General features: G+C 47.0%; 1 protein-coding gene and 2 long non-coding RNA genes across 3 annotated transcripts in view; all 3 read left to right on the top strand.

Annotated features, from left to right (window-relative positions):
• Window positions 1-250: 250 nt before the first annotated feature.
• Window positions 251-21,107, top strand: LOC133210020 (uncharacterized). Its single transcript, XR_009724837.1, has 3 exons — window positions 251-435; window positions 16,649-16,704; window positions 20,686-21,107. It is a non-coding gene; the product is annotated as an uncharacterized LOC133210020 (long non-coding RNA).
• A 7,824-nt stretch (window positions 21,108-28,931) lies between these two features.
• On the top strand, window positions 28,932-30,877 carry CACNA1H (calcium voltage-gated channel subunit alpha1 H). Its single transcript, XM_061349048.1, has 2 exons — window positions 28,932-29,031; window positions 29,308-30,877. Exon 2 carries the CDS (start codon window positions 29,323-29,325, stop codon window positions 30,067-30,069), a length of 747 nt encoding a protein of 248 aa, XP_061205032.1. The 5' UTR covers window positions 28,932-29,031; window positions 29,308-29,322; the 3' UTR covers window positions 30,070-30,877.
• Window positions 30,878-56,199: 25,322 nt separating this feature from the next.
• LOC133210022 (uncharacterized) overlaps window positions 56,200-70,770 on the top strand; it is a 24,105-nt gene continuing 9,534 nt past the window's right edge. The window contains exons 1-2 of the long non-coding RNA XR_009724838.1: window positions 56,200-56,612; window positions 57,127-57,378. This is a non-coding gene — a long non-coding RNA (uncharacterized LOC133210022). The remainder of the gene's footprint in view (window positions 56,613-57,126; window positions 57,379-70,770) is intronic.

Genomic DNA, 70,770 nt, shown 5'->3' on the forward strand with positions numbered 1-70,770 from the left:
TAGCGGACCTTTGCAAAATAATCACGTATCTGCCTGGAAAGGGATGCTTGGGCTAGGTGGAGCTGGTACCCAAACCCTGGCCTTGCATTGCAAGCCCTTTCCCTTAGCAATCAGGCATCAGGACTGCAAATCTTAATGGTCAGGCATTATGGGAGCTGTAGTTTCCCAGGTGCAGGGACCCTGCTGGGAGAGGTGGGTGGGTATATAAGAGGATGCATGTGGGGTAGGAGGTGGTTTGAAGGTGGTGTGTTGTCTCTGAGGTGGTTGGCTATGGGCTGACGCTGCATAGAGCTGGGAGATGTCATGCTGCTGGCCTTGGAGAAGCAGTGCCTGTTCTTGCTTGGTGACTTTGTGTTCATGGGAAGGAACATTGCTTTGCCTCTTAAACTGGAGGAGAGCATGAAGAGGATGAAAGGTCCCTATGTGGAAACCCAGGTTGGTGTGGCAGTGGCATGATGCAGCATGGGGTGGGGAAGAGATGCTTGTAAAAGCTGCTGTCGTGCTGGGTGGGAGGTCTGGCTCTGCAGCATCCCCAGGTGTGGGGAGGAAGAGGATTACAGCCCTGGGTGGCTCTGACCTGGGGCTGGGTGAAGGTCTGAGGAGATGCTGGGGCTGGAGAGAGCCTCAAGCCATGATAAGGTGTGAAGAGCTCACTAATGAGGTGTGAACAAGCTCAGAGGTGAAGGCTTTCAGCTCACTGAAGGTGCCCAAACCTATGCCAAGAAACCTGAGCAGTACCCTGTGTATGGAATGCTTTCCAGTAAGGGAATTCGGGTGTCTTTGTGGCAGCAGGCTTCCCACGCAAAACGGATCACTGCAAATCCCTTATTTATCCCTATCCAAATATCCCAGCATAAACATCTTGAGAGGGCAGAGTCTGGCCATTCCTAGACCTCTGGTTCTTCCTGCAGCATCTTGGCTGGAGCAGAGACTGTGGACACCCATAGCTGTATCCATCAATCCAGGCAAATCCTGCCTGTCAGGCAGCTGTACCCTAATCTGCTGTGCATATAGTATCAACCTGTGGGCTGGGGGTCCTCATAAATCACTTCTGTGCTCACATTTGCCTCTTTTTCTGCATGCTGCCGTAAAGAAGGATGTTTCTTATAACCCTTGTGAGATGAGATGGGCTGCAGGGTCTGCGCTGTGTATCCAGTGAGGATGTAGGATGTGGGTAGTAGGAAGGTGGCCAAACAAAGAGCAGTAGGAGCTCATCTTGCAGTGCGTAAACATGTTCCATGTCTGCAGGGCATATTTCTATCTCGACGCCTTTGAAAACTAAATGCCTTTACAAAGGGACCCTGCTCCTTCCCTCTGCGTTTTCCTGATTTACAAGACTTCACAAATGCAAGAAGCTTAAATATTTAAGTGTTTGCAACCAGTTTTCTTCCCGTCTGCCAGAGAACCTGGATCCAGATGTAACCGGGCTCAAAGAGATTGGATGGAGTGTGTTTTCCTGTTCAGTATGTGAAAAATGGTTTTGTGCAGGTCACTCATGGCTCTTTGAGCAGAGTAAATATTTGATGGGGGCTTGTGCTGTGGAAGCACATGCTGTGTTTCAGTGGTGAAAAGCAATCTTACTAAAAGTGTGCAAACTGTTAATCTCTGAACTGCCGCTGGACATGGATTTTGGTCAAAAAGATTGATGGCAGGAGTAGGAAAAGGGGAATCTCCTGAGACTCGAGCTGGTTGGTAATAGCTATGAATCTTTTATTTCAAACACTAAGGAGCAGCTCCAGTTGCCTGCACAGCAGGAGTTTGGTTAGCTGGCTCCAGCAGCTCCATCTCCTGTAGGCACCCATCTGCAAAGCACTCTCTGCCCCATGGGTACCAGAGCGGGGGGTACAGCTTCAGAACACACCATATGGTGCACTTTAAACAATCAGGTTTCCATTATCCAGCTTTTATCTTGACAGTGGTTTGCTGAGCTCCAGAACTCATCCAGGATGCTTTTTGGAGACTGGGCTGGTGGGGCTTGGGGCAGCAGAGAACTTAGCGGTGCTGCTAATGGAGTTCGTGCACCTCTAATCCTTTTCTCAGCCCCTCATGCATCCCTATTGGTCTCGAGGTGGCTGTGCCAAAACACTCCCATGCTGAGAGCTGGCTATGACCACCCCTATCTGCCAACAGCAGAGCAAGCTGCAGTCCTGGTGCTCCTTCCCTCACCATGCTGGCTGGGGAAGGACCCTCTGGCTATTGCACAGAGGCTGTCAGTGGTTGCAAGTAATATGATGTTTCTTCCTTTAATGTGAACAAGGTACCCAGCTACAGTCTGAATACCTCTTCTATAGCATGTCCTTATCTTGTCACCCTTTAAAGCTGTTCTAGATGTCTGTGTCTTTCTGATGCTCTCTAGTTTGGGAAGAGCATCCTGTAAGTAAAGATTTTTGAACTGAGGATCTCACTTATCCTTTAGTTTTCCATTACTAAAACATGGTGCAGAAACCAATGAGCAATCACTCTTCTCTCTTTACTGAACCATTTTGCTGTTTCAAGTGTCTTTCTCCTTTACAACTTCAGAACCAATTTGCTGCAGCTGGAGCTTAATGCTGCATTAAATGAGGTTTAAAGGTAGAGAAAATGCTAAATGAAGTCTAATCCTTTTCTAGCATATATAAATATTTTTAAGTAGCTGAGTATTTGTAGCAAATTACTTCCCTGGAGACTTTCTCCTGGACCACAAGCACATGCACACTTCAAAGGCTTCTAATATCAATGGAACAGGAGAAGAAACTAAGTGTGAGGTGGGGAATATAATGACATTTAAACTTAACCCACTGTTCCCAATCCCAAACCTGGATGGTTGCTGCCTGCTTGAGCCTCACTAGCCATTGATCCTGATGCATATTGCTGAAGGGCTGTTAACCAAGGAGAAATCAGTGGTGTAATATCAGTGTAGAACAATGCCCAGGGTAGCTTGCTACAGTGTGCATTGCCACTAGCAACTAACTGTTGCTTCAAGCTAGCTGCAGTAAGTGACCACTGGGTCTGCTCTGACTGAAGGAGCATCAGGAGATCTGAGATCACGTCCTAAATCTTGTTGGTACCTTTGGCAACGTGTTGCTGCATCTCTATGGGTTATAACAGCCTGTAGCTGCTCATCTGCTCACGTGAAATGGGGACACTGTGCTCTATAGCCCAGGAGCAGGCTTGCTCCTCAGCAGAGAACATCATTAAACTCTGCTACACTCTCTAAAGCTGTTCTGATGCACAAATGAGAAGGGTTTTGCAGTTGTAAAAGGAGCTGATCAGATGTGGATAAATGGCACGCTCTGGATGCTGGGTAAGAGCAAGCTGCTCTTCCCAAGGTGCAGGGAGAAGGGCCACACATGCCTGGAACTTGGGAAGGAGCAGCTCCAGGGAGAGCAGTGTGGGTGACAGATCCTGATGATGAGTGACAGCGCAGCACAAGAGCAAACGATGCTGTTAGAAATACATGTGCACTGAAGTGGGGTTGGACCTCAAGAGTTGTTCTTGGGAAGCCTCCTTCTGCCAAGTGACAGCAGTTGGAGCTGTGCACAGTGCACAGTGATGCTGGAGCAGCAGGGGTGCAGTCCGTCTGTCACAGGGCTGTGAGAAGCTTATTGCAGCTGCATGTGGTTTCTTTCCTTTTGGGACTCTCTCTGGCTCTTGCTGTCAAGGTGTGTGAGAGGGTTTTCACGTATGGGAGGCATGGAGAGGGCTACACAGGGAGAGCCAAGGTCCACTGGTGTGTGAGCAGCTAGATGGTGGGCTGCTTTCCAGGGAAGAGAAAAGCATTGTAAGGATACGTGGAGGGGGCACATGCTTCCCGCACTCCCTGTGGTGAATGCTCTCTACATTGGAACAACTCTGAAAAAGGCTTTTTGAAGCAATTCTACACAAGTTATGGAGAGCTTGATTACAAAAGTGTTTGCACTGATGTAGCTGGTGCTTTCTTCAAGTCACATTGAAGTAACTTCAAGTAATATTGAATGAACACTGGTAGTTACTTCAGTTGGGTATTATTTTTACTTGTAACTTCTGGGAATAGCTCTCAGCTTGTAGAAATGAGTGTTACCATCACTGTGCATCTCTTTAATTGGTGAGTTGTGCATAACTGCAGTGTGCAGAGAGCCTCAACAAAGAAAATAGCCCTAGACCAGTACATACCAGTACAGACACACTTCTGCTCATCCTGGTGGGATGTCCCAGTTGGTCCAGTCTGTTCATGGAAGAGCCAAGGCTGGAAGCATCACTTTAGTGTCTGACTCCTTTCTCAGGCTGAGCACTGACATGAGGAACGACCCAGGGATTGTTGTCCAAGGTCAATGACTCTGTTAGGAAGTCTCCTATCTATCAGGTCTGGAAAAGGCTGGCTTTGTAGAGGTGTGGCACAGTTACAAGCTGGTCTAACCACAACCCTTAGTAGCTATTAATCTGTTGGACTGATACATGGAGGGTTTTATTCTTTCCATTTTAGAGTCTCTCAGACTACAAAGGAAGCTGGTATGATTTGATAGCTGAGGCTTTTCGTGTTGCAAGAACAAAGGGTGAGTAGCTATCTTTTCCAGCAGCCTAGAGAGGTTTCTAGCCAAGACTGAGAGATTAAGAGGAGCTACCTGGCAGGCAAGTTGGCTTTTAAAGGGGAAAACAGGCTTTCAAGCTATTGAGACAAGGGAGAGCTGAACAGAACATACAGGAAGCAGCGAGCAAAGCAGAGGTGTTTAATATGCTTTCCTGGTTGCAAGCGTGATGGGGCAGGGAAGAATTAGCAAACCCCTTTTGTTTTGCTTTTTGGACTCCTTCAGCATAACAAGTAAATGCTGTGTAGTACAGGCATATTCTAATTGCTTTTGATCATTTCTGGCTTGCTGTCTCAGCTGTTTCGGATGCAGTGAGGAGTTCACCTCTCTAAGTGACCTCAAAGCCTCCTCTGGCTCCACCTTGATCAGCACATGAATATTTTAGGCAGGAGTGAGCACAAAGGCAGTCACAGGGATGGATATATGCTCGGGAGTACCTGAGTAAGTTTTTCCATAAGCCTTGTTTGCTTTATGCTGCAAAGTCACTTGGATGCTCTTGGGACCTCAGCACCTAGCTCAGTGATGCTTGTACACAAGGTCAGAAGCTCCCTGGCTCTGGAGTGAGAAATGCAGATCGTTCAGCGTTGTTGTTAGCAAAATACCTTTACCTGTGTGAGGTCCGAAGCTGTGATCAGCCCTTTGCTCCTGCAAGAGTTGGAGACTCCTTTGGCAGGTGCATTGTTGCTAAGGGGGTTCCCTGGTGCTGCAGCACTGTCAGCCTGCAGCCTCTTGAGCGCTGGTGCCCAGCTTGGCTGGCCAAGCGAGAAAGCTGCTCTTGCTAAAGAAATCCCCTTGCCTTCTCTCTCTGTGCTTGCTTGATTTCACATGATCCTGAGCAACCACGATTAGCTGCCATATGGGGTTAAAGCATCCCCCTCCAGCTGATTTCCCTCTTGCAAGAAAACTGCAGCAAATGAAACCCAGTCAACTGTGTCCTTCTGCTGTTCAGTCACCTTCCAGGATCAGGGAATGGTTGTGTTGGAAGGGACCTTAAAGCTCATCCAGTTCCAATCCCTTGCCATGGGCAGGGACACCTTCCACTGGAGCAGCTTGTTCCAAACCCCTGTGTCCAACCTGGCCTTGAACACTGCCAGGGATGGGGCAGCCACAGCTTCTCTGGGCACCCTGTGCCAGCGCCTCATAGTGAAGAATGTATATCTAACATCTAATCTCAATCTCCCCTCTGGCAGGTTAAAGCCATTCCCCTTGCTCTGTCCCTGCAGGCTCTTGTAAAAGGACCTTCTCCAGCTTTCTTGTAGCCCTTTAGGCACTGGAAGCTGCCCTAAGGTTTACCCTGAGCCTTTTGCTGCTATCATCAATCCAAGTGGCGATGTGAATGCTGCAGACCATCCTTTGGCTTTTCTAGGACAGTTTTGATTTGTGACAAAGCACTTATTTGCTGTTCATTGGTGCCTTGGAAAACAAGCTGTGCCAAGACTCTGGGAGCAATAACCTTCAGCCAGGCTGTAATTGCTTGTTGTAGCTCTAAAGAACACATGTTTGAACCTCTTAGTCAAACAGTTATCACTTGAGGAAAGCAGACTCCCCTTATCCTCTCCTGTGTCAGGTGAGGGCAAGGTCTCCAACCCAAAGTCCTCAGCAGTGAGCTAAGCCCACATAAAGCATCACAAACTGTCTGGTAACACATGAAAGAAGCTGCTGCATCCATTATGTCAAAACACTACTCCCTTTGTCTTCTGGAGAAACCAGGTTTCCTGCTAGCTTTGGGTTTGGGTGGGAGGTACAACAGCCCATCCCCAAATGGAGGGGCCCTTCTTGCTGTTTCTGCAATACAATAAGCTATAATTACCTCTTGCTCTGGGGTTGAGCAGGAGCTGCAGCCTTTGGTCTCCCCTCCTAAAGGAGGATGTTGAGGAGCCATGCAAGGAGCTGGGCTCTGCTGCCTGCGAAGCTGCCTTGCTCTCTCCTGGCTCATCCTTTATTTATGCTTTGCTGCTCTCTCTCCTCTGCTGAGCAGGGGTGGCTCTAATGCTTCTTCCACTGCAGAAATGCTTGTTCAAGAGGTGTTCTGTACCACTGAGCAGGAGGAATAAGCACAGCAGCCATCCCAGTGCGGGAGTCCAACCTGCCTTGTTAGATGTATCCACTTGGGACTTGGTTGGTTCTCTCTGGTCAATAAGAAGTCCTCTTGTATCATGCACTTTAGCCTCCAGACTGATGTCTGCTTCTTAGATGATTCTAATTTGTTTTAAATAGTGCTTGACTGAGAGTTCAACCCTCTATGTTCTAGCTGTGATAGAAAGCTGCAGCATGAGGAGTTCTTCTCAGGTAGGGCTAAACCTACCTGTCCTTTGGGCAACCAAAGTTCTTCTGAAGAGCATAACCTAGGCTCTATGTGTTCCCCATGCTTCTCTCGGTGCTTTGTTCTCCTACAGAAACTGACCTTTGAGATTCCTTGTATCCAATACCTGCATTCAGCTTCTGTTGAGGTAGTCGGAGGCCAAGTCAACCAGGTCACGGGTTCCACCACATCCATTGCACAGTGTTGTTTAAGGTACTTTATCACAAGGCTGTTGGCCTTTCTGGCTTATACACCATTAGTTGGGGGCAGCAGGGTAGTGTGTTTGAAATGAGAAGGATCTCTGGAGCCAAGCCCTACTGAGCTGGCCAGTGCTGCTTGTGACCTTCAGCTCATATGTCTTTTGGTGGGTAGCAGGCTGTAAATGCCGTGCTCTCAAGAGCTTGGGTTCTGCAGTAAAGCTACAAATTGGGAGTGATTCAGTGTTCTTGCTTCTCTGACTAAGGCTCTTCATTAGGTATGGGGAGATGGATGGAGAATCCAGGGACTGACCTGGGGGAAAGTAGGGATCACTGGAGGAGTGCATCTTACTTGTGAAGAAATCACAGCTCAGAGAGCAGCAGGCACCTAATGAGCACCTTCCTGCCTGCAATCTTAATGTCTTATCCTGGGTGTTTTCAGGGTTAACAGTAGCTTTCAGAGCAATCTTCAAAGCCACAGTGAGCTGGTAGACAACCTTGGCAGTGCTGCTAAAGGTACACCATGCCTTATGGGCCTGAGCATGTGAACTGACTTGCTGATTGGGCTTGTTCCAACATCTGAGTTGGTTTAATACGAAACCTATTCAAATACTGAGGCATCTTCCATTGGAACAGATTTACATATCTCGTTTTGTTCTGCCAGTCCAGAATCCCCCAGGATGCTCCCACTGCAGTCATGTTCCCCCCAGCTGCAGCCTCTCCAGTTGTAAATGACAACCCTAAATCAACACAGATGTGCTGGCTGGGCACAGGCAGCGCTGCTGTGGTCCTGTGCTGTCATAGCTGAGAGCATTAAATAGTGACCTCGTATAGCATGAGATCAGCAGGGTCCTGGGGGATGTGGTGCCGTTGGCTGAGGAGACTCCTGGCCTGTATCAAGGATGCATATTAGCATCTAATAAAAATTACATGCTTTTTTTCCATGACAAGGTAATGGTAATGGGGTAGAGAAGGTGATGGTTCTGCTGTACCTTACAGTGAAGTGTGCGTTCACTCTGAGCTCAGGAAGGTGCTGTTATTTTGAAATGAGCAACAGAAATGTGACCTTTTTCCCCTCATTCTATTCATTCTTTTCAGCCAAACTGGATTTTCATGTTGCTGAGAGCCAAAGGCAGCAAAGAATCACTGAGCTGTTCCTTGCTATTGCCTCCTTTTCTTGGTAAAGCTGTAGCTTAGGTGTCAACTAACCTCTACCTGGAGCCTGGGTCTGGAGGTGCTGAGCACAGGAAACAACCTGGTAACTGGGATTTGTCAGGGGAGATCAGGTACAGGTAGTGAATGGGCAGTGGTGGAGAGGTGCAGAGAGATGTGGCTCGACACAGGCTTCATGGGGCTGCTGTGTCACCTTCCAGCTTGTGATGGACACAGGCTTTTGCCTCCTGGGCATCTTTGCTCAGTTCATGAATCTAACTACCCTGATTCAGAAGCAAAGTCTTGCCCCTTGCTGCCTGCACAGAAAGTCCCAAATTCACTGTAAGGACCATCTTGTCCATGAGATGCATCAGTGAGAGGCAGGATGGGAGCATCACTCATTGTTAGCCCCATGAAATAGAAGCAGTTGTGAAAACTTCATCCAGATTGATGTCTTTATTTATGCCGAGTGGTACTTTACACCAGCCTCCTGAAGCAAATCACCATGATTAAATGTCAGAAGGCAGTTTCATGTAACCTTTGGTAAGAAAACTTTCCTGTCTAGTGGAGTTATTTCAAGGATGAAATACTCTCCGGTGTAGTGTGTGAGGTTTAAACCCTCTTGAAATAAAAACACCACCAGAATAGCTGTAATGACTATTAGTTAGGTGGCATGCAGACAAGTATGTGTCTCCTGTCTGGGAAAAACTTCATCTTAGATGGGTAAACTAACCTTATTTGATGTTGAAAATCCTTCTTCCACCCCCAAATGGTACAGCTAGAAATATCCCTCTAAAGAAAAAAGCAGCTTTGTGGCCCTTTCTTGGTCATCCTTGATGTCCAGAGCAGATGCCTGATTCTACTGGCTTCATCCTGCCCTGGCTTTACCAGTCAGCAGCTCAGAGCTGCTGTGAGTGCAAGAGATTTCCCTGTGGTTTTGGTGAAGTAATTACAGGGATAAAGGCCTTTCTGCCCTTCTGTGTGGATGCAGATCTGTTAACATCCGAGGTGCCGACTTGCACTGGGCTGTGTGACTCTTTGATGCCATTCATGATGCCTGAGTCACAGTCTGGGACTCCTGTCTGCAGTACCACAGGGCTTTGTTGGGAGCAAGGAGATCACGATGCTGTTGGGGGTTATAAAGTGTAATCGATGGAAAGTGTCTCTGCTTCTCAACCCCACCATCCCAGCCTCTCCTGAGCCACTTCAAAACTAGCTGATTTGTGAGCTATTGCTTTGAATTGCCACCTCCTTTTCACCTTAGAAATTAGAGATGTTAAGCTTTATTACACCCAATCTGGCGTGCTTGTTCCTACACGTACCGCTTCTACAAATGTTCTTGAAGTCAACCAAAATCTCCTTTGCTGTTTGACTTTCTGTGACTGACTTCTAACAGGATACAATTCCTTGGTAACTGCAGATCGTAAATCTCTTGTCCTCTCTGTCGTTTTCCAGGAATCAAAGGCTGCCTCCTCAGGTACCGTAAATCTGCACACCTCTGTTAGCTTCAAGTAGGAAAAGCAAACAGCCCAGTTCCTGACCTGTTCTCCAGACCTAAGTAACAAAAAGACTCAAAGGCTGTCTTTGCTTTGCAGGTCTTCCTTAAAAAGCAGCTCTTCTAGTCTCCCCAGGAGATTAATATGTAGGAGGGAGGCACAAAAGCATTGCCACCTTCTAACAAATAACGAAGACACGACAGAAGTTGTCTAATGAGGGCATCTTAATTCATAGGATTAATGACACATCCGAAGCAAGTTGTCATATCTGGGAAGAGCTGTCTTAACAGAGGATCTAGTGTGTGGCTTAGAAAGGTCCCTTAAATCTGTCATGGCTGAGTTACAGGCAATATTTGCCTTAGCTTGTTTCCCATTTTTGACCTATTGGTGATGATGATCAGTGTTTAAAGATCATTGCTTGAGAACAAGTGTAGATCAGATAGTGCCAGGCTCTTTTCAGGAGCAAGAATGGAAGAAGGAAGAAAAGGCAATGGAACAGCAATGAAAATGTCACAGGGAACATCTCTTTGGAGGAAGTGCTACCTGTCAATGTGTCTTCAGGAATGTGTATGTGTAAATCTGCACAGAAAACGCTGCTGCAGTGACAATCCCCAAGGCAATGTGGGGCTGGGGTGTTCCCATGGCACATCTTGCCATGTCGGCTGCCTTCCTGCCAAGCTCTGATGTGAATCCATGGGGACCTCCTCCTCAGCCTGTGAAGGTTTAACTCATTCAGCCCAGCGACCTCTGGTAGTTTGCAGGATTAATCAGTGAGTTTAAGCAGAAGCAAAACGAGCCAGGAAGACAATTAAGCTATTGATTCCAGATGCTGTTGGGAAGGGACCTGCAGTCAGGCTGTGCTAATAAAGCTACATAGATTGATCAATCGCTGTCGGTAACTTTGGTTTAGACAGGAGCTCGATGTTTGCTATTATTCAAGTCAACTTGGGTTTGGAGCGTTTCCTTCCGAGACATTGAAACAAGAGGATTTGTTATCCATTTGTTTACCCTGGAGTGGTGTGTGGGGATCGGGAATTGCCAGGATTGTGTCTGTCAAGTGGTGTGTGTCTAAGTACAAGTGGCTGCTAAAGTACTGGGAACCCAGCACAAATCCAACACCGTACAGATTAGCATTTAAGCTTCTGGTCCTCCCACCATCTCCCCATTACCAGGTGGCTCTGCTTGGACAACTGCAGCGTCTAACAAGCTGTAAATCTTGTGTGGCTGTCGAAGTGACAGCTTGTCAGGTTGTAACTGAAGAGCGGCCAGAGAGGCAGCAGATGTCTGCAGCACTGATGTGGAGTCTTAGTGACATTGCTGCAGAAGGCAAGGAGATGAGCGCGGATCCTGGCTGAGGAGGAGGGGTAGACGTGAGCTGTGATGAGATCCTGGGAGCTCCTCAGTTATAACTGCTCCTAAATCTACCTATACTAATGTCTGGATGATGGGAACGAAGCTGTTTGGGTGTGCAGTCCCTGGGCAATGTTGGGATCCTCTTAGTAATAACCAGTCCTGTGGATGGAGAATGGCCTAATTCCCATCGGAGGAGGTTGTGGGATACAGGATTGATCTACCTTTTGGGACTAAAAGGTTCTATCACTCACCCAGCTTTTCTTGTTGAGCAAGTCATGGAATCTCAGTTGTTTCATAACTTTAAAGAGCCGTCACCCTCCCCTCCTGGAGGGCTGCAGTGAGTGCTGACTGCTGAAACTCCCATGGGGAAGGGCTTTTCCCCATCGGAGCTGGTGCTTTTGTTTGCATGAAAATGCATCATGAACCACTCTGATTTATACTGAAATGCAACTTCTCAACAGCTGCGCTCTCTATTTGGGCTTTATAAGGTCTCATACATATTCTGATAGCTAGAAGAGCTAACATGTCTGTTACTGAATTGAGACTTCTGATGGGAAACCTTAGTCTGGGGCTTTGTTCCAAATAGGCCTAAAGGGGTTTTCTTTTAACAGTAACCTGGGTTTCCTCCGGAGTGGAAACTCTGATGTTCAACCAGTGCTGATGAATAAGTTGCTGCAAGTTTAGCACAGCAGGTTGCATTTCTTTTCAGTGTTCAGATGGGTGTAATACACAGTATTGTAAAGTAAATCCCCCTGACTGCTCAAACTAATGTGCTCCAATTCTGTTGGCATTTGGCTTACTATTTCAGAAAGGAAAATGTCACTTCTGACCTAAATAAGATTTGCTTCTAAGAGGCTCTAGGGTAAAAACCTGCCATCACAATCTAGAGGCAGTCCTTGCATGGATTACAGTGGAGCTAGCTCCATGCTTTCCATACAGCTCTGTGCCAATTAGAGGTAATGGGCTTCCAGGATAGTGCAGTCTAATGAGGGGTGAGCCTCCAAGTTTCAGAAGGTCTGTTTTTAATGAGTTCCTCCAAAAGCAGGTGTGTCGTGGAACACCTTGTGTCTGGGCTGGGACTGTGATGGGAACAGGTTTTATCCTGGATTTTCCTCTTGGAGCCAGAAAAATCCTGGGAGCAGGTGCTGCTTTTCAGCTTATCCAGCAGAATGCAGGACCCCAAACTGTGAAAGGGGGAGAAAAAGACATGGGATTGATCAGAGACTTATACCTGGGGAGAAACAAGGATGGATTTCTCTAATCTGTCTATGGAAGCATGGGAAGAAACGTTCACTCCTTTATCTTTGCATCGTATCAATAATGCCTTTTCAAGGAAGATCTGTTTAGGACAAATCATTTTGTGTCCTTGCTATGTTTGTTTCAAAAGCTGGTTGGCCCTTTTGAGCATAGATGTGGGAACCAGGACACAAGATCCAGCCTTTGTCAGGCTGAGCAGAGAACTTGAGTATCCCCGCACATCTCTGGTCCTGTAACGCTGGGACAGGAAAAGCAAGAGGGTTTCTGAAATGTGATTTATGGGGCAAGAAAGCTTTGGGAGTATTTAGTGCCTGTTCTTATTAGTCTGAGGCTGTGAAGTTGCATTTTGGTGTGTGTGGGGGAAATCCTCCTCTGCATGAAAGCCAGCTCTTCAGGTCTGGGCACAATGTGAGGTGGCAAGAGAACTGAGGAGACAAGGACTTTTGGTGACTTAAAAGCAAAAACTGGAACAAAACGTGTTTCAGGCACAGTTAAAAGAGTGGAAGAGGTAAAGATGGATCAGACCAGAAATGATGGAGGCTTCCAATTCATGTCTGTGCAACCCTGCTGTTGTCTTGAAGCTGGTGGTACTGGTGCCCCTGCTGCTGCTCAGGGTAACACAGTCCCCAAACTCCCAGAGCAAACTGCTTCATGGAGTGGCAGGGGTATGAAGCATGGGAATGAAGTAAAAATGAGGCTGGTCTGCAAGGGGAAGCGTGACGGTTCCTCTCCAGATGTGACAGACAGGGGCCAGGCACACACCGCTGCACTTAACCCCTTTCATTGCCTGGAACAAGAAGTATTCCTCCTAAATGTGCTGCATTTCTGGGTTGGTTTGTTTTTTACCCTACCCTATGGATAATATTTTGACCATTTTAAAAGCTGAGATACCAATAAAAGACTATTAAATCCTGCCACTTCCTCTGTAGAGCAGGAATAAGTCAACGTAGACATGACTGTGGAGAGGGAAAGAAGGCTCCGAATGTGATGGCTCATTAAGCATTTCACCCTCTATGTGTTTAATATGCATGAGGCTTCTGTCACTGTCCTACTAATGCTCCCTGGGACCACACTGGCAATAGACAGGAGCCTTAAAGTGGAGTGAAATGCATCCATGGCAATGCCACCTGTGTGGGAGGCTTCTCTATAGCAATGCCAGGAAAAGGGATGGGGAGCATCCCTGGCAGCCCCAAATCCGCAGCCAGCAGCATCAGGTTTTCCATCTGGTCCAGGGTGATGCCTTTTCTTGCTGCAGGTGGGTCTGATGCTGTTATCTCCTCCTTTCTGTGCTGATGTTAAGTGAAACAGAAGGATGCTTTGGCTAGGAACTTCAGCCTTTCCACATCCAATGTACCAGAAGGGGGGAGAGCCTTGCAAGTCTCTCACCCTATTTCTTAAGGTCACAAAATGATTTTGTCTCATTTGACCCACTCTTGCTCCCGCTGTTTAGATAGGCACCTTGCCACACTTGTATGTGGAGCAGATACTTCTTTTCTTGCTGCCAGCATAACACTGTGCAGCTATTTCCTAGGAGCCCTGAAGAAGAGCTAATGCAGGCCAGTAGAGGAGGCAGAGGAATCTGCTGCCTAACAAAGATAAACGTAAAGTCAATTATGCTCAACTGACCATCCTGCCACAAGAACAAGGATTCTCCCTTGAACTCAGCCTTGCAGATTATCAGCAATAAGCATGAAGTTGCCCAGGGCTGGTAACCCAGCTAAAAGGGTTTTGTGACCCCTATTTCAGGTTGAAAACCCTATTTTGAGAGATGCTGAGCTATCTGGAAAAGTAACAGCCTGGCTTATAGAAGCGTGAAGTGGACAGTGGAGGCACAGAGCTGGCTGTAAGCAAGTGTTTGGGGTTTGCTGAGTGATGTCCCAGATTCCCTGTTCCTGGGAGCTACTGGGTGGCCGATGCTCTTGATGGGGACATGTGGCTCTTTGGAGGTCTCAGTCCTCACCATGCTGGAAGCTTTCAGCCCCATCTGCTCCTCCTCTCCCTCTGCCACAAAGCTCTTGGGTCAATTTTCCTGTCTCCTGATTTTTTTCCCCATCACATTATCTCATTGCACTGCCCATACTTCTTAAAGGTCACAAAATAAACACTGTGCCACTGCCTTGTGTATCAAAGCTGCTTTCTGCATCAGCTTTTCATGTGTTTTCGGACCATTAAAAGTGTCGTCTTGCTCTTTGCTTCTTGTGATCAAAGAATCGTTCATGCAGTAGCCTCATGCAGAATGTGCTTTATCTTTCCCAGCAACTATTGCCTCCTCCTGTGATGCTGCTCTTGGAGGAAGCTTCTTTATCTCTATATCCTTTTCCCCTTCTCCCTCTACTCTGGCTCTTCTCATGCCATGCTCCAATGGACTGCCTGGGGAGGGAAATAGTTAAGGCTTTTTATAAGAGGGAGGGGAAAATGGTGACATGGACCTGATTTGTTCTGTAATGGGGCTCCTGGTACCACCCTGAGCAGTTACTGTTTGTCAGTAAACTTAGCAAATAGAAAATTGTCTTATAAACTCTTTTTACAGGCTCAAAGGTCTCATAAAAAGGATTTAGCGCTATTGCAGGAGACAACTTTGTTTAAGCAGTGTCATTAGCCCCTTTGTAGGCCTTTTTGTAGTGCTTTCTGTCTTGTTTCATTGCTCTCTTCATTTGGGGGGTTTCTTTTAGCTTATTCAGTATTGAAGTTGTTGTAGTCGCTTGAAAGCCACCTTGAGCAGAGATGGCCTGGGTGGGTAAGCCCAGGATGCGGCTTTGCTGTGCAGTTCCTGGAAAATGGAGTTTTTAAGGAAAATGGAAAGGGAAACTCGGATTCCCAAAGGGATGCATTGGGGCAGGGATGCTCCTCCTCCTTTTTAGACCATGTTCCTCGCAGAAATCCCAAAAGCTTTGTGAAAGGAGGCAACATAGAAGCTGTGGCTGCCCCATCCCTGGCAGTTTTCAAAGCCAGGTTCAGTGGGGCTCAGAGCAACCTGCTCTAGTGGAAGGTGTCCCTGTCTATGGCAGGGGCTTGGAACTGGATGAGTTTCAAGGTCCCTTCCAGCACAAACCACTCCGTGATTCTGTGACGTGGTGCTCACATGAGCTTAAACAACCCAAAACCCTCAGAGTTCACACAAACTCACCCTGTTTCCAATAGGAATCAGTGCTGCGAGGGGCAGGAAGCAGTGGGGATTCAGCTCTATGAAAAGTTGGAAGCACACCGAAGTGTATTGCTGGTCTGGAAATGGGGGAATCTCTGCAGAGGGATCCTGAAGGAGCTGAAGCAAGGGGGAAAAAAGGGCTAAAAGAGGAGTCTGTTGGTGTTTTCACAGCTGTGTCATTCAGGAGTGGTTCATATAAGTGAAGAATGGCAAACAGAGTACTCCATATGAAAGGAAGAGGAAAAGCAATCCCGGCAGCGACTGGCCTTTCACAGCCTGCAAAGCTTTAGACAAATTGTGAAGGGAAGAATAATGGGATGAGAACAGGACTGAGTCCAATCCAGCCTTACAAAGGCACATTGAACCTGCTTTGTCCTGATACGTTTTGTTGTTGGCAGGAGAACTGGTTTCCTTCACAAAAGAAAAATGCATTTCTTCATCAGCCAGCTTTTGGTTAGGTCTTGTCGCAGGGGTATTTCAGTGGATGAAGAGAAATGAATCACCTGAACTGAAAGACAATGCTGGGGCTTGAAGAACTAAGTACTAAGAGGTGGTAAAACACAAATCAGCCTGGAAAGCAGGTTCTTAGCAGTCAGAAGAGAGGCTTTTGCTGGGGCTGAACCTGTTGGTGATGACTCTGAGTAGGGCTGAGGGGTGCAGTGGTCACAGCAAGAGTTGGAGCAGCAGGACTGGGTGCCCCAGGAGGTTCCTCCCTCCCTTGGGTACCATTAGTGTGATGTCAGACACAAAAGGGATGGCAAGGGAGGAAGAGCAGGATCAAGTGAAGCAAAACTTGCTGTAATTGAACAGGTTTTCATGCAAATCAAATCTAAGTGCCCAATACTTGTGCAAAGCTAAGGCTGTGAACGTGGGCCTTGAGCAGCGTGGTCTAGTGGAAGGTATCCTGCCCATGTAAGAAGGGTTAGAACAGGATGATTTTAAAGTCCTTTCCAATCCAAACCATTCCATGATTCTATGAATGTGGTTGAATTGACCTTGGCGAAGGCCAGGACTGCTCACTGCAGGTGATGTGTAGTTCTATTCCAGCCCTGTGTGTACACAGCCATGGGTATTTTCATCTGATTGATGCTTTGCATCAATAAATCTGAGATACTTGCTGGGATGCTGCTGAATTTGTTGTATCACCTGGTAGGCAATGGGATAAATCACTCAAATCTCCCCTGTGCCCTCATTTATTTCAGGGATATGGATCTATGCAGAGAGTACTCCTTGGAAGTTGAAGTGTGCTGAGTTTTTGGTCAGGGAGAGCTGCCTCATCACCCCTGGGGTACAGGTGCTCCTGCAAGAACCATTCTGGTCCAAAAAGCATCATCTCCTCACTTGCTACTGTGTGATGTGCCCAAGGAAATTCCCTTTTCTGTTGCCACTGCTGAAGTTTTATGGCTCTTATTGTGTCTAATTATTTCCCTATATTTGAAGGAAAGACCCAAATCCCACCTGCCCTTCTCTCCCCAGGATTTTCCTGTGCTCCTGGAAAATGAGGCTGCCAGCAGAGGGCACACAATATATGAATATGTAGATCCTATATAGGTCCTGACAGTAACTGCCTCCTAATGCTTGCCAGCACATCCTAAACTCCTTTTCCAAAAGGAGAAACAGGCAAGGAGCAAAGGGATGTGCCCGAGGTCGGAGAGCATTGGGAACAGAATGCATATGCTACATGGCAAAACTGAGATATTCACTTGTCACAAGCAGGCTTTGGGTTTGGTTTCATTTCCTTCCTTCAGACTCCATTTTGGCTGTTTGGGGCTGCTTTTTGGCTTTTTTCTTTGCCCAACTGAAGGGGACCCATCAGGAGATGTGAGATGCTGAGTACACACCAGTGGGGACCCATGCTGAGGCCCCAGAAGTCTAAATTCTCAATGGCCACCAGGGATTTTTTTGAGGTGCTCACCCCAGAGCTGTCAGGATGGAGAGATGGAGGCAGAGGGGACCTTGCTGCAGCCTTCCTCCTCCTGGTTGCATCCCTGTCACTGGGGGCATGAGTGTGGAGGGTCAAACAAGAGGATCTATTGACCTCCTTCATCCTCTGCCAGGATGTGGGGGTCCTTGGCCAGGAGCTAGGATGTGGCACTTATGCTGGTACCCAGATCATGTGTGCTTCATCCTTCTGCAGCTTGGATGCCTTTGTGCCCTCTGCTAGCACATGCACCAAACAGCTCTGTGCCCTTAGAGGGGAAGGTATCCCTGAACCATATGTGTCTGTCAGCTCTCACCTCCCTTCTAGACAGCTCTGATCCAAAGTGGTTTAGTGCACTTCAACCTTCCCAAATGGAAATTTCCCCCATCTCCTTCCAGGTCCTTAGGGTTTCCAATTGTCAAGTCGTCAACTTGCAAATGCTATTTGGAAATGCTCAGCAAGTTGGCATCAGTCAGTCACCGAAGCTTGTTTTCTTGCTCTTCTCTTTAATATTCCCTCCCAGCAAAGCTCTGGAGACGTCATTAGGAGCAGTGAGCTCTTTGGAGCCGGGCTAACAACTGCTGAGTAGGTTGTTTCTGTGCAAATAATCTGCTCTTTGGTTTCTCTCTATGCCATGAGCAGAGAGTGGCAAATCCTGTCTCGGCATCAGCAGCTCAGAGGTGGAAGTGGTGCTGCTCCTTCTGCACTGGTGAGGCAGCAGCAAATGGATGGACCTGATAGTGACCCCAAGAAGTCTTGCACCATTCTCCAGGCCTGGATATGCCAAAAGAGCGGTGAGAGGAGGAGGAGGCAATAATGCCTGTGACTCTACCAAAGCCTCAAAGTAACTCAAATGAAGCTGTGATGGGTTTGAGCTGTGTTCTACCCCTCTGTGATCACTATGGGAAGTTGTGTGATGGGAAGTGGCTGTGCTGGACCACAAATCGGTTGTGTGGCTGCTTCCAGTGCAGTAGTCAGGCCCTGTTACTAATGCCCCTTTGCCTATTTAGCCCCCAGAATTTCTCAGCAGGGTCTCGTTTTCCTCCTTTTCCCACCACAACCCCTCTTCCAGGACGTCTGCACTATTATAAAGAACTATCCCATTGAATAACTTCAGAATCTAACCCTGAAAACTGAACCTCAGCCTTAAAATGAAGGGCTGAGAATGTCCCTGGGAGGTCCTTCTACTTGTCACCTGAAAATAATAATTCTAATTAGTTCTGATGCCTGCCCTTGGGTCCAGCCAAATAAATCCTAATGAACAGTAGCTGATTGAAATCCATCCTTGTGAGTTATTTAAGACAATCAGAGCACTCCACTCTGAGGGAATAGTTAATGATGTTGGTGGGTCACTGGTGGGGCCCTGTGCGATGGAAGAGGAGGAAGGTTGGAAGAGCAGAGGTCTGATGGTTTCCTAGGGCCCTGGGGGATGTGAAACACTGAATTGTAGCCCAGTGAGGAAGCCTAAATTAATAGAAATGACTCTGTCTGCAAATCTTTGAGGCTTTTGGTGGTAGGTTACCAAGTGATGGGATTCTGCTTAAAAATAGCAGTAAGGATGTAGGTTTGAACTCATGTTGGTGGCACAGTTTGAGTGGAGGAAGCCTGGATGGAGCCACGATGTGCCCACTTCTCTCCCCATGTAGACACGGGCTGGGAGAGAATAAACTGATGTAAGTTGCATGATGGGAATTGGAGAAGTTATCGATTAAAGTGGGATAAGAGGCAGCTTTATTGTGAATCACCCAGAAGGCAGCAAACACGAACGCAGATCTTTACATGTTTCAGCTGCTTTGCAAAGGATCTTTTCCCTCCACCCCTCACAAAATATGTTCTACCTCTTGTCCCATAAATTAAATCTCTTGAATTTTCAGGTTTTCAGCAAAGTGGATTTCCTTCAACAGGAGAGACTTTACTGCTAACAATACCTGCTTTTATTACAGCTGTTTCTCTTTCCCTGCCTCGTTTTAGGGAGGCTGAAACAGCTTCAAGATGACACCATCAGCAGAACAGTGCCCAGAAGTCCTTGGTTGCCCCGCAGGGATAGAGCTGCTTGGAGAGACCCACCTGCAGCAAATGCATCTCAGTCAGCTCACAGGCTGGGATGCATTTAAACACACAAATCAGCCTCTTCCTCTCGGTGCTGCTGGGCATCCAGCATGGATTACCCAGGAATACGTTTTTTCCTATGCATCCTGATGTCTGTTTAGCTGCTCCCACTAAGCTGTTCTTTGTCCTGCAGATACATTTAACCTATTGCTTCTAGCTTGTTTGCACCTCTGTTTACTTGCCTGCCTCCATAAGTGTATAAATAAGAACACTTTCACATCCAGAGCTAATGAAAGGGCAAAGATGAGCTGGAGTTGGACTTTAAACACTCATTTACCTGTGGTTTGCAGAAGATGTGTACTCCTGCTAAATTTTTGGTGCAGATTAAGCTGCATGGCTCCCATTTGAGCTAACCAGAGTCTTGTTTCTATAAGCATACTCTGTCTTTCTAAGCATCGTGTCCTCTTCTCTGTCTGTTAGCCACATTTGCTTGAGCTCTGTGATAACATGGAAAGTGGGTGATAGAAAACTCCGGTCTGTACATGGCTTGCCCCATAAGTGAGACTCTGGGGCATTTTTCCCCATGCAGTTCTAAATTACCCAGCAAAGAAGCCTTTTCCATCCTCCTTCCCTTTCAGGATTGCCCTAAATAATCCCCGTTTCCTTACAGAACAGCAAAGCAAAAAGAGGGTTGCACAGGTTTCAGCTGGCACCCTCTGTGTTCTTGGGTGCGTGATTGCTAACCCTGCTGATGCCTTTTCCAGCAGGTCCTCTGTGATGTAGGCAGCACAGGTCCCTGGAAGCAGTGTGGCTGCTCAAATACAGGCTCCACGCACACCTTTGCCTGCCTGTGTGGGTGGTTTTTGTGTTCCTGCTTATCTAAAGCTTGTTGCTGTGAACGGCTTGTGACACTGATGGAAACGCTGGTTGACAGCAGGCATGGGGAGATCTTTCAGAGCCGGTTTTGTTGTCTGTAGGCTTCTCTATGACAAAACTGTGCTGTCCCTAAGGCTATAGCAAGTCTGGATTTTTCTCAGGAGCTTGATCTGGGTGTAACTTTGAAGCCCTGGGGTTTGGAGCTGCATTTCCAGCAGGACCACCAGATGTGCCCATCCCATGGGTGTCAGTCAGCTCTGGAGTTTGTGGCAGGAGCACGTTGTGGCCATGTAAGGTTCTCACCCAACCCTGGACCCTTGTTCACCTGGGAAACCCTGGGGTTTGTGAAGCTGAAATAGCTTTGTCTCTGCCACGTGGTTTTGTCCCCCATAGGTGTTGCTTTGGGTCTTGCAAGTCTTGGAGGTGATGTAAAGGGCAAAGGGCACCCGCTTATTAGGCACAGTGGAGTTCTGCAACCCACTGTGGAATTGGCCATCCATCCCAGCATACTCCATGCAATGCCATGGCACAGCAGGGGAGGAGAAGGGAAGGTGTTTGAGGCAAGGTTTGCAAACAGGAATGTGACTGTGCCTGGCCTGAGCCCAGCACATGCAGCTGTTCCACGTCTACTGCCTGGGATTAAAATAGCCAACATGCTCCTTGTATCCCACTGCTCTCCGGTCTGTGTGTGAGAAGCAGGGTGCTACAGCAGCACCCAGCGGGGCATCCCCATAGTGGCTTTTCCAGCCAGATGTGCTTGGTGGGGCTGATGAGTGTAGGGGCATCTGCAGAGTGCTGCAGTTTAGCTGATGTTACAGTGCATGTTATTATAGATATATATATTTATATATATGAAATAATGTATATATTTCATGTATTTTATATTTATTTTTATATATTATATCTATTTTTACATGTTATTTCATATATATATAAAAAATATGTATATATATGTAAGGGGAGTGTTAACAGAGTTTCATAGAATCATGAATACTTTGGGTTGGAGGGGACTTTCAAGATCGTGTAGTTCCAACCGCCTGCACACTCAGGGACACCTTTCACTATACCAGGTTGCTCCAAGCCCTGTTCAGCCTGTCCTCGAACAAGCCTTAATTCAATCCTTTATCTCACACATAGCTAAGGTTTCAAAGTTTAGCAAGCTGTCAATCACTTCCATGAGAACAGTTTATATTGGTGCTGTGTTTGGTCCAGCTCTTTCTAAACCAGTTCCTCATTTAGCTGGGTTTGTGTAAAGAGATTTGGATAGACTGAATTTTGGCCTTAGAGCAATAAAATCTTTAAATACTGCCCGAGCTGAAATATTTATTCTTGGCTTTGTTAGCTGTCTGAAGTGATGAAAGGATAGCAGGGGCCTTGGAAATATATGATCTCTAAGGTCCCTTCCAACCCAAACCGGTCCGTGATTCTTTCAAGCAGCTGCTCCTTATGCCTTCTACCATCAGTTGTCCCAGAAAAAAGGGAGGAAAAGATATTTGTTGTCATCATCCCACCTCAAAGCAATGGGAGATGAAATCCCAGGGCTGTGCAGAGCATCATGTAGAGATTTTGGATATGGGAAACTACAGCTATAGGCTACAACTACAGGTGTCTGGGCTTTGATTGAAGACCATAAAGCCACTGCTGCTGCCTTGCCACACAGGGTGGCAATGCAATAAACCAAGATGAAATCAGCAGCATGTTAAACAAGCCATGAGTGATTTACAACAAATTGTGTAAAGAACATTATAGGGCTTTGATAGCATGAGGAAATTGCTGCTGGAGAAGGATGCAGCAGTGTTTAGGTTTTGTCTCCTGTTGCATTTAGAGTGAGCTTTGGGGCGTCTCTGCACTGTCCTTTTGCCCTAACTTGTGCATCCCTTGGGGTACCTGCACATGTCCCAGCTGAATGGTTTCCTACTGGATAGCCAAGCCTCTAAAGCAATGCAATATAGAGCAATATTTTGCCTCTTTGGATACACTCCCTTACCTTGCAGTTGCTGTACAGCCGTTGTTTGTGAGGCTTGGAAGAGAAATATCAAACAATTTCGCATGTAGAACAGGTATCTACTTGCTTCCCCTCTATGGACACATAACAGCAGAAGCCTCTGGGTTCCAAATCAAGTTATTTCTCATGCAAAACATCCTCTTAATATATTCAGCCCTTAAATATCCTGCATATACCCTCTACCATAATAAACCCTATAATACATTCAGCTCTTCAACATCATCATCTTGGATAATTCATTTAAATTATTAGCAAGTACTTAAAAGACTTCTGTCCTGTAAGATTTGGTTCTTAGTGCAACAAAGGTCATTTTTTCCAGTAAATTAACTAATCTGCATCATCAGCAGTTTGCCTCAGTGATTTCAAATACTCTGCGCATCACAAATGCTTTTACCAACAATTTAATCAATATAAACAATAATATTCTATGATAATCAATTGGAACATTTCTGCCTCTAAAGGGGCCTGACCTCCAGTGAAGTCCTTCCAGTGAAAAAATTAATTTCAATTCATTTTAGAATTGGGTTAAATTGTCTTTTATTTTTCTTTAATTTTCTGTTGTCTTCTCAGTAGAAGAGGCATTAATTTTGAGCAAGAAATCAGATTTGCGCAGCATTTGTGGGTTTAGGTCTCCACTGAAAGCGTTTCTGATACTGGCAGCAAACTGAAAATTCATTCTTTTTGTCTTGTCTTGCCCATCTAATAAACAAGTGGAAAAGCACCAGGCACCTGTAAAAGTGAAACTCTCATTCTCATTGAATAAGCCTACAGAGTAATCAGTGAAATGAAAGGATATGAAACTCCAGCTCCATGAAAGGGGAAATCACAGCCATGGTGATTTCTTGCTGCAAGCAGCATCATGCAAAATGCACTCAGGAGATCTGGTTCACCACAACCTGCACAGCTCTTAGAGGAGTGTTGGGAAAGTGATGCTAAGTGATGCACAGTGCTTGAGTCAGCCTCTGAACTTTAGAGATGAATTTGTTTGCAAACAGAAGTATGGACCAACACTGATGTCCCGAGGATTTCAAGGGGGCAACAACCTGTACTTGAGGGTCGTCTTGGAAACATACTCCACTCTTCAAACCTATGAGTGAAAGAGAAGTACCAGTAAGTTATGTGAAGGTCTTAGTATGAAGGCAGGGAAATAGAATATCAAGCCACAAACTGATGTGATGCTGTCATAAAACACATCTTCAACTCTTAGGCTCCTTGACATTGCTTCCATCTCACTAAGCTTGTGTCCACATTGAGGATATGAGGAGGAGGTAAGGCATAGGGTGAATGTGGAGACCAAACTTGTCTTTTCCACTTAGAGTGGTCTCTTCCAATAAGTTTGGGAAGCTTTTTCAGGAATGCACTGGACGTTGGTGCCAACCCTGTGGCTCTTCTGCCTTTCTGGGTCTGTTGGCTTAGAACAAGCTTCACATGGAGATTATTTTTATCAAACATTTATTATGGAAATATTCTATTTCCAACATGTGCTAAACCCATAAAACATAAGGAGGCAGGTCCAAGCAATGGGTTTGTTTTCCTCAAGGACTCAGAGAATAGTTTGCAGTTATTTTAAACAGATTTTATATTTAGCAAGTCTAAACATGAGATGAGAAGTGACAAACGCAACAGCACAAAGACAAGCTACAATGCAGCTTTTGAGCCTGGCCAAAACGTGTGGGTTTGAAATATACTCACTCAATAATGGATTTGGGAATGCTGAAGAGCTGTGAGACTGGAAACGGTGCAAGGTGAGTGAAGGGTTTTGAAGGTGGATAGCTTTGTGCTTCTTAACACAATGACAAAGTAGTTAGGGGATGCTGCCTCCTGAAAAATTGTGTTCTGGAGGATAAAACACGAATGATAGACTTGATCTCAAAGGCATCATATTGGTTGAGTCATCATCTCAGTTTTCCTTAGGATTTAGGTGGGACTTAAAGCTTTTGTACATCTTGTGGGTTTCTCCAGGCTTGGCTGTAGAGACCTCAACACTGCTCCATAATGCATGAAGACCTAAGATGAGAGTTTATGGGGAGGGAATTACTTGCTAAATCACTGAAGGTGAGGAAAGAAAATGCATGCCTGCTGTGAGCAATGGACTGCAGGTACAGAGCTGTTGTAGGGGCTTTGAGATACCAAAACCACATCAGGACAATCTGATGTATTTGCAGGGGCTCCCTGTGGGGCTGTGACTGGGATAGGAGACACTTTGCAAAGTCACCCCTAAATAAAGGATCGAGGAGCAGAAAGGGAATATTAGATTAAGGAACAGGATGGGGCAAAGGACCGAGATGGGAGGAAGGAAAAGTGAGAGAAGAAGAATGCAGGAGCAAAACACTGGATTTTTTTCGGTCAGAAAAAGGTGTAGATTCCAAATGGGAATGGAGTAAACGCTGGGATCTGCCAGGTTTAGGAGCAGTTTGGCATTCTGTACTCAGTGCTTGATGAAGGCAATGGCGAGTGCAGCGGCAGAACTATCCCCCGAGTAGATAAGTGTTTTCTTGTACTGAGGAAATGACAAATTATGGATGAATTTGAAAGCTGTCAAAATAAATATATAATGTTGGCTGGGGACCTATTTATCTCTATTTTAAAAATGCATTTTAACATCCACGTATTTTAATTAAAAATACATTTGGGCAGCAGCAAAGCCACGGTGCCAATCTCGTTTTTTTGGCAATTTCTCCTTACCATCTCGAATTATAATAAATTCATTGTTTCCAACATAATTTTCCCCTTCTCCCCTCAATTTATTCTCTGTTTTTCATTTCCCTTCTCTTTTGTTAATCTTTCTAAATAACTTTAAAGTGGCCCTCCATCTATTTAGCTAAATGAGTTCACTCCACAGATACTCATTATTTTGAGGATGATTTATGCAAGCACTATTAGCTAGATTGTTCCTTGTTTGAAGGTTTTTCTGCAATCAGAAAAAACCCAGATTTGACTCAGCTAGAATGAGATCCAGTAAAAAATATTACATAAAGTATTCAGCACCTCTGTCAGACTTTGTCTGTAAGAGGTCAGCTTAATAGGCATAAGAACACAAAGAAGCCTTAAACTACGTTGCTGACCCACTGGTCTCATCTTAGCCTGGGGAACTTAGAGCATCAAACTCCAAAAGTCAAATAGGGTTTTTATATTGACTTTTTCTCCCCAGCTGATGCTTGTGATTCTATGGGAAGAGGCTGCACATCACGTACAGGCACAGACGAGGGCATTAAGCTCTGCTACGCTGCTTGATTTACTGTCTGGGTTTCATCTGACACTATGCTACGATGGCACACCCAGCAGCTTATAAATGTTGGCAAGGGCTCCTCTTGGAGCCTCGCTAGGAAGCAGGGTGTGAGACATGCAGGGATGCCTCATCCCACTCTCACCATGCCCATGACCTTGAGGAACTGGAGTTTAATCCTAGTGGGGTGTCACTGTGGCAGTGGGTCTCCGTCGGGTGGCTCCTGACTCAAAGCATAGCAGCCAGGAGCTGGGCAGGGTGCAGGGCTGGAGATGCTGCTCAGTCCTTCAGCAGGGTTGCTGGAACGTTTACAGCCTTTGAGAGGTTATAGGCAAGTTTGGAGGAGGAATATTAAATAGGAGAATATTAAATGGACTGCTTTATGAAAACTACCTGAGACAAGCAGGGATTTTGTGCAGAGAAGCTGTGACTGCCCCATTGCTGGCAGTGTTCAAGGCCAGGCTGGGCAGAGCTTGGAGCAAGCTGCTCCAGTGGAAGGTGCCCCTGCCCATGGCAGGGGTTGGAACTGGATGAGCCTTAAAGTCCTCTCCCACCCAAGCTGTTCTATGATTTTATAATGTTCTTGTAAAGTCCTATATTGTCTTTGTGTGACAGATTGTAAATGCCTGCTACGTGCTAAATAGCATCAAATGGGGAAGATCAGGCGGAAGAGGAATTGAGGTGTCCTCAGTCGTCAGGCTGCGATGGTCAGGGCAGATCTGCTTTCTGAGCTGTTGAAATCATTGTGGCTCTGATAACTTTAGGAACCCTGTGAGCTCTCCCTGCTGAGCTCCCACCCCAGTGAGCACCTGGGTGTGGGTGATGTCTCCCATGATGCGACCCAGACCTTTTGCTTTCCTAACTCTCACACAGCTCAGGTGCAAGCCCAGGACAGGGATCCCAGCTCTCCTGGTCAGGCTGAGCAGCTCTGGGGCAGATGTGCACATCTCCAGCCTGTCCGCTTTGCACGCAGGCTGTAATACCCCCGGGTGCGTGCCAGCGGGGGACGATTTATTAGGGCCAGCTAAGAGCATTACACATCCCATTATGTCAGCTGTGATTCTGCAAGCCAAGTGCCCATTCAGGGCATGTGTATTCTCGGATTGGTATTGATCTTAACATTCCTGGTGTTTATTAATGACAGAAATGCTGTGGCCAGATCCTTCTGACTCATGTAAATGTGCAGAAGTGATACCGCTGTCAGCTGGAGAGAAGTATGGAGTAAATGGAACAGAATCTGGCCTACTCCTTCCCACCACTATGTGGGTTATAAGCAGGAACTACAGGAGGAAGCAGATACTTCTGCCAACAGAACGTCTCTTTTCAGTAATGACCAACTTTGTAATTAATCCTGATTGTTGCAAAGAGCCAAAAATCCCCACTGGGGTCAGGACTGGGCCTAATCATAGAATCATTAAATGGTTTGGGTTGAAAGGGACTGTAAGTTCCCTTCCAGTTCCAAGGACCTGGGCAGGGACTCCTTCCACCAGATGAGGTTGCTCTAAGCCCCATCCTTGAACACTGCAGGGGATGGGGCAGCCACTGCTTCTCTGGGTATTCTTTACAAGCCTCCTTCAAAATGCCCTGTTTTACAACAGAAGTCCTTCTCAGCTACCATCATTGCATGGAGCTTATTAATAAGGCTTTAAGTATTGTCCAGGCAACAGGTTAAGACCTTGGAAATGCCCCACTTGCCATGTCTCTGGCTACGGGATGGATCTCTGCAGCCACTGCATCTTTGAGCTTCCACCCAGCCTGTGCGTGGGGAAGAGCAGGAGCCGGTGCTCATGGCAGCCGGTTGGGAATGAGCTTTGAAGATGGATTTGTCAGCCATGGGAGCAGCACCCTGCTCTCCAGACACAGGGCCGGAGGGGAGGCACCGAGGAAAGTTTATTGCAGGGGCAGCTTCTGCCTTAGGGAGAAAGCTTGCTCTGGAGGCTTGGCCTCTCCTCCTGATTCCCATTTTAGTAAACCTCCCCTTCTCCCTGTAAAGGTCATATTCCTGAGCAGGATAATTTGAGAGGAAGACCGCTCGAGCAGAGCTCCACCAACTCACCCACAAGTCCTCCCTTCCCACAGGAAGTTATGATTTGCCCTAATTAGCTGGTATAAGCGTGTGGAAACTCCAAGCACAATCTCTTCTTTGCACAGTTCAGGTTCTCTTTGCAGGCTGTGTCCTGCTTGTCAGGGGCATTGTTTGCTCAATAATAAAATTGCCACACACTGTTAATCACAACCTGCAAACATCTAATAAAACAACCATTGAAAGTGCGTATGTAAAACCATCTCCTCGCTAGCCCCATTAGGCTCGGTTCTTTCTGCTTTGAAAGCTGCATGACCTCTCTTTTCAATCAATTCCCAGTTATTAACCATGAAGAATAGCATTGGGAGCTGCATTTGCAAATTGAATGTGCTGGTATATAATGAACTCAGTCTTTCAAACATTCCAGTCGAGGGGAATGTACCTAGCTACCAGTTTTTCATCTCTCCCCCCTTCCACCTGCACTACATTCATAAGCTATATATGTATATAGATAATTCATATAATTTGAAAGAACCCAGTAAGAATAAAACTTCTTAAGCAGAGTTTAAGGGGATGGTGCCTGTAACGACTTTTCTATTATCTGTTTATTGTGATCCCTCCACGCTAAGCCCTTGAGAAGATTAGCTACTCAGCTACAAATCACAGCAGCTGAAGAGCCGAGCTTTAGTTATTAAAATGCTCCGACCTCGCACTTGGCTTTATACATTTATTTATTAAACCCAACGAATTAAGGGCTGGGTTTTAGGGGGCTGGGGCAGCCTCGCATCCCCCCGGTTCCCGTCCGCCGGCTTTGTAAAGCCCTTTCCCCAGGGTGGGGGTTCACCTCTTCTCCACCCACCCACCCCGCCGCCTTGGGGGTGGCTCCCCAAAAGGCCCTGAGCGCCCTGCCCTTAGCCACGCATCGCCCGGAGCCTGAACAAAGGCGGAGGAGCGGGGAGACAGCAGCGTGGCCGCGGGTGGGACCGTGCGGGCGGTGCCCCCCCCCTTCTCCGGTCCCGACCCCCCGGGGCTGCCCCGGCTCCTCCCGGCTGCCCGCCCCCGGCTCTCTCCCAGCCCCCTCCGCCTCTCTCCTCCCCTCTCCTCTCCCTCCTCCCCCGGTAAATCCGAAGTTTCCTGTTCAGCGCGGCTGAAGCTTTGCAAGAGCGGCTGCGGAGCTGCCTGCTGGCTCCTTGGGATTACCGTCGGGAGAGGCTCCGCTCGGCTCGGGAAGGGCCCCCACCACCATCACCAACACCACCACCACCACCACTCCTCCTTCTCCATCCTCCATCCCCGCGGGCGAGCGCCGCACGCCCTCCCCTCGTTGGATTTAGGGGGTGGTGTGCGACGGGAGGGAGGGAGGGAGGGAGGGAAGGGCTGGGGGAAAGATCCGCCGCTTCCCGGCGCCCCGATTGCTGCCTGGTCCCATGTGAACTGGAAAGGCACGGCTATGCTCGTAAGGACACCGCGCTCCGCCAAACTAAGGTAGGACACCCACATCCCCCCCAATATCCCCATCTCCATCCATTTTCCATACGTACAAAGGAAAAAGCCGGTGGGTGGGGGCACACCGGGGGTTGCAGAGGGGGATCCCGGCTTTCCCGGCGGGCGGGAACGGCCGCGCCCGGGTGAACGCTCGACTCCCCCCTTCCTTTCCTCGCCCTTCTTTGTTGTGTCTGGAGCGCCGGGGCCAGGTGGGAGCCGCGCCCCGTTCCGGGGAAGGGAGCCCTTCGCCCCTGACCCCCTGCCCTTGCCCCGCAGGTCCCGGCCGCTACCATGACTGATGGCGAGAGCCCGGAGTCGCTGCCGCGCCCGGCCGGCGGCGAGGTGCGGGTGCCCATCACCGTACCGCCGCGCCGCCCCGCCGAGCAGCCGCCGGAGGATGCCGGCTCCGGCGGTTCTCCCGGCCGCGACCTGCCGCCCGACCTGGCCTCCGAGGAGGAGGAGCAGGTGCCTTACCCGGCGCTGGCACCCACCGCCTTCTTCTGCCTCAAGCAAACCACCCGCCCGCGCAGCTGGTGCCTCAGGCTGGTCTGTAATCCATATCCTTTCCCCGAGGGACAACGCACCCCCCCCCCCCGGGGATACCCCTCCCCTGGACCACCCCTTCGCACCCCGTCGGGGTTCTGCATCCCGCGGGCTCACTGCTCCCTCGAGCACATGGTGATGCCACAACGCCCGCGGGGTCCCCAGTGCCTCTGTGCTGTCCCGATCCCCACCTCGGGAAGTGGGATGTGGGGGTCTGCAGGAGTGGGACAGGCAGGGAATGTGTCCCTGCTGTGCTTATCCTGCTGGCTTCATCTGGGGGATGCACACGCTGAGGTCCCCATGCTTGCACCAGCCTCGTCCCACTGTTTGGTGTGGGAACAAGAGGGATGGGGCGGTAGGACAAGGTGCTCAGCCTCAGCATCCCATTGGGGTGTGGGGTGCAGGGTGCTGAGCCACAGCCCTCTAGGACCCACAGAGGGGAGAACCCCTCAACTTCACTTATCTCCTGGTGGGGTGACGAGAAGCAAAGTTTAAGGACAACCTCGTGTTTGTTTTAGTCATAGTGGGGAATTTCAGACAGGCGCTGACCCCCGCGCTGTTTATATAAGAGAGCGGCTCTGAGCTCGTGTTTGCCTTCTCCTCGCAGAGAAATGGAGCGGGTTGGAGTTGCTTTGGAGAAGGCACATGCCTCGGGTCCCAAAAACTCCCCTTTGCTTTTGTTCTCTTCCAACTTGCAGGCAGGGAAGGGAGAGGACATCAAACCCCTAAATCTCTCGCACTTCCCTGTGTCCATTACCCAGTTTATTAATGTTAAGTAAGAGAGAGCAGCGTGCTTCTCTCCGCTGTGGCATCCAGCAAATTGAGTTTCACCCGAAATGCTTGTGTGCAAGCAGAGAGTTGTCAGTCTGTCTTGGTAATCTTCAGAAAGTGAGCTTTTAGCTTTGCTCTGCGCATCGGCTCGGAAGCATTGACATGGTGCGGATAATTCATGCTTTTACCTGTCCCTGATACCTGCCTGCAGTTTGCTGCCTACATCCTGCCACTGCTATTAAAAGCATTATTTATTAATATGGTTATTATTGATCTCGCTTCAGTTAACCAGAGCAACCCCTGTGCGTCTGAGCTCACTGTGCTCCTCAGCAACACCCCCAAGGCGAGTGTTGTCGGGAGGAGGAATTGCACAATCCTCCCCTGAATGCTTCTTGGGGGTGTTATTAGGAGAAATAACCAAAGGGAAACCCCACAGTATTTAAGGCCTTGGGGCTCCTCTTGTTGGAACTAGGTTTATGTGAGCTATTGACTTGTGCAGAGAGATTTCCGCTTGGCACTGTGGCGACGGGGGAACCAGGCTCATACACGCGTGCGGGTGGAAGGGAGATGTAAACAAGCAGTTCATCTCCTCAGCAATGCTTTAGTTATGTAAATACTAAATGTAAATGGAGGTTCCATAACAAGAAAGTGAAACACCCGATCCTGAGGGGCTTGGGGAGGACACCGTTGTGTTGGAGCTGAGAGGGGGTCAGGATGGATCTCATCCCTTAAAGCAGGTTATCCTGTCTCAGAACTTTGGGTGCAGGTGAGAGGGAGAAGCCTTCTCCTTCCCCTCTTTTGGTAGGATCTCACAGTCCTACATGTGCCCTGGGTTTGGCATCCCTAAAGCTGATACAGCTGGAAAATGAACTGGCAGCAGGAGGAGAACGAAGCACGGAGGCATCGGCGCGGAGCGAGGGAGTTTGTGTGGAAGAGTTCAGGTGTGCTCATGCCGCTGTAGGATGAGGCTCTGCTTTGATTTTGCCTTTCAGCATCACCTCATATTTCACAGGAGAGTGAGTTCCTTTATAAAACTTACCCATCTGACATCACATTAGGTGGAAATCATGATGGTGGGTTAGTAGTGAAGCCAAAATCTAACATAACTCCGTCAGCCCTGTGTTGTAGTGTTCTTGCTGTCAGCACCGGTATGTTTTGGTTGTAGCAGAACAAAGCTCGCGATGTATCGCAGCAATAGAGACTCCTATTCCCAGCAAAAATAGCTCCTTGTTGGGATATTTCCCCTCTTCTCCCAGTCTCCAACAGTCCCACGCGTCGCAGGGAGAATAATCCTTCGGTGTTGACTTCTAAGTTTCTTGGTGAGAGCACCCGTGTTGCTGGTGACTGGGATTTCTGCAGCTGCTTAATGAAGCCGTGCTGAGCAACCTCGGAGGGAGGAGATGCGTGTCTTGCTTAGGAGCTGGTGCTGTGCCTGGGTGGTGGGTGGCTCATGTCGGACAGCAGGCAGCTGGAGGTTGGGCAGCTCAGGGACAAGCCATTGTCGTGGTGCTGCAGCACTTGGGAAGCAGCTACGTGGGGACACTCGCGTGTATGGTGTGATAAGGGCTGAGGTGCCTGTCTCAAGGAATGTGTAACTTGGAAGAGAAGATTGCAACACAAAGGTGGTTTCTGGCCAGTCGTGCAGTTTTGGTGACTCTTCGTGCCCATCCAGAAGCGTGGATCCATAACCCACAATAATGAACTTTGGTTGCATTAAAATCTTCCTCTGTTACAAAAGGAAGGCTGTGAAGTGCCTTAAAATCTGACTCTGAAGCCCTTCCCTGAGCTGCTTGCTCATCTGGGGAGCACTAACCCCTCTGAGAAGCCAGTGCCTTCCTTCAGTGGTGCTTTTTCTTGCTGGGAGAGCTGTCCTTAACTCTCTTTGGGGTATATTTTAGGGTGAGGGGGAAAAGATCTTGCTCCGTGCCACTGATGTCCATGTTGTTCCCCTCCCCATGCTCACTGAGTGTTTTCCAGTGTGGGAGTGCATCTCCGTGCGTCTTCTCTGCAGTGTTTCAGCTCCAAAACCTGTGCATGTTTCCCCCTGCCACCAGACAGAAAGACTTCACCCCTGCATCCCCAGGCTGCAGACAGGGCTGTCTGTTCGCTCAGCATGCCTTGCAAAAGCAAAGGTGTCCCATACTGCAGGTTCGGGGTCTGGTTCCCATCACATTCCTGTCGGTTCTCAAGGGTGATCCCATGGGATGCTCGTGGCAGAGGCAGGGATCTTCATCCCACCGCAGACCATCTACGTCAGCATCCAAAATCCCGAATACGGTTTTGGGAATGCTGTCAAGTGCGTTTCACGTGGGTCTCCCAGGCAAATCCTCATCAATCCAGATGATGTGAACCATGAAAACCACCCCGGCCGCTCCGAATAGTTGTTGGTAGCAGAGATAGCCCAGACCTGAGGCCTGGAGCAGGTGGAAATCCTCCACGGCAGGGCCAAAAGCATGGTTTGCCTGTGCAGCTTAAGCAGGGGGGGCTACTGCCAGGCTTAGAAATAGCTAAAAAAAGCCATTGCCTGGTTCTCGGGGGGACAGGTGGGGCCGGGATCAGCTTTCGGAGCCGGGAGCCTGCCCAGCCGGAGGCATGCATCCGTGCATCGGAGGGAAAACTGCGGAGAGGGCAGATGTAGTGGATGCACGTTTGGGTTTTTAATAGCTGCGTTTGGGAATGTGGAGAACAACCTGGAAAAAATCCTGCTTCAAACACCCCCCCTCGTTTACATGGGTTTTGTATTAATAAACCCAAGAAACTTTGGAATTCTCAAACAACAGAAAGCAAAAGATCCGCAAGGAGCTGATTTTCAGGTGTGGAACAATAATCAAAGAGCTGTGTCCATTGAGGTTTAATCAAAGAAGCAGGAAGCGTTCAGACCGAGTCTGATTGTCACGGTTGACTTTTGTTGAGCTGTTTGCTGTGTAGTGTCATTCTTCAGCTTTCTGAAGTGACAGATCCCACACAGGAGTCTCCTGAGCTCCAGGGTTACCTCCAAACCCAGCTTCAACCAGAAACCCCCTTATAAGTGAGAGTTTAGAGCGAATAATCAGCACAAATATAGCTCTTATGGCACGGGCAGTGGTTAAAATTGAGTTTTCACTGTCAAGTTGTATTGTATCTTTTAAAAAGCTGTATAATTGGAAGCCAACTTATTTCTTCAGTCCTGGATCTCCTACATGGGTTTATTTATAGAGGTCTGTGGGTGGGACTTTGTGTACTCTGAGCACGTTGGGTGGTAGAGAGCCAGATTTTGGGTTTTGCCATCCTCCGAGGTCTTTTCCTGGCTCTTCCCAAGCGCTGCTGTTAACTGGTGGCTCTGCAGAAACACAGAGCTCTGCCTGTATCCACATGGGTGTTGTCTTTAAGATGTTAATTCTGCGGTTGTTAACATGTTGATCAAGGAGGTGTTGAGTCACCTTTTATCAATCCCTGGGTGTCCCTGTGCCTTGAGGGGGATTTGGATGCAGCTCCCGGTCCTTGTTGATTCATGCCCCTGTAACACAGCGATGGTGGCCATCAGCAGCTCCACCATCCACGTGCCTTGAGACTTTGTGTCATCACCAGTCCATTGCATTGCCACAAAGGGTTTTACTGTATGGTAGCTGCAACTTGGGACTGCTTTCCATCACAGCACCGAGCATCAGCTCTGCAGCACGGCCTTTGATAAGGCGTGAGTGACTTTGCTGGTTATTTTGTGATTCAGAAAACCACGTCGTGATTCATTATAGGTTGAGTTCTCTGTGCCTTAGTCAGAATAAAAACCCCTCTGCTGATTTATTTTCTCAAGTGGCTACAGAGCTGGTTGGTGCCAGCTCTTTTCTATGGGACTTGGCTCTGTCCTGCTCTTTGGGTAGAGTCTCTGCTTGCATCAAATCTGGGGTTTATTCTTTTAATCATTTTTGTTTTCTCCAGTGTTTCTTGCAGCACTTGCTGTTGCCTTTCTAAGCGCTTTGGGGCAGACCTAACGTCCCGAATAACATCCTGTGTTTTATATCCAAGCATTCCTCAGTTTAGGTGTCTATACACTTGGATAGTGAAAAAATGGTGTATCTGCTCTGTGTCTAACGTTCTGGTCTTCACTCCTTCCCCCTGTTCTTTGTACTGGGTTAGGCTGTTTGCTTGGCAGCCTTATAAATTGTTCTCTGACACGAGGCTTGCAGTTCCCTTCGTTCCTTATTGCACGATTGATGTGTTCTGGCTCCCGTGTCTGTGGGAGCATTGCAGTTTGTGAGTTGGGGGGTTTACACTGAGCGTGTGGAGATTTGGGTATAAGTGATGGGGTCTGGACTCCCCATCACTTTGACAAACTTCATTTGATCGCTGTATAAATAAGTGCGTATCAGATTTGAGGCGCTTTATTGGAAAGCCTTTGCTTTTAATCTGTTCTTATTCAGGCTGTCTCCTGACAAGTGCAATGGGGAGGGTTTGACCGAATCATCATTTGTCATCCCCGAATATAAATATTGCAGTTAAAATATTTAGCTTGCTGTGGAAAAACCCGCTAGCAAAGAGATGTATTTCTGGCCTCATCCTGGGAGCTGCTCAGCATCCACGACGCCCACTGAATCTGGTGAGAGGCGCAGGTGCTGTGCACCCAGCAGCATCTCCCACTGAATGACAAGCAATTAGGAAACATAAGGAAGAAAAGTCTTGTAAATTGTAACTCGGCTAAAAATATGTTGTCCACATGTGGTTTAGCTCCTTCCATTTCTGTGTTGGCTCAATACATCTAATCAACAGTTTAGTCCTGGGTTGCGTCTTTAGTACCGTCAGAAGCTGTCTTTATTGGCTTGTCATGGTCCCTGCATCCCTGGCACGGCCCAAACCCATCATCTCTGACCTCTGTATTGCACCCTGAGTTCCTTAAGTGCTGCTCATAGCTTGTACCTCTGTGAAATGCCTTATTCCTGACTTCTATATTCAGGAGCGTTTATCTGTGTTGGAAATCCCTGTCCTATGACAAAGCTGCTGGAACCTGTGATATTTAAGACAAATGTCAGTGTAGGCAGGTTGCTCAGAGCAAGGTGTTAAGCTCTCTGCAGACTCAAACAGGCGTTAGTTGGTGCTTGGCTCCTGGTATTAAAATGACTTTTGCAACAGGGAAAAAAAGGGGGATAGAAAGCTAATGACAAAAACACTTCCAAAGAGGACGAGGTTTTGCTGTAGCTGTTTGCAGCAGGGACTGATGGTGTGGGTAATACCTGGACGTGCTCAGGAGCGTGAGCGTAGAGAAACCATAAGACCAGATGCGACATTGTCTGATGAAATGGAGTTGACTCATAATAAGGATAAAAAGGTTCATCTGAGCAAGGAGCATGAAGTAAATCAGAAGGATAAGTAATGACAATAAAATTAGATCTTTGACTATAATGAAGTATAATATTCAGTAAATAGAATCATGTTTAACCCCTCCTCACCCCCAGTTCTGATCTTTCCCTTATGCTGGTGAGGCCAGCCCTGTATTGGAGTTCCAGGTATCCCATTCATCCCTGGCTCTGCTGCACTGGTGTTTGGATTCCAAGCTGAGTGTGAAGCTTCTCTGTGTTTTAGGGATTTAGCTCCATTTTGTCCCAAGTCAGGCTTGCAGCAGATATCTCCAGCAGGTTTAATTCACAAATGGACTTAGAGAAACTTTGCCTACCTCACCCTTTAACTTAGTGCTTTTATTGCTGCCAAAGCCAATGGATTCAAAAGTTAACTCTCTGCATCCACACATCCACATTTCCTATGTGTATAGTTTCGTTGGAGATAGAAATCAGGATTATTTTAGAATGTCTTTTCCTATGGAAGGGAGATCATTAAAAAGATACAGTGCTGCTGCTCAAGAATGGAAATGTGGAATTGTCTGATGAGGAATGAGGTTGAGTGCTTTTATATTGCCCTGTACTGGGCATTTCCCTCCAGTGAGAAACTGAGATGTTAACTTGTTGCGTAAGATTTTACTGAAGATCACTTGTAATCTCTGTGAAACAGCCCCGATTTACTTTGTTATTTTTGGCCTGTGATTTATCACCCTTCAGAGCCATTCATTTGCTACTTTTCCAGGCATTTACAAGATGTATCCCAGGCTCCACTTTGCAAAGTTTTCCCAATTGCCGTCACTTTTCTCACCTCTCAAATCTGGTGGGACCCAATAAATGCAGTTTCAATTTGCAGTTTGTTTACAAGTTTGCTTTATGTATTGAGTCCATATGTATTTTTTCCAGCATGCCTAAATGGCAAATCCTTTAGGAACATAAACCAATACATCACATGAGTGAACTGTGCTGATTTAATGGGGGCAGAAGACCTATATAGCTAATCTCTTCTTTACGTTACAGATGAATTTTATGCGGTGTAGCCCCAAGCTGGATATAGATATTTTCTGCTGTATCATACAGCTGTCTCTAAGATGCTTTACTGTATTTTGGTGAGGTGTTTTTAAATTCAAACGTTGGTTTAGATCTATTTTAATTGAGTTTAAGCTTACCTTTTCCTTGGCTTTTGTTGCTTGGTTCCAGGGCTTGGGCTGGCTCCCATGGGGCCAGTCAGAAGCATCCGCCTGGGCTTATGCAGAAGCAAAATCTCAGCTTTATCTGCCACACAGTAAATGACATGTCTGGAGTAACTCCGTTAGAGCAACCAGGATGCCATTAGTTTACAATGAATGAACTCTGAATCACGTTTGTCTCTGCGTGTTGTTGTTGTTTTGCTTTTAAATTGCTTCTGCAGACAAGAAGCACTGAGCTGCCTACTTACAGAGCTCCGATTAGTTTCCCACTGCATGATGCACGTAGCTTGTGGTCTGCCCTTTCCTTACCCTGGTGTGAATCAGGAGGAGTCCCAGGGGTACAGCCTTGGCTCCATGGATTGCACACCCAAAGACATGCAGGTGTGTTTTACTTCAGTCACACATCACACCGCATTCAACCTGGTTGGGCATTCAACCTGCGCAGCAGCAGCCTTTGCCACCAGCATTAAAACTCATGCAAGAAATATGTTACCTCTATTTACACAGATGTTTGAAGAGAACTTGAGCTCAGATTTTGCCCTTAATTCTTAAGGTAGCATCTGGTGTTTGCGTCCAATCCTTTAATCCAGCTGCTGAAGCAGCCTTGTGATTTTAAGTAAGATACACTTTAAACTGAATATTTAGCCTGGACAGGAGGAAAGTTATTATGTGATCTCCCTTAACAGTTAATTCTAAGATAACTTGGACCAACTTCAGGTCATCAGGGCATGCACTGTATTTCTAAACCAGCGATTAGGAGTCATCAACCTGCATAGAAACAAACTGGAAGTGAATTAGAGGCTGATGAGCTCTGTGCTGGGCTTCCAGGGCTGTTCCCAGCCTTCTGCCGCAGGGAAATATCAGAGCGGTCACTCTGGAGCTGGCTGGCCAGGAGGAGGAGGGGAGCTTTGACAAGATACAGCTGTGGAAGACAATTTTCCTCTTTCTTTCCCTTAATAAAAATCTGTTCTGAGCACTGTACCAGGCAGACTAGTTTGGCAATGGATTAAATGTGCAGCTTTGAGATCTAATTTTGCCCATTTCAATTGACAGATGGAAATTGTTGCGCTCTCACAATGCTACCAGTATCTTGCAGTTCTGCTCAGAAGCAGTGCCTCCAAAAACCACCCTGGAGAAATAAGATGACTTTGTATGTGTGTGGACATCTATTTGTGATCTTGGTTCCTGCAGAGGGTGAATTCAAGCTGTGTGACTGCTCCTGGCTCCTTTCCTCCATCCTCATGGCGCAGAGTAGGAAGAGTTTAATATTTGGTAGATCTTGCTGCAGAACATAAACCATAAGTTATGGTGTGGGATGTTTGGGCTGTCTGTCCTGTTCCAGAATGATGGAGAGTCACGTTAACTGGGATGTTGGATGAATGTTACAAACAGGGATGTTTTTTTGGGGAGAGCATCCCCTGGGACCCTCGTGAAGCTTGGTGTACCCAAACTCTTTGCTCTCTGTTGCTCTCCTTTCCACCCATGCCTTTTGTTTTGATTTTCCTGTTGTTCAGTTAAACCCTCTGAGACTTGGGATGGGTACACTGGTATTTGTGTAGAGATCTGCTCCTGTCTCAGAGGAGCTGCAGCCCAGGCTGCTTCTTGATGTGGTTAAGGAGAGAAAGCATGAACTGACACCTCCTTCATTGGAGGTGACAGAGAGAGGAAAGGATGCAGAGCTCCCCAGCAGCCAAAGCAAACTGTGCTTATTGGTGCTGCAAATAGAGATTCTTTGGGCTTAGGTTTGGGGCTGATGGGAAAGCAGAGGAACACACAAATGCAGTATTTGTGCCTACATACTTAATGTATGTATGTTTTTACATGTATTTTTGTGCACCCATGCTGCTATTTCTAGCAAAAAGGACTTCACCTTGCAAAGGAATGAAAACCTTTCTCGTGGAGGTAGATAACAAGCAAATTTATTCCTTGGTTGGGTTTGTCCATAAAGATGCTGGCAGACTTTGAAGTGCTATGGAAGCCCTAGGGAGAAATAATGAATCCATGAGATCTTTATTATTATCCTCGGGTTTCCACCTGTGGAGGAGTAGAGGGCAGCATCAGTTTGGGTTTGGAAAGGGAACTGAGAACCTGTTCTTTAGCTGTGTGTTCCAGGTGAGGTAAGCTGATGGTCCAGGAGCAGGATTTAGCCCTAAACACACTAAATATCCCCAGCTTCTTAATACCAGGCCCGTTTGTGTGTTTGTGCAGAGCCTGTAAGGGTATAATGTACACTGTAATTGTGTTGTTAAATCTGAGCTGCTTTGGCATGGTGGGGACCAGGCGGCTTGTAGCGATTGGAACATTATGGCTCATTGAATTTTATAGCCTGGAGGATTGAACTGTACAGAGCAACTTTTGAGGAAGGAAGGGGGGAAAAAATCACCCATTTCTCCTGAATCTTGGTTTTTCCTAGGCTCGTATTGAGCATATTTGGGCTTCTAGGCATGGGCAGACAGGTTGGAGCGATGATAGTGGATGGGAAGCAAACCCCAGGAAGGTTGCTGTCCTGTTAAATATGTTCCCAAGGAAAGAGATTTGGATCCGTTCCCAAGGGCCCTGGTAAATGCCATGTCTGTAAATATGCTGGGATTTCCTTCACCTCGCTTCCCACTAAAGGTTTTAATTCCATCTCTATCAACACTGGTAATGGAAGAGCAGAAGTCAGAGGGTGCTCTATTTAGGACGTGGTTGTGGTGTCTGTCAGTGATCCTGAAGACTGTTTCTGCAGCGTCAAGCATACACCAGTGCTGTAAATGCTTTTATTAGAGTCACGACTGCTGGCGTGGGTCTCCTGGACCTCGACCTCACAGGGGTTTATAAGGCAGCAGTAAAAAGTCACTTAACACTGAATCATGTGTGGTTTACATCAAGAGAGGCTCATGAAGGGCTTGATGACCACCACGGTCTCTTAACTCTCTTATCAAGGCACAAAGTGAGTGCAGGGTAAGTTCTTGCATGTCTTGCTGGCACAGCTCTACTGGGCAACAGCTGGTTTAGTTTCTGCATGTTGTTGTCCTTTGCCTCGCTGATGAGGATCAGTAAGATGCTCACTTTTGAGAGTGCCTGTTTTTAGTGTCTGGGTTATCTGGAACTCACCTGCTCTGGACAGAAAAAGTGAGACTTTTCCTATAGGCTTTGAGGAGATTTTTCTCATTTTCACTATGAAGTCTGACCCTGTTCTTGAGCTGATAATTTGGTATTTAAAAGAGGAGCCCTGGACCTGCTGAAGTTGGGAGTATTTCTGTTGCTGAGGCCCGGGTGAGGGATGAAGAGGGATTTCACAATTGGCCAGCTGCTTTTCTCCCATGTTTTTCTGACCATGTCTCAGTGTTTGTGGCATGTACAAGTCCTGCTCTGATGGCTCCACCTTCAACCTATAGCTTGATGCTCCTGCTATGATGAAGTGAAATCTTACCCTATTGCTAGAGCAGGGTGAAAAAAAACAGTGCTCAGCCATAGCAAAATGGAGGGTGATGTTAAGGCCATATTTATTCTGGTTTTACTTTCTTTTTGTTATTTCTTTGCTAAACATGCCTCTCACTGAAATTTCCCAGGCCCTGCTGAGTCATGGCTGGTTTCTTCATAGCTCTGTTGTGTTTTTGACAAGTACCTACCAGGCTTTCCCATGTATGTTCATCAAGGGATGGAGCTTGCAGACCTGCTTCTCCTGTGCATGGATATGAGTGATGAGCCCATTGGCATTATTAACATTTGCATCAGGGCAGCACTTAGGCTGAACCAGATCATCTGCCGGTGCTGCAGAGCATAAAGTGAGGGCAATTTGGGGCTGAGATTGCTTTGAAGAGTAAGTTGTCCTCTTGCAGAAAGCAAGAAGGGAACCAGAGTGAGGAGCAATGAGGTGACTTGCCAGGGGTCGTGCAGAGAGCAAGTGATGGAGGTGAGGTTGTGATTTGGGCTATTCCTTCTGTGAAGCATCTTCAAAATAGCTCATATCCATGTGCACAGAGGAGAGCTTCTCTGAGAAGCAGGTACCAGAGATTAGGACTAATTTAGAAGTGTATGTGGTCAGTGCTCTCCAGGTGCCCAGAGGAGCCTCTGTTGGCTTGAGGGACAAGCAGGGCTTATAGATAAGAGGAAGGAAACAACTTCAGCTAAACTGTGTAAAGCTTTGGACCCTACATAGACATCATCAGTCCCATCTTGCTGTGAGCTTATCTCATGCTTGATTGTTGCTGCTTATCTGAGACTGGGTTTTGCATGTAGGCTCCATAGGCATGGAGCATTCACCAAAGAAAGGTGATTGTTCCCTCCTGTGCCTGTGTGTTCCCATGGTCCCGTTGCAACCCAGCGGGACTGTTCATTTCGGTAAGGGCTGTGGCGTTTGCCCTTAAGCGAGACAGGAGGGATCAGCTAGGCAAAATCAGTCCCCTGCCTGCTCTGTATCTCTTTGCCCTGGTAAGTTGTCAGTTTAGCTCTAAATGCTGTGTTTGAAAGCACATCTCTGCTCTCCAGGATGGGTCAGTGTCAGCAGCAGTATCAGTTGAAGGATGGATTTAAGCTACCAGCTTATCACAAGAAAGGGAAGCTACATCTGAGGCATCATTTCTTGGCAGCCTGTGATCTTTCATAGGCTGGAGAGAAATTGGGGAGGGTAAAATACCCTCGGCTACCTCTGAGTCAGCCCTGCAGTTTAATGTCAGTCCTAATACCAGATTGTAGCAGCGAGGAGGTGGGGATGCAGTTGGGTGGGATGGAGCTTATTTGCTCACTAGCCTAGTGCAGTCTGACCCGTGTCCCAGTGCAAATAAAGGGGGGGCTGTGAAGGGGATCCCTGAGTCCTTCTGCAGCCTCTGCTCGGAGAAGAGCCAAAGGCAAACAAGGCACAAGCCATCCCCTTATGGCGGCAGTGCTGGCTGGAGTGGCAGGGCAATGTCAGGGGGTCACTTAAGGACCAAGTTCAAGCTGGCCTTAACCCTGCGTTTCCTGGCTTTGCCTGATGGAAGCCAGACCTTGCCTTGTTTGAACACCGGTTCTGCAGCAGGGGTGATGGATTGCAGTGTGAGCTTTACCACCCTTCATCGCTGCTTCCTCTGCTCTTTTGGCCCTGCTGTGTTCAGTTCAGTCAGAGTTTATTATAAATAACTTCAGATAGCAAGCTGAAATATCCCGGCCTCACTAGTTTTTTTTTCCCCTTGGCAGTTGCAGAGCATGAATCAGCTTCAAGGCAATCGAGGTATTTTAACATAACATTTACAGCCCCTATCTATACAGAATGCGACTTGTGTTTGTAGAAGTGGGCCTTTAACAGTCTCTTATCAAAACATATGGGACTCTGCAGTTGGGTGCTGGGGTTCCTCTGAAGCCTTCCCCAGACAATACAGTTCCGCATTAGATTGTCTGGTGATGTCTGTAGACTTAACTGAGGCTGTTGTTCTGCACATACAGTTGTGACTCTTTGCTGCCTGGCCTGCAGCGTTCCTTTGCTTCCTCCAAGCTCCTTCCCAGAGCCCTTTGAAACTCCCTTATCACCAAGTCATCCCTTCACCCTTGCTTGTCCTTGGCAGGCAAGTCAATGTCACGATGCTGAGGAGCGCATTGTGCAAACCAGGATAAGGTATCAGTGAAACGGAGCGATGGGTTGACAGATGTTTGGGAGCAGGCAGTGCTGAACAAGTCCTGAGAAGCGAGGCTTGACTTTTTTCCCTGCCACAGGTCTCATTCCAGAGCAATCTCTCTTTGACCAGAGCCTTGGGTCACTCTGGGCTCCCCATCAGACCGTGAAACAGGGAGACTTGTCCTCCCCCAAAGATGTTAGTGCGTCAAGGAGCGTGTTTGGCCCCGGCAATGTGTTCTGATCCAATCTCATGTTGGATGCTGTCCAGGCTTTCTGCAACTTCAAATGGCTCTTGGTGCAATCCATTTCCAAACAACTGCTATTTCAGCGGTCATATCGAGGGGACCAGACATCCACTGGATGCTCTCTGCCTTACAATGCCTGGACCAGACCTGGACCAGCCTGGACCAGCATCCTTAAAAAGGCACACAGCCCTGTTGTATTTAATAATGCTGCTGAGGAGAACAAGCTCTATAAGGCTCTGCACTGCTGTTTCATCCCATGGTGCTGCTTTCTTTGGTACACTGTGATGTGCTGCCCCTTTTTGGAGAGCTGCAGAGCCAAGAGCCTTCCAAAAGCTTTAGTTTCTCACCTGAGCTTCCATCCTGAGCTACTTTAGTCTGTAAATGAGAAAGTATGAGTGAAAATTGGCCTTCCCATGGAAGTTCTTGTCCTCACCGCCCCATACATTTTAATGGGAATTGGGCATGCTGAATCTCTAGGCAGCTGTGCAGATATCGGCCTCTTCTGAAACAAATCACACTTAATTTAGGCCTGAAGAAAGCTCTTCATTTATCTGGGTCCCTGGGATGGCTCTTTAATAGTTGGGTTTATATCTTTGGGTTTATATAAATCATACTCTTTGATAAAACTGTGATTGATTCATTTATTTCAAGCTGTTGTTTGCAGAGGGCTGTGGGCTCTTCAGGAGGAAAATGCTGTGTCTGAGCAGTACTGACTGTATTAACCATTAAAGCCATCAGGCTGTGGGCAGGGTCTGGTTTGCCATTCTGGTGAGTGCAAGTGCTTTGGCTTAACCAAGTTCACAAACTGGTGGCTCAGGTCATGCTGCAGCTCCCAGGGTAGACCTGGCATCTCCTACCAGCCTTTGGAAGGGCTGAGAACAGGTGACTCACCTGAGCTGCCACTTCTGGAGCCAAATCCCATGGGTCTGGCAGGATTACACAGCCCCTTGGGTGCCCCAGTTCCCTAGCAATGCTTCTTAGGCACCAGACAGCAGCTTACTCACTGTGCTTCACAAATAGAGCTGCATGGCTCTTGTGTTTGCTTGGTGTCTGAGCATCACCCACCTTGACCTTGATCTCTGATCTCCTGCCAGTGCTGAGCCTGGATAACCTCTTCTAAAAGTCTGGCCTAATCTTTGTAGTTCTGATGCTGCTTGGCCTCTTTTGATGGAGAAACACCTTGGTGTGTGGTTTTTCTCCTATGGGTGAACCCCTGCTCCCTGAATCCTCTCCTGTTGAGAGGGTGACTTTGCACTGATGTCCCTTGGCTGCACAGTGCCAGCTTCTCGGGAGCTGTCTGTCCACTAGATGTCAAACCTCTGCTGCATGAGGGGTGATCCAGCTCACAGGGAAGGTTGTAGCCACCTGTGATGTGTAGGGAGCACAATGGGATTGGAAGTCTGACATGGCCCATGGCAGGGGGATTGGAACTTGATGATCTTAAGGTCCTTTCCAACCCTAACTATTCTAGATTCTATGGGCTGACATCCACTCCCCACCTCATTGCCCATCTGTGGGATGTCAGATGGCTTCCCTGTTGGCATAGTGCAGATTAAAGCAAGGTGGGAAATGAATGCAGGCTTTTTCCCCTTGTTTTCCTGGAAATCTATGAACTATCTCAAGTGAAATGTTTCAAGAGTTCAGTTGCCCTCAGTCAAAGGCTTCAGCCATGCTGCCGAAGGGACTTCAGGATTTAGAAGTACACTTACAGGGACCCAATTCTCATCTCATGGTCTTACTTTTTACATCAGTTTTTAAGGGAAGCATCTCTTCTATGAATAACTACTGATCATCGTGACCATAATCTGAAGCAGAACTTGTCCTTTGAAATGTTGCCGGAGATTGGTGGGGTTGGAGCACGGTGAGGATCTGTTCTTGTACAGATTGGATGTTTCTGGTGCTATCGCTTGGTAAAATGAGATTCAACAACTTGTAGAAGGAATCTGGTACTTCTTTTGTGAAGTCGGGCATTTTAATTCAGTTTTACTTGTTTTATTGGCATTTGGATCAAGAGATGACAGTGGATGCTGAATATGGGGAAGATTATCAATATACCTTCAGTTTGTATTTGCACTGCCAAGGGCAGGAGGTGGATAAACCTTTGGGCTGACGCAGTTCCATTGGTGGAACCCATCACAAAGGTATGGACATACTTTAGGGTGTTACATCTGTTCCCCTGTGTGTGTCTGTGCCCTAAAGGCTTGGCTGGGCTCCCATCCTCGGGTGTCCCAAGGAAGGAAACTGCGAGTAGCCCGAAGTCTGCTGTGATCCCATCAGGCCAAGAAGCCGAAAGGATCCATCAAGCCCTTGGCATGTGATGCTTAACTTGTGTCTCAGAATTCCCATCAATCGGCATCTCCTTTTGTCTTAATTAAGTGAAAAAAAACACATGCTTGTATGTCGCTCAGCTCAAGCGTGAAGGGAAGATTCCAGTTTGGGATTATTTTTAGCCTCTGAAATTATTCATGAGGCTCTTTTCCCTGATTTACGACGCTTCCCAGCGCATCGCCGTGTAAATGACTCCGAAATGGAATGTTTCAGCAGTTTTATAAGAATTCCTCATGTGAGGGGAAAATAAACAGTTTGTCATTTACCAGACTGTGTTTGATTATTAGATTTGTTACTATAAACATCGGGCTACACTTCCTTCAGCTGAGCCTGCTGGAGATGGATGACTTCAGGGAGCCATACCATTAAATAAAAGCTAACCTGACATGAGAAATCAGCATGGGATTGATCAAGCCTGTTCCCCTCTGGGCAGATAAATGCTTGTTGGCTAAAAATGAATGTCTGTTGTTGAGATGAACATGACTTCAGTTTTTCAGGTCTCCTTCAAAGAGCAGGCAGGCTGTGAGAGGTGAAGCACATGGGTTTGGCATCCTGGAGTCCAGGTTGTGGTGCTCCATCTCTGTTCTTGTTCCTGGCCTTTTCTGGTGTTTGAAGAAGTCAGTGCAAAGTGGTGAGCAGGGAAGTAAATGTGCAGTTTATTTGCAGTTCTGGTGGGGGGACTGGATAGGCAGAGCATCACTGATGTGCACCAGTGCGTTTCATGTGCAGGCACTGGAATGGAAGGGCTGTCATGGGAGTGGATATATAGCCATGGAAATTCATCAGTCCATTGCTAAAGAGGTGAAAAATACCTCTCAGGCCCTTGGGGATCAGGCTTGGAGAGTAAAACCTTAACCCAATAACTGCATGGCAGCTTAGGAGATTCTTACAGGATACATCCTTTTCCCTTGAGCCAGAATGCATCCTGCTTGGAAAGGAGTTTCCTGTAAGAGCATTGATTTAGAGGAACCTTGTGGCTGTAAGGTTTGGAAGTGGCTGGACCTCGATGTTGAGCTGTCTGTGTTTCCAGGGTATGGTGCAGGCAATAGGTTATGAAGTGCAGCATCAGGTGTCTTCAGACCCCAGTGCCTGCAGTTACTGATCTCATGCACCAACAGGGATCCAGCACTGGCTCTGCAGATGCGATCTCCATGCACACGTGGCACTAGAATGCCTCTGCTATGCTTGGAAGGAGATTAATCCTGCCCTGGGATACACGCAACCGGTGACACGTGTCCCATCACAAGCCTCCAGGCAGCTCTTTGAACCCCTCAATGTCCCTGCTGCAATGCACCCCTCACCAGGGAGTGGGGAAGCATGGGGGGTGTGTGTGAGAGCTACAGCCAGAAATGAGCACAGAGGAAAATCAACCATGAAATTGGTAATTTTAGGAGCTCTATAAGGGAAGAAAGCTCTGCTTGTTAGACACCGTGTAATTGCACTGCAGTGCCCTGGGTTACAGGTGGCAGACAGCGTTGGGTTGCTCAGACATGCTCCTTATGCCTTGCGACTCCTGTCTGCAGGGACCTGGGAAGAGCAGAGCTGGTGAGAGGAGTGAGGAGTCACCATGGCATGGACCAAGGTGCATGTTTGGGTAGGGCTTATACTCACAAAAGCAGTACCCCCCTTGGTTGTGTTGTGTTTCTGAGTGTCCCTGTGATGGTGATGAGCTGAATATCCACCGTGCTGATGCTTTTGCAGCTGGGCACACGAGCAGGGTGAGATGAGAGGGGTGTATAGGAGTGTAAGTGTCTGTAAGGTCACAGCTATAGACAAGTGGTTGAGATTGGGAAGGCCTGGAGTCGCTTTTCCCACTGCAGCAGGTCTGTGATTTCCCAGATCCCAGGTTCATCCTCCATCCCCATTCCTCAGGAGTGCTGGGATTTGCAAGGGCAGGAGCCAGGGAGGATACAGGCAGGAGCTTGTGCTTTGTCTGTCATGGGGGTTAAACTGCAGTCAGCAGCAGAGCCAAGCCTTGTGGGATCAGCGATAAATCCTTCTGGGAATATGGTGTTTGTCTGGGTGTTACGGGGTGAGTTGTCACGGGGATGGGCCCCTTGGAGGGGATGATGAGATGCAGGACAGCCTGACTGGGGAGCAAGAGCTGTGTAGGGAGGAGGCATCATCCCCCAAAACCCTGAGGTTTTCCCTGAGGGCTGGAGCAACTGCACCTCAACCGGGACTTCTTCCATCACTTCTATCAGTGCCAGTTCCTCAGCTTAGGCACTGCCCCTCAGCAGGGATGATGCCAACGTTGCCGCTCCGAGGTCCCATGTGCATCTCAGTCTCTTGCAGAGTACCTGGTCCCTGGCACCACTCTGCATGGGGGGATATAAGCCGTGATTTTACATGCGTAGGTTGTTCTGCTGGTACTTTCTCTTTTTATTCCTCCATGAAAAGCTAAGAGTGTGTTGTAAAAACAAATCCCCGGCCTTTTACTTTCCAAATAGCAAAGGGCCGATGTGTTAATAGGAGGGAGGGATGCAGTGGCGGGCTGCCAGCAGGATGTGCTTCTTCCCCGGGGCTCTGCTTGCCAAGATGCCATCAGCCTGGCTCCAGGAAGGTTTTCCTGCGGCCACAGGCTCTCTCCAGGCAGTTTTGTTGTCTCCAGCCTGATGTGAGTTAATCACATGCAGCCATCCAGGGCTTTATGAGAAGGGAGATGCTTGCTTGGTAAGGGGGGGTCCTGGCCGTGCCCATTCCCATGGAGCACCGCTGCATGCATGCCCTCCTTCTGCATCCCTGTCACTGCTCTTCTCTTACTATTTCCAGATGCAGAAAAGGCCTTTTTCTCCCCTTGTGCTGCAAATGGCTCTTTTCATGGGCATCTCTCAGTACATTTCTTTTATTTTTTTCACCCAAAGATAAGTTTAGAAGTTTTCTTCCCCTTACTTTTGCCAAGGAAAAAGGCACATCTCTCTGTCTTTAACCTTTTTACAGCTTTGGATGTTTAGAGCTGTGCTGAAACTGATGCCAGGTTTAGGAGTGTGTTTCCGTGTATGGTTTTGGTTTGGCTCCTGCTGGTGTCAGGGCAGTGAGACCTGGGATGCGGCTATCCCATAAATTCAGAGCATCCATAGCAACTCGTAATAGGGAGGTTGTTTCATACTGGTTTAAGATGAGCAACAAAAGCGTTATACTACAAATAATGCCCTCTTTAAGCTTAACGTGCTTGTGGCAGCATCTTGGTAAGGACTATGGGGAACACCCACATACTGACACTAAACCTCCCCAAAACCAGGTTGAAAAATGGAACCTACTCAATGCCTAATGCCCATCTATTATTTCCCTTCCCCATGCTGTTTTAAAACAAAGTATGAAACTTCTGATGCTCCAGGGACCGCTTTCTGGTATGCAGCTGTGCCATACATAATATGCAGCACACGTTCATGTGCAGAAACCAAATAAAACTGGTAATTAGCCCCTGAAACAAATTAGAACAGAAGATGCAATTTTATTTTGCATAGTGCCTTTTCTGCAAACTGTGTCTCAAAACACGTTGGAGAGTTAAGTAATGCAGAGCTTAAATAATAAGCGCGCTGGGAGAGCAAATTAATAGGAAAGGATGGATATTGCTGCAAAGCAGGGAAAATTGAGGTTGGGAGGAGTTGAGGTTGCTGTTAAGGGTACTATGTGGAGCTTGGGTTGAGCCTCAGCTCTCCTTGCATGTTCGTCCCTCTGTGGTTTGGCCTCTGGGTGGTAAGGAGATGTGTCTGCGTGGGGCAAGGAGGATGGAGAGCTCTAGGAACACAGCGTGGGCTGAGCGAGCTGAGCTGTGAGATGGATGAGGTTTGTACAGCAGGCTATAAAATTAAGGAGAACAATTTTGAGCCAATTTGTTTGTCTTTCCCTTTGCTGGCTGAAGACAGAGGAGCTGTTGCCCTGTGGCTCTCCCTTCCACTCCCTCTGCCTCATTGACTCAGCAGCTCGCTTTAAATCTCAGCTGAAAACATAACTTTTTCTCCTTCTCTGTAACTCTTGCTCTTCTACTCCATGCCACTGTATTTAATGCTAACTTTGTAGCTGCATTTAATGCTGGGCAGTGCCATGGAGATGCAGGGTGTGAAATACAGCCAGACTGCAGCCTGCTGCGACGCCATGGGCAAGAGACGTGTGGACTGTTGACCTTCTTCTTCTTCTCCATCCTTGGAGATAGGGCAGCTGATAAATCCACCAGCTTTCACTCAGTGCTCTAGGGAAGCCTGAAGAGTGTGTGAAGGAGTTAGCAAAATATCCATGTGTCTAATGGACTTAATCTCAGACGCATTGAAATCAATGCCAGGGTGAGCTTTAGGGGGTCTGTGCCTTGCCTTACTCGAATGGAGTTCAGATTTGGACCAAGCTGTCTTAGCATCACAAGCAGAAAGAGGTAAAATTGGGAGAAACGAAAGTGGGAAGCTTCTGAACCTGGGGTGAGCAGCAGAGCTCAGGAAAACCTCCTGTCATGGGCAGATGAGAGCTGCTGCAGATCCCAGTGCCTTTGGGATGCTCTTGTGATGATGGTATCCTTCCTCCAGTGTCCTGACAGGGGTCAGCCTGTCCCTGTCCCCATTCCTAGTGGGAACCCACAGACCTAGAGCCCTTCACCTCTTTGGTGGATGTGTCTGCAAGAGCAGCACAACACACCATTGATTTTCCTTGGAGTTATGTGGTTTCAGAGGTGGCCGTCAGCCAACCCACAGGACCTTCACTAAATCTCCGAGCCTGCTGTGAGCTGTGCAGGTCTCTTTGGGGTTTTGCTGTGTTTGGGTTTTGGTTTGTTGTGATTTTTTTCAATGCTGTTGCATCTGCAGTTTCCCAGTTTGTATTTTTTTCCTTAGCACATTGATCTGAATGGTTGCTTTGAGAAAGCCAGGGTGGTTTAGTGAATAAAATGTGGATGCAGGCATTGTGGTCCAAGCATAGAAGCAAGACAAGGTCAGGGGAAATGCTCTCTTTATGCTGAGATAAAAGCCAGTATTCAGCTTTTGGGTTCAGAATCAAAGTCCAGGTTCAAATCATCACTCAAAGCTGATGATGTCTGTCCCAGTGCATGCAAGGGGATGGTAGCTCCTGCATGAAGATTCCCTGGGTAGGTCCCAAGAAGAATACCTGTGCTCCTGAATGATGGCAGAGATTGCAGGAGAAGGAAGCTACTGCATGGCTATTCCCTGCATTGGGCCCAACTGGGCCACTAAAAGACTATGTTGACTCCAGTAACTCCGTTATTGGTGTTCACACTGCTGCAGGGAGGACGTGGTGGTGACCTTGCAGGAGGCTGCGTTTGTGCTGGTTTTGCAGACTTAAGGCTTTTGAAAGCCAGGAGTTTTAATAGGAGTGAATGAATTTTAGGTGCCTGTTTCAGCCACTCGGGACTGGTTGGCCTCTGGTTTAATTGAGGGTCATGGAGCACCTTGGGGTCTGCAGGAGCTGATGTACAGAAGTTCAGGGCAGCTGGAAATGGGGTAGAGAGGGGCTTGAGCTTAACACCTAGGGGTCTCCGACAGAAGAGGTTTTGGCTCTTGTTGTCATTACTGCTGTTCCATAGAAAGAGTGTTTTAAGAGATCCATAACCCACTTCTGAATGATTTCAGGGCTGCATTTGCTTCCTTGTGCCAGGCAGATGCAGAGCTGAGCCCGTGGCACATATCCATGGCTTTGCTCAAAGAGAAAGGGGAATACTTGGATTTCTTCACATTTGAAACCATCTTAAAGGTAATGATACAGTTTGAAGGGTCCTTCCCTGAAGCAGTCTTTGCGTATAGAGGAGTCCTTGTCTTCCCTCATCTCCCCACACTTACTTCCCATTGTTTTGGTGCTCTGGAAAACCTTCCTTAGAAGATCACTAATGAAGTCAGATACGTGGGAGCTCAGGAGGGACGTGGCTTTCCCTATGTTTTTAGGCCATTTATATACTGAAAGAGGCCTGCAGGGCTTTTGTATGCTGAAAGATGAAACCACCTCCTGAAGCTACACTGTAGAGATTCAGAGTGATTTTGGGGAACCTGGAGCAGTTCTTTGCAGTGCTTTTAACTCTTGCTTTAGTCTGATGGGATTTCTTCATCTCATTATGCAGCAGATAAAATACTGTCCTTGAGGAAAGGAATTACTGTTTCATACAAAGACTTAAAACAGCTTATTTAAAGTGAATTTTGGCTGTGCTGATGGCTAGCAGAATCGTGGCATTGAAACGGAAGACTTCATAGGAAAAAGCACAGCTTGGGGAGAAATGGTGCAAGGTGACCTATTGGTGGGCTAAAACATCTCATATTCTGCCTTTGAGGGAGCATCTAAAGAGGACAAGTTGACCAGGATTTGAAGTCTGCAAGTGGAGGTAATTGCAGCATAGGTATCGTGGAAAGCTTAGCCCTTCAGGGCCATGGCATCATTATAGTACCACAATTTCTAAAGACCTCCATTAACCCAACAGCAGTGTTTAATAGGACAGAACAAGTAACATTTAAAATCCTTAGTCTAATCCTACCCAGAAATCCTACCCAGATTAAGTTGGTTTTAATTCCAGTTGTTAGGACAATTAAACAGCAGTATTCAAATAATACTTTAGGTTGAAGCCATAGATGTTCCTAAAACCAACTTGCAATTCTATACCTCAGTTTTTCCTGAAGGACATGTTTTCACAGGTGCTATTTATTGTGTGCCCCAAGAGCACATGCACATTGGAGCTGAGAGACATGTAGAGACTCGATTGACAGGAGTATTTCACCTTTCTCTTCTGTCTTCTAAACAATGTCCTTAAGGCCTGAAGGGTCATTGCTGGTTGTCACTGAATGCATGACAGGAGAGAGAGGGACAGTCATCTCCCTTGTCTCCAGGACTTACAGCAATGGGGTGTTTCATATTTGCATGGTTTCCCTGTAAAGGATCAGGGCTTCCTGACAAGGATGCTGCAAGTGCAGTCCCACCGGGTACCAGGGTCTTCTTGCACTGCAGAGCATCCCTTGTGATGTTGGGTGGCCCTGAGCACCCACAGCCTGTGCCTGTTGCCGCAGTCCTGCCTTCATGCAGTGCAGCTGGATCATCCACAGCAGTGAGCCAAGCAATTCCCTCTTGAGCACTGTTAATATCTTTCTTCTACTGGTATCACAGTCTTATTATGGTGAATAATGAAAGCATATTCCCTGACCTTTGTTCCTTCGAGCCAAATAGCATTCTAACAAGTATATGTATTTTTGACCCATTATATGACTCCATCCTGGTCAGACTGAATTAAAAGCAAGTCAGACTTGAGAATGTATCAAGATGAAGGCTTTCCTGTTGGCACCTTGGTAATTTGCTGACTTCTGTCTCTCTCTTTTCAGTCCCTTTGCTACCATGAACTTTAACTGCATCCCAAGCAGTTACAATAGAGAGAGGTTATGAAGTAGCTTCTTGCCTTTGTCGTTTGATTGCTACAAGGAAAGCCAGTTCTGATGCCAGGTTTTATGATATCAGGGGGGTAGATTTATTAAAATTGAAATAACAAGTCATTTTAGGTTGGGAGCTCTTTGGACAAAGGGCTGTCTTTCTTCTCTGTGCAACACCTAGTGTGATGGGATCTGTTCTGTCGTGTGCTTGGGGCTACTTCTGCATAATGAGTATATCATTATTCAGTTAATCTGTTTGTGGCTGTTGCTGTTGAGAGAATTTTAAGATGCTATAGGATTGTATTTGTAATTTAGGAACCTTGTAACAGATCTGTGTTAGATATATACCCACTGCTGCAGCACGGATGCTTCCAAGAGGGGTCTCCTTGTCCAGAGGAGATGCTGCAAGGTGAAAAGTTAGGAAGCATTGCCCTAACATTAGCATGGAGAGAGGTGCAGCAGAGAGCTGAATATTTATTGATTTTAATCAGATTTCTGTCTTACATCAGCAGTCTAATCTGGTGGACACAGTTTGCTGTGGATATAAACAGAAGAACTCATATGTGTGTGCTTATATATATATAATATGTATTATCCAAGATGTGTTAATCTGTACTATCTGAATCTCTTTCAGCCAAAATATCAGTTTTACTATTTGGCATCCAGCTGGGAGATTAGGCTGGAGGTATAGGAAATCAACCCTCTCCTGGAAGTGTGACAGCCGTAGGCTAGGATCTAATATTTGCATGTGAAATGTATTCGGTTAATATTGCCTGAGACTTTTTATTGTAACTGCAGAGGATAAAACCCATGGAGATGGTTTGATTTGTTTGATATTTCTATTAGTTTATCGTAAGAGATTGTATCTCATTTATGTAAAGCAAGCAAACCTAAAGAAAGAGAAGCCATACGTTCTGCCCCTGGGCTTGTTGAGTTATTATACTATTATTACAGTTAATTCAGTATTATTTGGCTTTGAGAGGAATAGCTATTGTTACAGAAATGCTCCAGAGCACTTAATACTACAAACACTCCCTAATTGTCCTGTAAGCAGTCTCATTGAAATCCATAGGAAAAAAAATCACAGGAACAGGTTGGATATGAGCTCTGGTTTGAAGTGTGGATTTGGAATAGTTTTGGGGGTGCTAGAGCTCTCCTTTTGAGAAAACAGATGCAGAATAGCAGCAAAACAATGTGAAGCAGATACTTTTCCTACCCCCTGTTATCAGCTGGGTTGTGAGTTCAGGACAGTCTCCATGTGTTGAAGTCTGCCTGGAGTTTTGGGGACTGAAAGAGGCACTAGGGCACAAAAGAGGACATCACCTCCCAGGGATATTTGTATTTTAGGGATCAAATATTGCTGTCTCTTCGACTTTTGTTGCTCCACAGAAGGGGAACGGGTGTAAATGAAGAAAACCTCCATTCAGCTGGCAAAAAGGAAATGTTTATTAAGGAGACACAGTTCTTTTATGCTGCCCAGTCCCATGGGGTGTATTCTGCAGGTGCTCATAGGGGATGCTCTTTCTGGTCCATTTACCATTTCCCTCTCGCAGTTCCCAGCAGCATCACACTACAGGTGTTTGCTCATTTGCAGTAAATTTGCTGTTCCAGCAGAGAAGAAAGAGATTTACTCATTTTTTATGCAAGCCCTCTCAATGCTTGCATCTCATTCCCTGTCCTCTCCCAGGTCAGGCTCACGCTCACTTGTCTCACTGTCCCCTGAACCGGGATGTGTGGGATACAGCGAGATTCCCTGGCGGCAGCGTGAAAGTTCTCTGCCCAGACAGGTGATTTTTCAGGAGCAGGCATGTTGTGTTTTCTGGGAAAGCTGGGAGGGAGGGAGCAGTGCTGGGGTTTGGGTCTCATTCTCCCTGCTCTGACTTTGCCCATATTTTCCACCTTCTGCTCCTCTCTTGAGTGTAGTAACACCTTTTGCAGCCCAGCTGTGTTTTTAGGGCACGAAGAGAATCATGGTCTTGAATTCAGGGCAAACAAATTTAGCAAGTAGAAAGTGGATCTGGATGGCAGGGAATGGAAAGAGGGGAGATGGCAGCACCCATTGGGGTGGGCAGGGGATAGAAAACACCCTCCGAACTGGAGCCACATTGCTCCTGCTCTGCTTTGAATGGAGAAGTCTTCTTTTTACCCTTTACAGCAGCTTTCAGGTCACAGCATATCCCTTAGCATGATGCTGCCCTGCAAATGGGGTGCGTCCACCCTAACCACTTGCTTCTAGTTTATATCCTGGATTTAAAAGGCAAGTTCTGGAGCAGGGCGATGGGGAGCTGGGGGGACAGCCCCGTGCTGCTGCTCATGCATGGGTGCATCTTCCCCTCCTTTTGATCAGCCTTCCCGGCGGATTTTCACACCCACGCTCAGCAAGAAGTTTGGTGGGGATTTTTTTTAGGGGGGGAACAGGAAGGGAAGGGAGAATTATTAATGAGTTTGGAGCGGTTGCCATGGGAACCTGTTGCTAATGAATCTCTGGGGTTTCCTCTCCACCTTGAGCCACGTTTCCTGGTAATAGTGTTCCCATGGCAACGGATGTCACTGATACCCTGGCTGGCTCCTTGGCCACCGCCTCGGATGGGCAGATAAAGCTCCTTATTATGGCAGCCAGGGGGATTTAGATGGTGTAAGTGGGCTATCAAACCTGCGGGCCCCTCTCCTCAACCTCCTGCAAGTCCAGAGACTTTTCCTTTTTTAAGCAGTTTTGACATTTACCAAAAATTTCGAACATGATCCCATTCTCTGTGCTAGTTTTCCCACCACCAGCATTGCTTCAACCTTTGCCTCCCACGTCGATGCTTGCTATCTCCTGGCTGCCTCCTCTTCATTGCCATCTCCCCTTCACTGACTCAGTGTCTGGGGTGAGCCAGTGCTGGGTGTTTTGGGAAGAAAGCCTGGGAGATATGGGAATTTCTTCCCAGCTCTTCATAGTGGGCTCATTTGCAGAGTGAGGGATAATGAGCTGCAAGGTAATTAGTTTGCAGCCCTGTGGTTTCTCAAAGGGTGGCATGGTCCCTTTGAGTTGACTGTGTGCTTAGCTGGGTGGCTTGGGCTCTCTGTGGGTCTTTGAGCAGTTACACACATGAAGCTGGTGGAGAGTGAGAAGCTAAAAGATGCTTTGCCTGTCTCCAGCCCTTGCAAATGGGGGGTGGGAGCTCCCAGGGCAGGCAGAAGGGGTCAATGCCTGGCATTGGAATGATTGGATGGTGGGAAAGGGAATGAGATGAACTAGTTGCAATAAGGAATTACCTGGTTTTGGATTTGTTGGGGTTTTTTTTTCCCCTCTAAACCATTTTTTAGTGTTCTTTTGTGTGTGTTTAGTGTTTGGTTCCTTCCGTGTGGTCTGGAGCAGGAAGATGCTGAAATGTCATCCCAAACCATGCAACTCCTGAGCTGAAATTCCTAGGTTAGAGGCTTTTTGGGGCGAAGGCCACAGTCAGCCTCCCCATTACGCCTCCCTCCTACAAAAGTTGCTTAGCTCCAGATTCCAAGTTCTAGATGGACACTGCCTCTGGGCACAGCCAAAAGCAGGGCTTGAACCTCCTCATTGAGAAGGTTTTGGGGAGAGCTCAGGATTCCGATTCCCAGGATTATCCTGGCACTCCTTGCAGAGAGGGTTTTTTTTGAGTCCAGTGTGTGTGTCCATCATCTTGGGCACCCTCAAAACTCTTCTCACCTCCTAAGGGTGATTTTCAGCTCTAAAAATCAGGTAGCCTTGGTGCTGCTGTTCCAGCTAAAGGGCTAATTGTGATGGTGGGAATCATTAGTGCAAGGAGCTGGCTTCTCCAGGAGGGATAACAGGGGACAAATGAGGGATGCCCAAGGGGGAGAGCTCGATCCTGCTGTGTGGTCGGTGTGCTGAACTGACACCAGATTCGTGTTTGTGTCTCCTTGATAGCAGTTCTCTGTAAAGAGCTGTCTTTGATTTACCGTAGCAAGATCGCTTGTGCTAGGACTGATTTCAGGCAGCACCATCCCCATACAGACTGCGTATGGGCGAAAGGCAGTTAGGAAGCAAGGAAAAAAAACCCCACATTTACATTCCTGTTCATTCCCAACTTTCTGGCACCAATGGGAAATGAGGTGCATTTCATTAACGGAGAATGTGCCTCTGTGTAATTGCCCGGTAGCCGCTGTCCTCCGGAGCGGGCAGCAAAGCCTGGCGCCAGCAGCTCATTAGGGAACACAAATTCATTAGCAGAGACCACAGCTCTAATGGCAGTCCTTGACAGAGGTTTGCCTCCCAGCCACCTCCCCAGCATTGCTCCGAGTGGGTAAGTCTGGTCAACACTTTTCCAGCTGTCTAAAAGCTGGTTTTCCACAGGGAAATTGGGTGTTTAAACCAAAACGGAGCGAACGAGGAGAGCCAGCAATGTACAGTTCAAAAGAGGTGTTCCCTCTTTAATTTATGGGGTGAACGGAACAGGACAAAAATACCCTCTGTATCAGCAATGTCTCATTGGCAAGCAATGGCAAAGAGGATAATAGATGATTAGTATCTTAGGGCCCTGGCAGTTTATCTGCTCATGCCAGCTATCTTCAGACACTAACCCTGGTTGTAAATTGTCAATGAAAGGAGCAGCATTCTGCGTAAGCACTTAAGTGCTTTTGCTATTCAAGGCAGAGCAGACACTGAAATCCATCAGGAGGTCTGTTTTTCAGCAGGCAGTATTGACTAATCTGTTAAAGCCAAGTCACCTCTCATCATGGGCTTTGGGCATGATGATATTTTTCCCTCTCGTAGCACCTTTCATACAGGAATATTTATGTTTTTGTTGCATTTTATAGGTGTGAATAAATCAAACGTCAGGAATTGAGGTGGAAGAACTGAGCTATAAGAGAGCTAGGGTAGTACAGGAGAGCAGGAACAGGACTGCTAGAGCTGAGAAATCCCTAATCCTTATTCCATGATCAGACTTTGGCTCCTTCATAAAACAAGGATAGCAGAGGTCATTTCTCCCTGGGTCTCCATCAATGAGATGAAAGCTATTGAGCATTAAGTGATCATCTAGAGCCTTCTGCGTGTATGTGTATTCCCAGGTATGAAAGAGCATGCCTAATGATACCTTGTAAAATGATGAATAATTTATCTGATGATGGATGGTAGCTCTGAAGTAGATATAAGATCCTGTACCCATCTCACAGATGAGTAAACTGAAGCTAATTGAGTCTTTGAGAGATCATAAATTCATAAATAAATTGAATGTGTTGTAATACAGGATGTTGCTGTGATATTCTTATTTCAGCTCAGTCAATGGGTGGTGCAGATGTAAAGTGTTGCAAGCAATGCTCATTTATGTTCCTTGTATCATGGTGAGAAGCCACTGCTGGACCGCATGGGCAGTGTCTGTCTCTGGGTGCTGGGTGGTTGCCATCGTTGCCCTAAGCATCCTGGTGCTCTGAGAAGGGAAGATGTGAAAAGAGATCTGTGTCCTGCTGATGTCCTGTCCCTAGGAATTGGAATCTTTCCAGTTCAGGTCATCAATTTTATGGTGGAGGAGAAAAAAGCTGCAGTAGAAAGCCCACAGTCATCTCTGATACACCTCTGTGTGAAAAAGCCTCTTTCTACACCAGCTATTTCAGAAGAGCATCAGTTCTGAGAGCCCTGGGAGGAGGGAACAGGTTTCTGGGGCTTGGAGGAGGACCTTGTGGCCAGACTGGCCATTGCTCCATGCTTTCCCCATGTTCCACAATGAGAGAGGGATCTGACAGCTGGTCAGAATTCAGTTGCACACCAGTGCTACCAGATGTGACTGTATCTTTTGAATGCTTTAGTCAGTCATCTGAAGAAAGTAATTTGCCTCTGTGGCACCTTGGAGGAGCATCTGTAGGCAAAAATGCTTCCCCTCCTTTTCTTTTGGAGCCTGTTCATTGCCTTCTGACCTGGTGTGCACCAGGGCAGTTGCCCCATCCCTCCGCACATTATTCCTCCATCTCATCTGAGGTAGCCCTTGGGCTGTTGCTGGAGTGCTCTCATCTGCTCTGATGTTCCTACCAAACACAATGAGTGGAAGAGAGGTGATCTCCCTGCTTTCTCCCTTCACAGGATCTCCTGCTATGGTGAGGACCATGTGGGTGATGTCCTTCACACTGCTCCTGGATGTTTGCTGCTGCTCCTTCCATAGGAAGCAACATACAAGAAGGGGCTGGTCCCTGCTGGCAAGCTCTCCATCTGCTTCCTTATCTGCTCCCGTTGCACCTCATAGATAGACTTTTGTTGATCCCAGTGTGCTTCCTCAGAACTGCACATTTCAAAGAAGCCTTTTAAAAGTGACTTCTCCCTTCTTGTTGTTTTTACATTGGTTTTGAACGATAAATATTTCATCAAATGCCTGCCTCCTAGCCTATGCTCTTCAGTGCTCTCCAGTTCAGTATGTGCACTGCTCTAAATAGATTTATTTAGACGAGAAGCACACAAAAGAGCTGTCTGCTTTTCCAAAGGAAGTTGAGTTTTGGAGCAAACCAGCCATTTTGTGTTTAAATCTTTGGAGGCCACTTGAAGTCACTGTAAAATGTTTCGGTGTCCTGTGGCCATCGGTAGATGTAGATGCCTCGCTTTGCAAGGGCTGCTCTGAAACGGATGGGGCTTTGCTAGGGAGCCTGGAATGTTTTGCTGCTTAATTTAGACTGTTTATCTCAAGAGGTCCTGGAGTTCAAAGACTTAAGAGATGCACTGAAGCCATTCTCTCTCTCCTAAGCAGCTGCCTTTTCATAGCACCCATACACACTGCAGTTTGAACCCCGGTGGGATGCTTTTTGTAGACCAGAGCATGCTAATCTGTACTAGGACGTCTTTAATAGTTTCATAACCCAGTCTTAACGCTTCTTGCTCTTCCTTTTTTCTGGGACTCCAAAATTTGCATGGAAAACCACACCAACCACCATGACGTTGCCATTCTCCTTGTGTCTGCAGCTCCCATCAGCCCGTTGCTAAATTCCAAGCAGTGCCCAGAGAAGAAAGGTCAGCTTTGAGGCAGATTTATTAAATCTGGCAGCCTTTCTCCAAGGCTGTCATTCCAGTTCTGCAGTCCTTGACCTTGGATGAGAGGCTGATGGGCAGGACTGCAGGTTGCCAGTTGGCTCGTTGGCACCAAGTCCTCAGCCTGTCAAGGCTGGGAGAAACGCTGATGTTTTCAGTGAGGTTCAGGTTTCAGTTTAGTGAGTGTGTGATTTTTATCTCACCCGGAGTGTTATAAATCCAGGATAATTACAGTGGAAGATATGATTGCATGTGAGAGGCTGTTCACAGCCGGTTCTTCTTAATCTGAGGGACTGATGTAGGCTTTATGTGCAATTCCTGTTATTCTTGTTTAAAGTTGAAGAAAGAAGAAATCCCCTGCTCGATTAAAAGAGGATGGAAGCATTGCATTTAGATCAAAGCCAGCCCATTATTAAATCCTTCACTTGTAAGAAAATAACCATTTCTACAGCAAAATAGCAAGTGGTCCCCCTCTGATAAATGCCACCTTTTATGAATTTAATTAGGAAACATCTATTTCATCCAGTAATCTTGGAGTGCTGGAAAGGGATGCCAGTTGCCAGGACAACCCGTATCTCTTTTTTTAATCTTTATTTTTCTTCCCCCCCTTTTATTTCTCTTATGTCACTTCTGATCACATCATCTTGAAAGGAGATTTTATTATTTAGGTATTCAGGCTTGCTTGATTGAAAGGCAGGATAACTGGTTTTTAAAGCTAATGTAGTTTGTGGAGCTCTTCTTGAAGAGTCCTTCTGCATTCGTGTCTGTCCTCTATGGAAAGTCATGGCAAGGCGAGCAGAGCAGCGGGAATGACAGGGAACGCTGCAGGATTGGAGCAGAAGCAAAGCTGTGGCATCCCCCAAAAGCCTCTTTCCTGCAGATCTCATCTGTATGAGTCCTTGAGCTGTCTGCCCAAGTTAATTTTGTGACATGGGACACGGAATGAGATGCGTGAGCACGTGCAGCAGCAAAACTCCTTTTTGTTGGAGGAGATGGCTCAGAAAGGTTCTCTGATGCAGGCTGGTTTCTTAGAAAACCTCTTTTTTCTCTTCCCATCCTTTCCTCTCCATTGAAATCATCTGAATTTCAGCTTGGGGTTTAATTTTAGTTACTTAAGAAGCAAAGAAACCCCAAAGGAGTCATGCACACAAAGCTTTGCTTTCCTGGCCAAGGCTGATCAAGCCCGTCCAGTCATCTTGTGGCAACTAGATGCCATCTACAGCCCTTGCTCAAGCCCCGTGGAAGAGTTATTTGTGACAGGTTCATCCATGTGCTGTGGGAGTGGGTGAAAATGACCAGTGGCAAAATCCCAACACATCTGAAGTTTCCAGTGCAGCCATCCTCAACCAGGTCAAGCCCCAGTTCACTCCTTGCTAGGGCAACCCTTGGATTAACACCGCAGGGTTCCTGTGTGTTTTACAGAACAGGGTTATCCATCACTCCACTCATCAAATGGAGCCATCGTTGGGTGAAGCTCAGGGTGTTTTGCAGGGACAGGCTGATGGATTTAAGCCAGGAGTGGAAGAGTGATCTCTCTCAGCCACAGATTCAGAGGCTGAGGGTAGCCAGGGTGAGTTATGCAGGGAGGCAGGCAAGGCACATGGGGAAACACCTTTATATAGGAAAAAACCCCTCATTTAATTCACAGTTATGATGAAATGTGTTGATGAAATGTGTTGCTGTCTAGTTTCATGCCAGGACTTTACATAATATCACAGAATGATTTGGGTAGGAAGAGACCTTAAAGCTCATTCAGTAACCCTCTACCATAGGCAGGAGCACCTTCCACTAGACCGGGTTGCTTCAAGCCCCTGTGTCCAACCTGGCCTTGAACATTGCCAGGGATGGGGAAGCCACAGCTTCTCTGAGCACCCTGTCTTTTCTACCTCCCAAATTTCTCTTTAAGTTGGCATACAGCAATGCCTCAAGCAGTCAGTGTGACTTAACCCCCCCTTGAGTTCAAGTCCCAGCTCTCCCTGGGGAGCTCCTGCTCAGGCTGTCACCATTCCCCTCTTGAGCTTGCAAAAGGAGCAAGTGTCAATGAAATCCCTCCCTTGCTGCACCCGGTGGGAGATGCTCCATTAGTATTCATGGGGTGCAGTGTCAATGCTAATTCTTTCTGTATTTTCTTTAAATGTGAAATGCATCCATAGGCAATTTTGGAAGGAAATGTTCCAAGTGGATTATATACATACAAAAATGCAGCCGTGTGGTGCAGGGAGATTCAGGTTGGTCTCTACTGGGGTGCGGGTTTTCTGTCCTCCTGGTGTAAGTGTGGCTTTGGATTGCAAAGGTCTTTGTTTCTTATTCAACCTACATAGCTGGGAAACGTGGAGAAAGCTATAGAATACATAAAGGAATTGTAGCTGGGCTGCAGTGATTTACAAGGAGATAATTTTGTTGATTACTTTTGGTGCTGTTCCCACGTTACACAATGTCACCCAAATCCCGGTGCGCAACCAGCCCAGATGTTTGATTTCTATTGCTTTTACATAAGATTGGGAATTGGGAGCGGGGCGTGATCCCATTTCCTTTTTTGTGAAGTATTTGGGAAGCACGCATGGTCTCCTGCCAGATGATGGATTGCCTGGATTATACTGCTTAGTATCAGACCTTATAGGAACACTCGGTGGAATTGGTAGACTTTTCACTTCTTTTCCTAACTTGAAGTAATTTGGATCGTTGTGTCTTCTTCACAACGATATGGTCATGTTTAATAAAACACTGTTGACTCAAGAATTCCACTGAAATCCATATTTGCTTCTAATGCTGGTGGAGCAGTGAGGGGAAAATGGGTACAAATGTTTAAAGCAAAGATGCAGGGTTGGCAGTGCTAGAGCACGCCGTGCCTTGGGCTTGGTGCTGCTGAATTGGTTGCATGGGGAAAAGCAATAGCAATAATCAGACTTTTCAACTCAGATATCTCTGAATGGAACTGTGTGGTTTCTTTTCTTTGCATTTACTTTGGGGTTTTGAAATTTCCATCAACCTTTCTTTATAGCAGAGCTTTTTTCTCCTAAAAACCAACTAAAATCCAAACTTGAAATGAAGCCCTGAACTGATAACCATTTACTTTGACTTTTGATAACTGGAGCAGGGTAAAGCAGATGCCTTGCAGAAAATTCCAAAGGCTCAGTGTTGGAAATAATGGACCAGTTGGTATTGAAAGAACTGAACTTTGACTCCTGCTTTTGTGCAGCCTGGCTATATGGTCCTGGAGAAATCACTTGTGAACTCCTCCTGGACTTTAGACCCTCTACAAGAGCCTAAAAGAGCTTGGAATGCCTCTGATAACAAGTTATACGTGTCTCCAAAGCTTTATTGGTTGTAGGGACAAGTCCACTCCAAGTGGGCAATGCCATGTTGTCGTCTGCTCTGCAAAATCTGGTTGTTGTAGAGGCACTTAGGGTAGGTATGTGAGAGCTTGGAGCTGTCGTGAAGCAGACGTGACTTGTTTGTGAGAGAAAAGTCTGGCAAGAAGAGGAGGAACTGGGTGACAGAGCTGGGAATGGTGGCCCAAAGGCTGCTTGATACAGCTGGGAAAAGCTGAAAGGCAAATGGCCATGTCCTAATCAAGGGCAGGAGCATCCTGAGGGATGGTGCTGGGCAGGGATGAGAGGCAGCGGCTGAGCAGAGTGAGGTTCTGTGAAGGACAGATGGACAAAGGGCATGCAGGGCCGTGATCATTGGCTTCTGTGTGAAAAGTGACAGCTGAAGCTTAGGAGGGCTGAGATCCTCCACGGGATCTGGCCCCTAATCAATGGGGATTTTCAGTTCCTTATCCCGGCAGAAAGAACCTCCTCCAGATAAGCCGAATGCAGTTGGCGGGTCAATGACATTACTAGGGATGATTTTGATTGGCATGATCCAGATTTTACAAGATTTTCATTTCAACTCCTGTCAAAACACATGAGTGAGTTGGAACGCGAAGCCTGTCTCTGAAACGCAGGCAATATAATTAAGAAGAGACTTTGCATGTATTTCAGAGAACATTTGAATGCGGAGGGAGTTGCAAGCTTTCATTTCAAATTTAATCGTGCTCAACAGGGGAGATGAAGGTGGTGGAGCTTTTTTGTTCCTTGATGGGGGCAAACCTGTTAATGGACTGCATAAATTGATTTTTGTGTCGTACTTTCTCTAATCAAACAAAACTAACTAGAAAATCCTTGAACAGATTTCTATGCGGCCCGTGTTAGGATTAGCAGCACATCCTCGTGTATTACAGAGCCAGTTTGTTGTTTAATGAGAGGAACCACAAAAGCAAATGTTAATAGCAATGTTTTCATGAACTATTAATTCTATGCAGACCTTCACCCCAGCTAAACTAATGAGCGTGGCTGTTTGGCTTTTAGGGGCAACTCAGATGTTGCAGCAGGATGCCCGGGTGTGGGGACCAGCCACTGAACGCGATAGGGACCAAGGCTGGTGAAACCATCTGCTTTTGTTACTCACAGTCAATAGAAAGCAGTAGGGAAAATGTAAGATTACTAAATATGATGCTGAATTTAAAGCTTTCCCATTTTAAGAGAATTGTAAACGTTTTATATATTTCTTTCATGGCTTCAAAATGATAGCCTAAAAAAAACCCTAAACCCCAACCTCTCCCAGTCACCAAATACTAACCCCATAAAACCCTCCCAGTCTCGAGCTGTTGAGATGTTAAGATGTTCCTTTTCATCTTTGGCTTTCTGGCTTAGCCTGGCCTCTGTGTGTCTTTGGTTGAACGATCCTATGTGGGCTGGAGGCTTTTGAACAGGAAATAAATCCGATTTCTAGACAGACGCCTGACTTCAGGAGTTAGGCTGAAAAAGAAAAGCCTTACAAAAGGCTATTCCCAGGAATTATAATAATTGGTTGGTTTGAAATCCCAGCGCTGCCAGGCTTCTGCTGGTCCTGTGGGATCTGTGCTCCTGGAGGTGGCTCTGCAGTCCTGGCATTGCTTGGTGCCTGAGGTTGTCCCAGGGATTTCGGGAAGCTGGTGGCTCTCTGTTCCTCTGCCTTAGAGGGACAGCAGATAAGTAAGCCAAATAATGAAGCCAGCAGCTTCTGCCGCCCTAATCAGAGGCTCATGAGAGCTGTTGGGAACGATGCCGACGGGGATGGTGATTCCAGCGCTGGAAGAGCGCTGTGGAAGCTCTTTGTGACACCAGCGTTTTTTATTACCATCATTTTTTAGTTAACTGTGCTGCTTCACTCTTTTGCATGCTCTGGATCGAGGGTGGCCTTTTGCCCCGAGGCCAGCTGTTAACCTTCCATGTCTCTAAGCACTGGATGTCCTGTCCTCATTCCCAGGAGACTCGGGATGTTTTCCCTGCTCCGCAGCACTTGTGGCCGCTACATCTTTCCCTAGCTTTGGTGTCCTGAAGGGACATCTCCCTGAGTCAAGAGAGAGAAATCTCCTCTCTCATTTTTGACAGCAAGCTGATACTGCATTTGATTGCACAGGGTTGACCAGCGGAAGGGAGAGGAAGCCATCAGCATGCTCAAGAGCAACAAAGTGGTGATGTTTTATAGCTTACTTCAAAATGAGATTAGCGGTTCCTGCTGCCTCCTTGTCCTGCTGGTTTCCCTTATAATTTAATCAATAGTATTGATGGGTCAATAATGGCATGTGCAATGCTTGGGAGGGTTATTTTTGGCCAGGAAGGCTGTGATGGAGATGGGGTTCTTGTTGCTGTTTGGTGTGTGCAGTGGGAAGGGGAAGCCCCACTGAAGGAAAGCCGCCAGCCTGCTCTTGGCAGTGGAGGTGGACATCTGTCTGCTGTCACCAAATCCTCTGGGGCTTTGTGACTCCACAGTTGTACCAGTGGGGTTCACCATGGGCCCCAGCGAGATGAGGATGATGGAGATGGAGGGTGAACCCTGAGATCTGTGGTGGTTTGGTGGTGAGGTCCTCTCCAGAACGGGCATGGACAGCTCTTCACTGTGTGAGATAACTCAGTTTCTATCACCTCTTACCATGGTTTTGCTTCGTGTTTTATGTTGAGTTCTGGCTTTGGACACAGATGGGACAAAGTAGACTCTGGATGGCTGGTGGCCTTGGTGCAATAACATGAACATGGCATGAGCAGAGGTAGGAAAAGCACCTCCATCATCTGGGAAGTGAAGTCCTTACCACAGCATGATTATTACCTTCCAGGAATACTTGTTCTCAGGGGTATCAGCAGCATTGATCTCTCTTTGGAAAGCTTTTCTGAGGTCCAGAAGCAGGCAAGCTCCGAGTGCTCCTGGGAAGGGACAAGGAGGAGAATTTTATATATATATAAATATATATATATGTGTTTATCAAATATATATATTTATCAAATATATATATATATTTATCAAACTGGCACCTGCAGGGGACAGCATCCTGGCTGGGGTTGTATCACTGCTTAGCACAGGCTTTGCTAAGCCAAACTCCAGGCTGAGAAGCTACTGGGGAGGAAAAGCAAGAGCTGTACAGCTGCTATTTAATTGATAGCAACATTGATTTTTCTAATTGGCATTTCAAGAGCAGATATGACAGGCCTGTCCCTCACTGTCACTTCTCTCCACTCACCCAGTTTGTTTGCTTTCTGCAAGAGAGCATTCTGTAAACCCCTACCCACCAGCCACGTGGTCCCACTGCTGGAATACTGCAGAGGTTTCCCTAATGAGGACTGCTTGATTCAGGAAGGTTCAGACTTGAAAAGCAAAGCCTGTTGTACGTGTGTGTGGCATTTGGGTGGTTTTGCATCTATACCTTAATGGAGCTTTCTCCAGTGTGTGAAGTGCAGGCTGAGGGGTTGCCTTGGCTGCGTGTCTAATGGTTGTCCCTTGGGATGTGGGGACTTGGGTGTGCTCAGCAGCATGTGTAGGACTATGTGATCAGGCACTGCAAAGCCAGAGTTGAACCAGCACAAAGTTTTCCCAACGTTTTCAACCAGCAGCAGCTTTGAGAAGTGGCTTCAGGAATGGGAAGAGCCATTCCCCAGCCTGGGCAGGGATGGGATGGATCTAGCTTTGAATGTCAAACTTGGAGCCCTTGTTTTGGGGATAAAATAGTGGTGTTTATTTCCAGGTGTTCTGCTACCTTTTGGTTCCAGTTCTTTGCCCCTTTGCTCGTCTTGGTCCAGGCTTTGTGTGGATTTTCTTGGGGATTTTGGCTATTCCACGTCAAGTTCTCAGGCAAAGACTTGTTCTCCTGAGATGTCTTGACCAAGCAGGAGACCCTGGACCCTTTAGAATGTGGCAGGGGTACATTGGGAGCTTGGCTGAACAGCAAAGAGCCAGTGTTTGTCCTGCCCCTGCTTTTAGTCCTGTTTTTTGCCCTTTTCAACAGTTTCTGCAGTGAAATTGGGGCGAAGTAACCCTCCTCTTGGGACATCAGGGGACACCGCAGGGTTGAGACCTTGCTGCAATTAAGAAATGAGGTATCCTGGCAAAGAGCAGTCAGAAGCCTCTCATATGGCCCAGCCAGTAGCAAAAGGCAAAGACTCCCACTGGATTAAGATGGATTATGGAGGGATTAACCAGTTTGGGGTTTCCTGCTATGTTTGGGCCGGAAATGCTAATTGTTGAGCTCTCCCGGCCTTCAGTGTGAGCTCGTTGGTGCTGAGGGTATAAATCTGTTTACTCCAGCCCTGTCTCTGATTCATTATTCATCGCTCAACATTTACTTTGTCAACCAGAACCAAACAACCTTTTCAATCCCCATTTGGGTTTTGTCTGTTGAAGTCAGTCTCAGGGGGCAGGGAAGAGGGAGTCAAAGGGAGGTTGCAAGGGGAAGACATTAAACAGAGCAGCTGATCTCTGCTTCCTTCTTTTTGCTGCCCTCAGTTGCTCCATTTGGTAGGTGATATCGTCCAGCCAGCAAGATCAGAGCAAAAGGGAAACTAAACACATGTCGAGGCTGGGGTGGAACTGCCACTAGTTGTGCTTTCCCCTTTGAGACACCTAAATGACAGCTTTGCTATTCCACATTATAATTATCCATTGTTTGAGTCTTGCATTTAATTAGGGAAACCCCAAACCCAGTATTTCTTAATTTATAAAGAAAAAAGGTGGTTTTTAAGCTCCCTGGCAGCACTGTTCTGTAGGCTGGGCTTTGCCTGCTTTGGAGAGCTGATCCATCCCATCCTGAGGATGCTCCAGGCTATGCAGGAAGGAGGTGCATAAGGACCATGTACCTGCACCTACTTCCCTCCCTTGACCATCAGTGCTGGACCCACCAGGCATTCAGGAGCCTTGTTGCATTGATCTTACTCTAAGGTAATAGGATGATTTATCTTCCATACGCAAAAGTATGAACTAATCCATATCCATGTAGCTCGAGGCTCTAATCCCTCTTCTTTCTCCTCAGGGTGATTGCGTTCAATGTGGGAGGTTTATTTCTAAAGCTTTTTTTTCCCTTCAGAGTTGCCCAGATTCTGAATTAAAACTAAGAATGGCTCAAACCCCAATCAGTAAATGCAAAGGGAACATATGCTGAAGATTTTTATTAGACTTGTCCTTTCCCCATGACTTCATTTTCTATTTTATTTGTATCTTGAAATTACTCCCTTCCTTCTCTCCAAATCCTTACCCAAGGATGAAAAATTACAAATCCTTAGGAAAACAGAGGACTCAGCTTCCTGGCTCAGCAGCCAGTGCAGATCCCTCCCATCACAGGCATCATATCCTATATAAGCTCTTCCATGGACTGCAAAGGATTCACATTTCCCTCTCCTGCTAATTTGGGAGTGAGCGAACCGCTCAGGCTCGCACAGGACACGGTGCGTCATGGAAAAGGCTGCTTTTACCTCCTAAATGGAGGGGAAAAAACTCAACAAAGAAGAAATCAGAGGAATGCAACCTCTGCCATTAGCAAGGAGACTATTTCCATCAGTCTGTGGTCATCAGAGGGTGCCTCTCTCCATTTGCAGTGCAGCGGTGCCATGTGAGATGACAGCAATGTGTAATCTGCTGCAGCATCATTGATTCCCATCAATAAATTAGCAGTGGTTGAGCTCGCTCAATGTGCCAAAACGAGTGCTGCTTGCCCTTACCCATAGGTACCGACTCTACAGGTCTTGGGCAGCCTCCAGCAAATCCTTAGGTGTTGATTTTGACTCTGAAGAGTCTTTTGTATTGGTCTTATTTTGTGACAGAATCAGTTGCCCTGTTATTTTTTTCCCAATGTATTAATTTAATTGACAGATCTGGGGTTTTGGGGGTTGGTTTTCTTTCCGTTCATGAATTTTTATGATTGGAATATACATTCAACTGTGTAGCAAGCATGAAAGACTTATGTTGGGATAAATGGATCAGCTTGGCACACGTACAGTGGCCACACAAATGACTCTTTTTAAGCTCAGTGGAGATAATTAGAAGTATCTGTGTGGGCTTGAGAGAAACAACAGAGCAAATTCTGTCTGGGCTGCTCCCTTCCGCCCAGCTGATGCTGGTGATCAGGAGCAGATCCAGAATGTTCTGTGATCTCCTGTTTGATAGCAATTAATTAAATTTGGCACTTATGAAAACACAGCTTTTAATGGGAAAATTAAAACTGATCTATGGGGTCGGTGAGTGGCTGAGATTGATGCACGTTGTCACAAGGGGATTGATGCCAAAACCCTTATAGAGAAATACAGTGACAACAGAAGATGTAAAGGGGTTAATGGAAGAGAAATTGCTCAGAGGAGATACCGAGGGGAGCCTGAGGTGCCCATAGTCCACTAAAGACATGATGGAAGAGCTGATTTCTGGAAGCGTTTTGAACCAGGACAAGTTGGTAGACAAGATGGGATCAAGAGGGGGGTGATGGCTTTGCTAAATGATCACATCTGATTGTGCGAGTGTCTTTCTGATGGGTAAGAAATACACAGCAAAAACCAGGTTTGAGGTGGCTTTGGCTAAGCAAGAAAACCTCAGATGTTCTTTTCTCCTCCGGTTTTTCTTATCCCATCAAATGCTGTTTTGCAGACTGTGTAGGGCTGGAATGCTATTTATGCCTCTTTTAAACCTTCCTTAGCTCGCAATCCAGCCTTGATCCGGTGGTAAAGTAGGCAGCTAAATCCCAGCTTCCCTTTCTTAATTAAAAGTAATACAGCGAGTTGTGCGGCTCTGCGCGGCGGGGAGCAAAGCGGTCCCCACGGCCCCATCCCGGCTGACGAAACGTCACCTCTGAAAATCCAAGTGGCTTTTGGGGGATATGGGAAAACCCCTTCCCAGGCAAACGCTGCAGTAATGGCTTTTGTGATATTGCTTTATCGCTATGCTGGTTAGGAGTGCTCTTCCTGGGCTCTGATGACTGCAGTTTCAGGCTGGGGGATGTCCCTTAGTTTTAGTGATAGAATCATAGAATGGTTTGGGTTGGAAAGGACCTTAAGATCATTTTAGTCCCAACCCCCTGCCATAGGCAGGGACAGCTTCCACTAGAGCAGGTTGCTCCAAGCCCTGTCCAACCTGGCTTGGAACGATGATTTGATTGATCTGCATGACCTGAGTTACCAGCTCTAGTCTAAACACAGGGAAGCTGGAGGGGATGTTTAACCCAAACAAGCTTTCTGTGGGATCACCATTTCCCCTCTAAACCCCCTGTAAAATGATTTAATGTGATTTATACCCACATAATGGGGGAAGAATGAGGTCGCCATGCTATTTCTGGTGGGGCAGGGCTTAGATTATACAGAGTGTCTGGAGAACAAGGTTATTTGATGTGAAGCATAAAAAACCCAGGACTTCTTTATTTCTCCTCTTTGTCCCTGCAACACAGAGCTAGCTGAATCCTGGATTCCAATCTCAGTTGGTTAAGTAATGTATGCACCGAGCTGGATGGCATCCAGAAGGTTTCCCCAGCCCTTGGTTGAGTGGTCCGTGCCTGTGGCTGCTGCACCAAACCCCCAACCAGCCTTGTTTCATGCCATGCCCGAAACAAATAGCGAGAAGAAGGCAAATACACTTGGAAAGAGCAATGCAAGTCATTTAAACCCTTTTCATTTTGTTTTAGAAGCAGGGCTGAACTTCGTTGCATCGCTTCCACGAACATCTTTCCTTGAAGTCCTTTGGGCTCTCTTTCCCAACATGTCATTTTAGTTCCCCGCACTTAATGGTTTCTAAATACAGTGTTTATTTTATTGTGTTTTATTCTCCTCTGGGCAAGTCTGGTGGCAGAACAGCTCTGCTGGGCTCCTCCACCAGCAGTGGAGCACATTTCACCCACTAAACAAAGATAATGTGACGTTTGCAATATTTGTGCTGGCACCGTCTGTGCCAAACACTTAGAGCAGCAATTAACACCTGATCCAGAACGTGAATTGGCTGGGTGAGTGCCTTATAAAAAGTAAACCACTTTTGCTCTGACCCTTTCCTTCCATTGTCTTCTGCTGTGTGGTGGCAGATGAGCATTCAGCGCAGAGCAAAGAAGCTGTGGTTCAGGGATGCATCTGGTTTTGATTACTGCCTCCAGATAATATCCTGCAAGTGCATGAGGTGGCTTGGGAGCTGATGGG

This window comes from Neopsephotus bourkii, unplaced genomic scaffold, assembly GCF_033783945.1.
Source record: "Neopsephotus bourkii isolate Nb327-2 ecotype Australia unplaced genomic scaffold, CSIRO-AGI_Nbou_v1 NB_384, whole genome shotgun sequence".
Classification (NCBI taxonomy): Eukaryota; Metazoa; Chordata; class Aves; order Psittaciformes; family Psittacidae; genus Neopsephotus; species Neopsephotus bourkii.

Bases quoted from the DNA above. Each gene is read 5' to 3' on its own strand.
- CACNA1H (XM_061349048.1), top strand. From the start codon at position 29,323: ATGACTGATGGCGAGAGCCCGGAGTCGCTGCCGCGCCCGGCCGGCGGC.